The sequence below is a fragment of the Myotis lucifugus genome, unplaced genomic scaffold, assembly GCF_000147115.1.
Source record: "Myotis lucifugus unplaced genomic scaffold, Myoluc2.0 scaffold_63, whole genome shotgun sequence".
NCBI lineage: Eukaryota > Metazoa > Chordata > Mammalia > Chiroptera > Vespertilionidae > Myotis > Myotis lucifugus.
In genome coordinates, this window is record NW_005871111.1 from 3,956,654 (window position 1) to 4,028,742 (window position 72,089).

General features: G+C 42.4%; 1 protein-coding gene across 2 annotated transcripts; it reads left to right on the forward strand.

Moving 5' to 3' along the window:
- The first annotated feature begins 2,890 nt into the window (after positions 1-2,890).
- Positions 2,891-56,761, forward strand: AK4 (adenylate kinase 4). Of its 2 annotated transcripts, none has more exons than XM_006089780.3 (6): positions 2,891-3,033; positions 3,362-3,634; positions 32,396-32,515; positions 51,719-51,891; positions 54,121-54,239; positions 55,328-56,761. In XM_006089780.3, the coding sequence occupies exons 2-6, from the start codon at positions 3,490-3,492 to the stop codon at positions 55,440-55,442; spliced, it is 672 nt and encodes a 223-aa protein (XP_006089842.1). In that variant the 5' UTR covers positions 2,891-3,033; positions 3,362-3,489; the 3' UTR covers positions 55,443-56,761. The 2 variants fall into 2 exon arrangements, 1 of the variants encoding a protein (XP_006089842.1); XR_002829539.1 differs by lacking the exon at positions 2,891-3,033 and having other exon boundaries at positions 3,418-3,634; positions 55,328-55,896; positions 56,005-56,761.
- Positions 56,762-72,089: the final 15,328 nt, after the last annotated feature.

The following is a 72,089-nucleotide window of genomic DNA, read 5'->3' on the forward strand; positions in this document are numbered from 1 at the left end:
TTAGCAGAATACTTATTACAGGCAAAGTGCAGGAGAGAATGATGAATAAAACTTGGCCGCCACCTTCAGAGTTTAGTTTTTCTACAGGGGAGACAAACACATAGATGTACATTATTTTGCAGACTATGATAAATTATAAATGGGTATAAAACTATAGGCCAAGGAAATAGGAAGAAGTTGATTACGTGAGTATATGCGATAAGAATAGCTGCCATTTCCTAAGGCCAGGGAGCCTGCTAGGTTCTTTGTCACATTAGGTCATTTATTCCTAACAATTTGGGAACTGAGATCGGAGAGACTAAATAATTGTCCCATTTTTAATAATGGTGATAATATTTATGATGAAATACTTATCATATGCCCAGCACTGTGGTAAGTTCTTTATGTGCATTATCTCATTTCAGCCTCACCACCAGTCTATGAGATAAGTCTGTCTCCCTTTTACAGATAAACAAACTAAGGATCGCAGAGCTCAAGAGGCTTGCAGATTCAGGAGATGGAGCTGTTGCAGTCTAATCCCAGGAGTGTTTCACTCCAAAACCCATTTCGTCTGATTGTACTGCTTCCAATCAGCGGCTGAGCTTTGGGGCCCTGATGTGACTATACACAGGGAAGGTCCTTTGAGTGCTCTGTTGTTAACTGCTAGGTTCCATTCCGGGCTGAGTTTCTCTATTGAGTTTACCTATGTCACAACTCCTCTTTCTGTTTCACAATATAAGCTCCTAAAGCACAAAGTCCAAGGACCATATGAGTGGCCAACACTGCTCCACTATAAGGTGATGTTGGTAAGACATTTTAAAAGTAGGCAAAAGAACTGGGTGATGATGGGTCAGGGTTTTTGTGAAGGCTAGAAGCTGTATTTTCTGTAGGAACTTACAGAATTAATTTTTGATAGATACAAAGGGCCTAACATCCCACAGCAGGCAGAGGAATCAAGAGACCACACGTCTCCCATGTTTCTCAATGCTTATTTCACTAGAGCAGTGGTTTTTAAAGTGTGATCTCCAGATCACCAGCTGCAGCATTACCTGGGAACTTATTAGAAACTAGAGGCCTGATGCACACGAAATTTGTGCAAGAGTAGGCCTTCCTTCCCCCGGCTGCCAGCACCGGCTTCCCTCTAGCACCCAGGACCCGGGCTTCCCTTGCAGCCTCAGCTTAGTCCAGAAGGTCGTCTGGAAGGACATCTGGAAGGACATCCGGTCTAATTAGCATATTACGCTTTTAGTATTACCTTAGACCCACAGAATCAGACACTGGGATGGCACTCGACAATCTGTTTTAATAAGCCCACGGAGTGATTGAGACAGGGTCAGGTTTTCGAACCAGCACATAGAATCTACTATAGATTATAAGGCATGTGGCAGAAAGAGGAGGGGAGCTGTAACCCATCCTACTCCCTGCCACAGCTCTTCTTTGTTCCAGGTGAAGGGCTGGAGGGGCTCAGCTAATAACCTTCTGAGGTCTACAGCAGCTCTGATATATTAGAGAGAATTAATGCTGCCCTGGATTGGTGGTTCTTGTGTGCTCCCAGGTAGCCAGACACTAGGTGCTGCCTGGCTGTAGGTGTGTGTGGAGAACAAGGGCTGCCAGGGGCCTGGAAAGGATAGCTGCTAGGCTCCTCCCTCACCCCAGCCTCCCAACAGCCAGCCAGCCAGGAACCTAGAGAAGGTGCCTCTCCACACTGTCCCTCCCCATCTGTGCGCCATGGTTGGTGGCTCAGAACCTTGCAATGGATTCTCAAAGGCTGGAAGCCTGTGGAAGGAGGGAAGAGAAGGGGAGTTGGTGGAATGCAAATGTATATGGAAGGCACCTGTTTTTCTCTGCTGGATATTTTTACTTTATCCTGAAGGGACCATAATATGAAAGGTGGGGAAATAATAGAAATTCATTTGCACTTTAGCAATACCTCTGGTAGGTGTGAGGATGGATTGACAGAAGCCAGAGACGTATGGGCAGGCAGTTAGCACACTAGTCCCAGCGGGAAATGAAGGCTGTGTGGGGTGGGAGCTGATTTAAGATTATATGAATTTGGATATGCAGGGGAGGGGAGGAGAGGGAGAAGACAGCACCCATTTGGACTTGATTAGTTGTTAAGTATAGTGTCAACAGCTGGGCCCTGAAGTCCTGGAATCAGTTGGTAATAGGATCCTGAGGGCAGGTGAGTGATGAACGAACTCCTTCCTTCTGCCCCAAAGCCTAGGTTTTGGAATCAGGCAGATGAGGGTCCAAAACACCCGCTGGAATGTGGCTTCCAGGAGAGCAAAATTCCGTTTCTGGTTTTCAGCTATAGGCTAAGCGCCTGTGTCTGGCACACAGTAGGCACTCAATAAACGTTTGTTGAATGAATCACCGAATGAAATGAATGGCCACACTCCAAGGCTCCTTTCCTCACCTGTGCATACCCGACCAGGAGTGGTCCTTGCCTAAGGAAATCACCTGGCCCAACTTGACGCACAGTCGGCGCTCAACAAGTTGTGTTATTTCCCCTGAACAGTAGGTCGCGCGCCTAGGCGACCACAAGAAAGCGCCTTCTGTCTCTTGTGTCTTCCCACCTCCCTTCGCCCCTACAGCCCCTACTGGGTCTTGGGGAGCACGTGGGCCCGGAAGGCGGGGTGGCAGCGCGGTGGGCAGGGGAGCGGACGCGGGCCGGCGTCTCGCGCGGAGCCGAGCTCCTCGGCTTACGTAAGGCGCGAGCCCCGCGCGGACATCCGGGACCGGAGTGGAGGCGGGCGGAGGCGGCACCGCCCAGCGGGATCTGGGCTGCAAGCGGTGGGAGCGCCGCGTCCCGGCCGAGGTGTGTGCTTTTGCGGCTGCTTTGAGTGGAGGAGGCGCCGGACTCCGGCTCCTCGCGGAGGGGAGCGCATCCGTCAACCCGCGGCGGAGGTGGGCGCTGCGCTGTCAGTGCGGGCAGCGGGCGCAGCGGCCGCTGCGACTCCCGGGGATGTGACAGCCGCAGGGAAGGGCCGAGGCGCGGATTAAACGCTGCCCACGTGCGAGGACCCCGCAGGGGCTCAGCGCCCAGGCCTCCCGGTGCGAGGGGCGACGGGGGAGGGGTGCGCCTGGAGTCACCGCCGACCCGGGTTCCTGTGTGGGACTGGCTGGAGGATGCCCGGCTGGCCGACCCCTAACTCGGATGCGGTGTGGGGAGCGAGAGGGAGGGATCGAAGTGGGACTGCTCCGGCCCACCTCTGAGCCCCAAGGCTGGTCGTGCCTGGGGCGGGGACGGGGGACTTCTCCCAGCTCCCGGCTTGGGGCGCGGAGGGCCGGGAGGTGCAGCGTGGCGCCTCACTCCGCCTTCCAGCCGCCCCGCCGCGGGCTGAAGGGAGGGGCTGTCTTATAACTCTCTCCTTCCCTGCAGGGCGGCCGCCAAGTCCCCGCGCGAGCGGCGAGTGTCAGGAGCCGGCGCAGGAGAATCAAAGTTCCCGGTGCGTCTCCGAGGCCGCTGTCCGGCTAGCGCGCGTGGCCGCCCCACTCCACGCGAAGGCGATGGCTTCCAAACTCCTGCGCGCGGTCATCCTCGGGCCGCCCGGCTCGGGCAAGGGCACCGTGTGCCAGAGGATCGCCCAGAACTTCGGCCTCCAGCATCTCTCCAGCGGCCACTTCTTGCGCGAGAACATCAAAGCCAACACCGGTGAGGGAGGTTCGGGGGCGAGGGGCGGGGGTGAGCCGAAGCGGGTTAGGCTTAGGCCGGGGAGGCTAACGGCCCGAGAGGGGCTGGGTTTCCTCGGGCCCGGGGCGCCCTTCCCCCGCCCGCGTGTGGTCGTGCAGCCTCCTACGTGCCGGGCCGCATGCAGCCGGTGGCCCGCGGCTGTGCGCCGGGGGAGAAGGCCGACGCCCGCGGGGAGGAAGGTGGGCGGTGCGCGCGCTCCTCTCCGCCCGGGCTCCTCCTGCCTTGGGGAAAAGCCGGTAACCACCGAGCTGACAACGCCAAGCTCCTCTCCGGCCCTGTTTCCTTAAGGCAACGCCGACCCCACTCCCCAGCGCCTCGCGTCCATCCCGGAGCCCACTCCTCTGGCCCTGCCCCCCTGCCCCCCGCCGAGCGCCGCCCACCTGTGGGAGTCCGCCGGGTGCGCGCTGGGGAACCTGTGGCGCCGCGGTGCTCGGAGCCGCGCGCTGTTCCAGCCCCTCGGTGTCGCCTCAGGTCTCCGGGCAGAGCCCTGGGTGGCTCTGAAAGGCCTGCCTGTTCCGTGGCCATTTGCTAAGGTAAATTCTCACCACGAACTCCCCCGTCTCCAAGCCCGGGCCTGGCCGTGAGGAGACTAGATCTGATAAATTACATATTGAATCCAGATTGCACAGAGCTGGCTTTTTGAGAATGCCTTCCTTGGCTTGCGTGATGATTTTGGGGATAAAGATCGCCTGATCTCCCAGGCTTTCAGGACAGCCCTCTTCCCTCTCCTTCCACTCCACCTTCACACCAGCTTATTAACTGGCATTAAAAGGGGAGAGGTAGCTGTTGTGCTGCAAGCCAGGTACATAACCCTCCTGGGATGCAGATGCTTATAATTATCAACTTCTTTATGAAAAGTTATTGCAAACGGGGTTCTTGACTATCCCTTCTGTTCCCAGTGTCCAAGGTGGTTATTATCCAGGGATCTTTTTAAAAAAATTTTATTGATTTCAGAGAGGAAGGGAGTGAGAGATAGAAACATCAATGACAAGTGAGAATCACTGATCAGCTGCCTTCTGCACGCCCCCTACTGGGGATGAGCCCGAAACCCGGGCATGTGCCCTTGACCGGAATCCAACCAGGGACCCTTCAGTCCGCAGGCAGACGCTCTACCCATTGAGCAAAACCAGCCAGGGCATTATCCAGAGATCTTGATTACAGAAGCACATATTAGTTTGAAAAGTTAGGAATTAAGTATATCAAAGGCAGAGTTTATTATGTCAAGCTGGTAGTAAAAGCAAGTTTTTACTTTGATTTTCAAGAATACTCCCGCCCCTCCTACCCCCCACATCCATCTCTTAGAAGGAAGAGCACTAGTTACACCTGGAATTTTCTCTGGGAGGTTTAGTTACTTAAATTAGGTCTATTTTAATTTTAATACCACATTCTAATGCATTTTATTTCAGAGTTTGGGGTGGTTCTTTCTGTTCTAGGGGAGAGCAGTGTGAGAGGGAAGGCTGGCTCTCTCAACCTAAGGGTTTTGTGATGAGGTCCCTTGTGCATGGTGGGGAGATGGAGGCATAGTGAGGGGAGGAAATGCTAGAGTGGGATTGAGCCCATTTCTTAGCATTCTCTATACCTGACTTGTTTCCTTCTGGCATGAAGGGCTTCACACCTTTCCTCCTTGGGGCTGGCTTATTGGCCCTTTCCTTTCCTTATTTATTTATTTATTTATTTATTTATTTATTTATTTATTTGTTTATTTATTTATTTATAAAATGTTATCAGTGATTTTTAGGGAGGAAGGGAGAGGGTGAGAGAGACATCAGTTGGCTGCCTCCCTCTCCCCCCACACCAGGAATCAAACCAGTGACCTGTTGGTGCACGGGATAGTGCTCAACCAACTGAGACACACCGGCCAGGGCTCTTCCATTTTTAAAGACAACGTGACGGGAAGGGGTGTATTTCTGCTCTTAGAGGTTTTGAAAAATTTCCACTTGCTCTTTTCCCTTATTCTCATTTGTTTTTTTATTTAACTTTCCTTTGTTCTGCATTTTGCATTTCAGTTTTTATTCTCTTTCAAATACTTCCATCTCCTCTTCCTCCCTCCCAGATTTCTCCTTGGAGTAAGAAGAAGTGACTATGAAATGTTTAGATTACCTTTTTCTTTTTTTTTCTGTTGGGAATCAAGTAGTTTTTGCATGAACCCGTTTAGAGAAGAAAAATAAAGGATAGCAGTTTGTTTTTAAAGTGGCTTATTTCTAGTGGAGTTGGAGACTGTTTTTGGATTATATTTCTCAGAAAGTCTGAGAGTCTTACTGCCCAGTAAATAAAACATTCCACAGTATTTATTTTTTGTTACCTGCTGTTTTCTTTCGGCTAATTCCCTGGTAGAGAAGCACAACAACCCCTGAGTATGTGCCCCCTTTCTAGCTGAATGTTTGAAGGAGATGATGAAACAACAAAACCCCAGGAAATAAAACCTTGGGAGGAATTTGAATTGGAAAGTAGCTCGGCCATCTGCTGCAGCTTCCATTAGGGCATACCCCTGTCCACATGGCTTTCTGGCAGCCTCTGCCTGGTGAAAAGCTGCTCCTTCAGGGAAGAGCTGCTCTTTGCTTCTGGGAAATCTTCCTTCCTCCACCTACCTTGGCAGACTTGGTCTCTTTTCTGCACATGGCTTGGTTCGATTGCTGAGGCCACATACAGTTATAACAAAGTGCAACCTATGTCAGTGACTCATCCTATAGGTACTTACTGAGTACCTGCTATGTGTCAAGCAGTGTTCTAGTGTTACCGGGGAGAGGAGAAGATAAGGATGAAATGGGACAACCAATGGGTCCGGCTGCCTGTCACTACTTGAGCCAATTAAGCCGAGACAGAGTTGAATCACAAATGAGCATTTATTCCAGTAATGCTGGCAGTATGGGAGAGCAGCAGGTCATCTCCAAAAATCTGCTCTGCACCCCTCCATGGTGAAGTAGGCAAAAGAAATAAGAATGGTTATGCAAAATGGGTATTACAGGCAATGTGGGCTGGGGGGTGGGCCTTGATTGTTAATCTATGATAATAGGAGAATGGACTTCATTCCAAGGTTGACTCCCAGGTCCCAGGGCATACAGCCCCAGGTTAGAATGTGCTTTCCTTAATCAGAACAATCAAGGTTAACAGCATGATTAAGATTTCTTATGTCTGTAGCTAGTCCCCAATATTCTATTTCTGCCCCTAACAAGGAGACCTCCGTTCTTGTCTTCTTGAAGGAAAGATTTCAATCAAGAGACCAAGTGTAGAAAAGTAAGCAAGAATTTATTGACCACAGCAAAAACATACTTAGGAGAATGAAACAAGGAAGAGCACAGGAGAAGCAACAGGAGAGCCTAGGTTGGGCTGCCTTAGCTCCCTGGGAAGTCAGAGAATAGGGGGCCTTGGGGACACGGTTCAGGGGGTTAGCCCAGGATGAGCTGCCAATTAGGGGATATGTTTTCATTTTCAGGGGTTTTAAAGGCCGGGAATTTAGGGGAAGTCTTAGGGTGGGTTAATAGAATATTCATTTGCTGATGTACCAAAATGAAAATGAGATTGTCTTTTTAAAATATATATATTTTAAAGATTTCAGAGAGGAAGGGAGAGGGAGAGAGATAGGAACATTAGTAATGAGAAAGAATCACTAATTAGCTGCCTCCTGCACACCCCACACTGGGGATCGAGCCCCCAGTCCCCAGCACATGCCCTGACCAGGAATTGAACTGTGACCTCTTGTTTCATGGGTAGATGTTCAACCATTAAGCCACACTGGCTGGGCTAGTCTCTTAATTTGTCTGCCCTTAGGTGTGGTTAGCAAATGGCACTTAATTGGATTTCTGTTGTCTCCCTCTCTCTCTCTGAGTAGGGTGATTTAAGCTATTTACCCTCTGGTTGGGGAGAAGTGCAAACCATTTACTCTTTTTTTGTAAAAAATATTTTTATTGATTTCAGAGAGGAAGGGAGAGGGAGAGATAGAAACATCAATGATGAGAGAGAATCTTTGATCAGCTACCTCCTCCACACCCCCTACTGGGGATCGAGCCTGCAATCTGGACATGTGCCCCTGACCAGAATCGAACCCAGGACCTTTCAGTCCATTGGCTGAAGCTCTATCCATTGAGCCAAACCAGCTAGGGCCCTTAAGTGTCCTTGGTTTAGCGAAGATAGGAATTAATAGGTGGCTGCAAACTGCTCTTTATCTTTATTAGTTTTCCTATTCCACTTGTCCTGGAATTTTACTAGCTTCTTACTATTCTATAGCACCAGGTGCTGGGGGCTATAGCAATATTGAGATGATCTTGTGCCCCTGTCCCTTCTATTTCACCATGTCTCAGATCCCACTGGTAGAGGGATTTGGCAAACAAGCAAACATAAAAGGAGTTCAACAATGGGTCAGGAATTCTATGGACACCTTCCCCAGAAGGAGTCAAACAGCCTCCAGCTATCAAATCCATTCTGTTTAATTAGCTCTGATTTTTGGTAAAAGTTTGTACTATTTTGAGGGAGGAAAAATTTTCTTCTACCCTTTGTTAGAACATGGAATTGGCTGTATTAAGTGTTCATGAAGGGGCAACTTCCCATCTAGCAATGAGAAGGGCATTCAGAAGGGTTGGCTAAGGGAGTCATTAACAAAAGAAAACAGATTATCTTTTCTTTGGAAGGGGTTGGGGGTGGGGAGCATGAAAAGGTTTTTCATCATGCACTTTTTTTTAAATTCCTATACTAGAGGCCCAGTGCACGAAATTTGTGCATGGGTAGGGTCCCTATCAGCTGCCAGCTGCCAGCCAGGGCCTCCCTTCCCCAGCTGCTGGCCGGGGCCTTCCTTTGTTCTGCCCCCTGATGGTCAGCGTACATCATAGTGAGCAATCGAACTCCCAGTCTGTCCAACTCCCAGTCTGTTGAACTTCCAAGGGGACACTTTGCATATTAGGCATATATATATATATGTCTTTATTTAAATGAATAATTTAATTTATCTTCCAATTACAGTTGACATGCAAAATTATATTAGTTTCAGGTGTACAACATAGTGATTAGACATTCATATACCTTGTGAACTGATCACCCCCATAAGTCTAGTACCCATCTAACACCATACACAGTTATTACAAGGTTATTGACTATATTGCCTATGCTGTACTTTATATCTCCATGACTTTTTATAACTGAGATGCTTCTTTCTCTGGGGGATATAGAGTGCCCAAGTAACAGATTACCTCATTGGTGTTGACCAGAAAAGTCTAGATTGGTTGATTAAGATTGTTTCCGGTGAGGTTAAAAATGTAATTAGACCAGGTATTAAATCTAGGTTTGGTATCATGGGTTTTTAGCACCAGTGAGGCCATTCTGGGGGCTTGTGGTTTTTCTCTTTAACACCTTCATGGTTCTTCTGGCTGGTCTAATAATCAAATTGACATGAGGCAGATTAGCAGGAGAGAAACAAATGTTTAATAACATGTATCTTTACATCTGTATATATATAGGGAAGACCCAGGAAAACAGTAACTTGCCAAAATGGCAGAAGCTATCACCTTAAATACCATCTTCAGCTAAGGACAAAGGATGTTGGAGGTGGAGAGTCAGTTATGAGAGGTCACCAGGAAAAGCACAATAAACAAGTATAATATTGTTATGCGTTGACAGTGAAGGCAGGCCTGCCTGGTAAAGTGAGGGAAGTACCCTCACAAATGGAGATTTCCTTTACAAATGTAAGTGTTCTTTACAAAGGGTAACTTCTACTTAGTTTTCAGAGCTTCTCCCCTGTCTGCTGCTGTTTCTTAAAATTAACCCGTCTAAAATAATCACTATCCCAAAGAGGCAGATTTTGGAGTGGCAAGCGCTGTTCCCCTTCAATCCCATCTTTGAAACTTCAAATAAGAAGTTTCACATTCCAGGAGCAATGCTGGTAGATTGTTCCATATCTTATTAAAGGCGCCTTAATCGTGAGACTAGGTCAGGTCAGTTAAGCAGTTGTCTCTCATTTCAAAATGTGGTCTGGCAGGTGAGCTCCTGACATTAGGTCTATATTGAGCAAGCAATCAGGTAATTAATAAGAGGCAACTCTGTAAAACAAAAGAAAAACAACGGTTAATGATTGGAGCAAATTGTAAATCAGTTTCTGAGCCAAGGGGACAGCCATGGAAGATTTCAAGATGTCAGGCTTGAAGCTTCTGGGGCAGGTTGAAATGTCTCTGATGTCATCATGTGTTCTGGAAAACTTAAAAAAAATATTTTTTTATTGATTTCAGAGAGGAAGGGAGAGAGAGAGAGAGAGATAGAAACACCAATGATGAGAGAGAATAATTGATTGGCTGCCTCCTGCAGGCCCCAAACTGGGGATTGAACCCGCAACCCGGGCAAGTGCCCTGACCGGTAACCAAACTTTGACCTCCTGATTCATAGGTCGACACTCAACCACTGAGCACACATGCTGGCCGGGCTCATGTCTGCTGTCCTTAAAATTAACCAGCCTAAAATAATACCCCAAAGAGTCATATTTTGGTGTGACAGACTCTGCTTCCCTTCACTGTAGATTTGAGATTAGCCTTGTTAGCTGTCACACATTAGCTTTGCCTCGTCTGCCTGGAGCCATGCAGGCTGAGACTTATCAAGTACCTTATTTGAAGACTCACCCCAAATTTTTGGTTCACTGCGTAAGTAAATAGAAGAGAACTCTTAGATCGACAGGGGCTGGGCCCTTAGTCATAACTTTGTGTGTGTGTGTGTGTGTGTGTGTGTGTGTGTACTCAGTCCCATTCACACTTTTTATGTGTAGTGAGAGCTTTCTTTGTTGAGTGCTGGGTGACTGAAACCTTCCTCTGAAGATGTGAGAATCCTGTGTTAAGGTTTGGACAAATAGTGATGTTTTGAAAATCACATTATTCTGGACTGGCTCTATCTTAAGTGCAAGAAAGTTAGCAAATTTTTATTTGAAAGCATCCTGGACTTGACTGAGAGAAAAGATGCTCAAGGACAAGCCTGTTTCTGCTCTTAATTACTAACTGCAGCTCTTGCTGGGGTTTGCACATGAGACTAGCATTTCAAATTAGACTATGGTCTGAGTCACTCTTCTCCGAAAAGATGACCTGGTTCAGGGTTTGGGGGCATTTTTGAGGGGTACTCATTAAATATAAGTGTATCTTTCTGTGTAAGTGAAAACTTACATTGAAAAGAAATATTGGATGATAGAGAAGCTGTGTTAGAGAGACTTGAGAGACAGATTTTAACAATATACCTAAAATATTATATAGTTAGCCTTTGTGTAGATCCTACAGGGTTCTTGGCTTATTACAGGATTTATAGACTATGTTATATTCTAGTTTTTCTCTAGCTTGGTGAGAGCGGGGATGTAACCCAGGACAAGGAGTCTGACCAATTTTGAAGCATCTCCTCAGTCCGCAGGTCCACTCCACACCCCCTTACCTTCTGGTTCCTTTGAGGGTTTTTATATATTGTAGAGAACTATTTGTGACTGGAACCAAGTGTTCCATTGTGGCAGGCTGGCACGACCATGGCATACTCAGCCCCACATTGGGCGCCTTATGTGCCGCGCCAGCTCAGCCAGGTTCAGTGAGCCCGAGTGGGGGCAGTGAAAGATTGAGAAAAGACAGACAAGAGAAGAAAGCTGGGTCTCGGTGGGACACCACCCTCTCTGATGGAGAGAGATAGCACCATGGACCACAAGCAGTGTCTTTATTTTCTAGCCAGATTCCACGAGGCAAAGTAAGGGCGTGGTCAAGATGTTTACAACATTCTCTTGGGTTTTGATCCTACTCAATTACATGCACCTGAATTCTATCAAGCCCACATCACCCAGGCATGTGGGGCCATGTGTTCGGACCATAGGTTCAAGCTTACAGCTATAGCTGTTGGCTATAGTTGTGCTGGGAGGGCTCTGTCCTCCAAGCTGGGACTTGCACGTGGCCATGAGAGGACTGTGCCCTCTCATTAGTCCGAGGCTTGAACCGGTCCAAACACTGTAGCCGCTCTCCACATTCCATGACAGTAGGTCTCAGCCACAGGAGCTGCTGAATCTGAGCATTCTTTCAGTGCTGTCATTTTTTTAAAGTAGCTTTTTCTGATCATGCCTTTTAGAAGAATTAGTAAATGTGAAAATGGAAATAATTGAAGAGACAATAAAAATTACCCATAATACTACCCTGACACCTGAAATTTGTTATTTTATTTTTTTTCTTTCCTGTGTCTTTGTCCCACTACCCCCAACAAACTAACTTGGGGTTATATTAGTTGATAACTTTTGCCCACTTAGATAGATGTATGTATGGTGGTAATTTTTTTAAAAAAATTTTTTAATGGATTTTTTTAAGAGGAAGGGAGAGGGAGAGAGAAACATCAATGAGAAACATTGATCGGTTGCTTCCTGCACCCCACCCCCCTTCCCTGGGGATCAAGCCTGCAACCTAGGCATGTACCCTGACTGGGAATCGATCTGGTGACCTCTTGGTGCATGGAACGATGCTCAACCAACTGAGCCACACTGGCCAGGGCTTTTCTGTGTTTTTAAAGCTTCTTAAAGCATTTTTAAAAATCCTCACCCGAGGATATGTTTTTATTGACTTTAGAGGGAGAGAGGAAGGGAGGGAGGCAAGGAGAGAGAGAGAGAGAGAGAGAGAGAGAGAGAGAGGTGTGAGAGAGAAACATTGATCAGTTGTTGCCTCCCATACACATTCTGACTGAGGATCAAACCTGCACTAGGTATGTGCCCTGACCAGGAATCACCCTGCAACCTTTTGGTGTACAGGATGATATTCCAACCAATTGAGCCACCTGGCCAGGGCTCTTCAAAAGCATTTTTAATTTCTGTTATTCCATTTATTCAGCAGATATTTTTTGATCACATACTCATATCTATTTGTTTTTAGAAAATGCGAGTCCCCAGAGAGGTGAGAGAATGAGGAGGTTGAGAGGACAGATGAGTCCATATGGAGAAAACAGGATAGTATTAGATAGAAGAATATGTTATGAAGGAAATGAAATGGTGAGTAGTTAGTAACGAGGGCTAAGGTGGCTATATCCTAGGTGGTGTGATTAGGAAAGTTCTCTCTGAGAGATGAATAGCCATAGGATGAACATGCAATGATCTAGGATCACAAGTGTTTGCGGGAGAAGCAAGGGCCAAGGGCTTGAGGTGAAAACAAGCACAGCTTGTTTGAGGAACAGAAAGAAGGCAGTATTTTTGGATCCTTACAAGCAGCGGGAATGTGGAAAGAGGTCAGGTGAAAGCGATGAACAAATATGAGCCAAAAGGGTCCTGGAAAGGATTGGATTTTATTTCATGGCACTGGAAAGCTATTGAAGGGGTTTTAAATAGGACCGTGACTTTTGGCTTGACCTTCGAAAATTTTACCTTTGGGATGCTGTGTGAAGTGACTGCAGGTGAGCTAGAGTGGTGTCAAAGGAAAGGGTTATATCTGCTCCATATCACCTTTTCCAGCTTCCATTGTTTGTGCTTCATCTTTAAGGTACACACAAACACTGTGCCACCGTAGTTTATGAATCTTTCAAATTTCTGCTTCAAACTTCCTTGAACTCAAGTGATGGCAGTTGATCATGAAACTAGTAAATCGAGTACTAGGCTATTAGCTATAAATCCACCCATTATACATGACATATTGAATTGCCCGTTTCCTTTAAAATCTACCAAGTATATTGTTCAAGGGCATTATAGTATACCGTCTGCTCTTCAGCACTCTGTGTGGTCCATGTTGTGAGATTTAAGGACTTGGAAATTATGTTTGTCTTGTACAGTTTTAGACAGTATGCTTTCACAGGGTGTTAGATATGACAACCATGTATTATTGTCTTTCAGCAGACTAGATTGGTTTTCCAACGCGTGAGCAGGTAGTAGAGGCTTTGGATTACTCTGTGCCTTTCCCCTTCAACACTTGCAGTTTGGTTCCCAGGTTGGCCTTTATGGCACAGAAGGTCTCAATTGTATAGCTTCACAAAGTCCAAGTAGATGCTGATATTATATTTTAACAGCCTCACTTCTAAATTTCAAGAATTCTTATACTAGTTAAATGACAGGTCAAGCATCCCTTACTTAGCCAGTGAGAGTGACAGTATTGAAATAATGCAGAGTTACTCCTGCTCATCAAATTGCCAAGAATCTAGAAATCAACTGTTTTTCTGTTCTTCAGCACTTTCTTCTTGATCAGCAACTGGTGATGCTGGCACTTTTTGTAATTCTTGTGACTTGGTCATTATAACAAACATTTGCCGTGAGTCAAGCCTGTGCTAGGCCCGGTACTGGCTGTTGTGTGCATATTATCTTTTAGTCCACACACAAATCTACAGAGCTGTTGTTACTAGGTCACTTTGAAAATAAAGAAATGGCCTCAGAGGTTGAGTTACTTGCCGTAGGTCCAACAGCCAGTTGGTAGAGAAGCTTGCATTCAAACTTGGGATTCCGTAGCTAGGGATAAAACTTCCCATGCTGCCATTCAGGTACTCCAGTAACTAGTGAAATGTCCATTCATGTCTCATAAATGCCACACGGGGACCGTGGGCGGCAGGGAATCACTGCAGCTTAGTTATCCGCAGGTGCACAGAGATTCAGCTGGTTCTTTAAGGGTAGGCTAGAGGTCCGTGGTTTGTGGTTGTTCTGTCCCTAAAACATTAAACATCTAAAAAAAGGAAACATCGACTTCCTTCTCCCTCCTCCAAATAGGACTAAGAGGTCTAACACAGAAACCATATGTTATTGTGGGGAGGTAGAAGTTGCTTTTTATCATAATGGTAAGAGTTCTGGAATAATACCTGAATTTGATATTTCATTAGTCAAGTGATAGACCTTTCTGTGCCCACATTAGGTACAGGGAGCCACTGAAAAATAAAACATGGGCTCTACCCACAAGACACTTACAATCTAGGGTTCTAGGTTCTGTATTATGTTGTCATGAGTCATGGCGGAGTATATTTGTGGGGGCGAAATGTTAACATCATGGACCAGAAGGGGAGGGCATTGTTCAGATGTACCTTTCTCCAGTAATGCCTTTCACACTTACTCATCTCTCAAAGCCTATCTTCCGTTCATCGCCTCCGTGAAGCTTTTTCCACAGCTGTTGCAGCTACATGTCATTTTCTTCTCTGACATTTCTTTTATTGCTAATCTGCACTTATAATATGGTATTCATTATCACCTCCCTGTAAGATGATCTGTTTCATAACTTTAGTTATAGTCTGTTGCCATCTGAATAGTAAATTCATTAGTGTCAGTTCAGTTCAACAAATGTTTTTGGCAGGAGGGAAGATGTGCTATATACAAGGGAAAAAGAATCAAGATAACCTTGTATTCCTTATGTCTTATACCTTATATCTTGTGTAAGAACTACGAAGAAAACACAACAGTGCAATGCCGGATAGTGACTGGGGAAGACCGCTTTAGATGGTGGAGTTGGAGAAGGTCTCCCCGAGGTGATGTTGAAGCTGCGCACTGAATGAGGGTAGGAGCCAGATGTGTGAAGATTTGGGGACGGAGGGAACAGCATGTGGAAAGAGCCTGATGTAGGAGTGAGCTTTCCATCAGTGGAGAGAAGAGGAAGCAGGTGTCTGGAGCACCGAGGGAGGAGATGGTAGAAGATTTTTAACTCTCATTACTTCAGTGGCTTAGTAATTAAAAAAAAAAAAATCAAGAATCTCAGCTTGGAATAAAATAAAAGTGTAAGACCTCCTTTCCAGTAAGCTCATGGCTTTGTTTCAGTTTTCTAGGGTTTTTAGGAACTAAACACTATGCATAACAATGAATGTGTTAAGTTTAATTATTTGTTCCATTGCTTAATGTCTTCGAGTTGGAAGGGATTTTAAGTCCTTCTGTCCAAGTGGCCATTCTGTGCTGGATCCTTTGGACCCTTTCTATAGCAGCTGACAGCCAACTTGCCTCCTCTGGATCAGGCTCTTTCATTGCTGGACAGGTCTAATTGTTGGGAGATTTTCGCCTTATACTGAGATGAAAGCCAACTTCTTCAAACTGCTACCCATAAGCTGTCATCTCCTTGTCCAACTTAAGTCTCTTGGAGCCACATAAATTAAATCCATTAGTTCTTTAGATAATTGAAAATAGTTGCTAGGCACCACTTGCCTGACTTTTAAGTTGTTTCCCCCCCATCCTCCCTCCCACAAGCAAAATAGTCCTAGTTCCCTCAACCATTCTTCCCATGATATCATTTCCAGATTCTTTTTCAGCCTGTTTCACTGACCCTTTTTGACGGCCATGTCCACTAAACATCTGCCTAAATGTGGTGAGACCATTGTAGCTGAAGTGGATTTATCTCTAAATTCTACCCTCTTTGTAAATGAACACATTATTTGGGAGTATTTGTGAACATTGTCCTGCAATGTACACTGTAGTTCAGTTAGCCTCCTAACACTGACAGTATTTGAGGGTATGTACCAGGGTCATCTCAGAACCGAATTACTGGCACCAGCTACTTCAGGCCACTCAAATCTGTCCTTTCTCTTTTTTTAAACTATTACTTCATTTATTTTTAAAAAATATTTGTATTGATTTCAGAGAAGAAGGGAGAGGGAATGAGAGAGAGGGAAACATCAATGATGAGAGAGAATCATTGATGGGCTGCCTCTTGCACACCCCCTACTGGAGATCGAGCCCACAACCTGGGCATGTGCCCTGACCAGGAATCAAACCTATGAACCTCCTTGTGCATAGGTTGATGCTCAACCACTGAGCCACAACGGCTGGGCTGTGTAATCTTGGCCTTTTAAGTGAGGATCCAGACATCCCCTCTCTCCTTGGCTCATTCCAAGAGTTAAGGTGGCTAAAGATTTAAAGATTAAATTAGAAAAATCCCAGGAGTTTGGTGGAATTAACACAGTGTAAACATTGCAGAACATTGATTAGAGATGAATAAGTCAAGACTAAATTTGCCCAAATTGTCATTAGTTATAGTTTATTTGGATTGTTTTCCACATATTTCTTAAAATTAAGGCCTATATAGATTTATGTTGAATGCCTTAGTGATGCAAAGCTCTGAGAGGTAGTATGGTGTCTTTAGAGCATGGACTCCAGAGCCACATAGCTGAGTTTGGAATCTGACTTGGCTACCCTAGCTCTGTGATCTTAGGCAAAGTAGCTGTTTTTGTTTACTCACTTACAAATGAGAGTAACTGTAGAGCTACCTCATAGGGTTTCCTCTGAGTATTAAGTTAATATGTGGTGGCAGGGCTGAGGCAGGGTGTGGGCAGTCTTGAGTGAAAAATTTAAGGGGGCACCAAAAAAAACCCCCAAAATTCAATAATTAAGTAATAGTTTAATGCAATAAAATGAAAAAATACCAATATTTTACTTATTTTTATTTATTTTTAAATTTTAATTTTTATTGAATTTATTTGGGAGACATCGGTTAATAAAATTACATAGGTTTCAGGTGTACAGTTCTATAACACATGATCTGTATATTGTAGTGTGTGTTCCCCACCCCAAATCAAGTCTCCTTCCATAACCATTTATTCTCCTCTTACCCTCTTCTATCTCCAACAACCCCTTTTGTTTTGTTTTTGCTAAATCTCTTTATCTTTTTCATCCAGCCACCCTCCCCCTCCCCTCTGACAGCTTTCAGTGTGTTCTCTGTATCTGAATCTGTTTCTGTTTTATTTTGAGTATTAGATTCCACATATAAGAGAAGTCATATGGTACTTATCTTCCTCTGACTGGCTTATTTCACTTAGCATAATATTATCCAGGTCCATCCATGGTGTCACAGAGGGTGAGATTTCCTTCCCTTTTATGGCCAAGTAGTATTCTATTATGTACATGTACCACAGTTTTTAATATCAATATTTTAAGTAAATATTAGATTCAGTAGGACTGAGATTAGGATATAGTCAGTGAGTTGTACAAGTGCAGGGTTGGATCCTGTCTTTATTTAAAAATTTTCATAGCCTTTCATCGTGGTTATTTTGTATTTTGATATTTTAAAATATTGCAACAAAATGTTATTTGTCTTGATTACTGGATGTGTTCCCTCCCTTCAATTCCTCCCCCCGCCCCAAGTTGAGTGCCTCACTCATCTCACCCAACTAGCAGGCCAGTGTGTTGGTGTTTGTTGTTGGTAGTGGGTTTCCAGCTGCCCTTCTATGTTCTTCTGGCTAGACTAAATCAGACTAACATGAGACAGTTTAACATGAGAAAGGAACCAGATTTATTGCATATGTACATATGGGGGGTTCCCTAAGAATATGAGACCCAAGAACAGATGGGGCAGTTAAAGGCTTATATGCCATCTGAGCTAAGGAGAGTGGGGAGGAGTTGTGATTTGGGACTTCAAAGGGCCGGAAGGCAATTCACATGGAGATTGAAAAGCAAATATTTGGTAAATAAGTATCTGCTGGATCATCTTGACCATGGGAACTGGGAGGACTTGTTAGATTCCTCCCTATAACACTTTGTTCGTGTTAAACTATAGTTATCTCTGATAATAGTTCCTTCTTGGAGCAGGTTCTCTGTCTAAATTCCTTTTAGACGGGGAAGGTCAATGGTTTTTCCTGAGTTCGTTTCTTGAAAATAACCAGCTTACAATGATCAATATCTCAAAAGGCATATTTTGGGGTGGTAGATTTTGTTTTACGTTAATTGCTATGATATTCTGTAGAGGAAATGAATTCTAAGAGCCTAGTAGAAGGATTAATTTTCTCCCAACATAGATATTTCTATTAGTTGTCTCAGTGCCAGTCAAAATCTTATAATCAAGGTCAGTTTTAGGTTCTGAATGTCATGTTTCAAACTCTGCTGGAGCTCAAATCCCAGAGAATAAAAAATGGGAACACTTAGCTTATGTCTGGAGGAACCTAGCCAAGCCAAACAGCACTGAAATATTGCTTGTCCTTGATGGCCAGGGTTGTGAAAGACAGCCACAGATGGTGGCTGAGCCATAGCTGGAACTACTGTTAGTCTGTTCGAGATGCTCTAAGTGATAGGAGCCAGGAATCCACCCACTAGGGCTGGGGGAGGTGGGTGGGAAGTGGTGTTTCTAGAAGTTAAATTATGATGATAGAATCTTTCTGTAAATCTGCATCTATTCCAATTTGCTTTCAGTTATGTAGACCTGATTATAAACATGTCTTAGAAATCTGTTTTATAATTAGTGGCCCTTGAAAGGCAGGAAAAATGTTGCAGAAACAATTTTTAAAGCTTTATTCTTGGCAGTCCAAGTGTTACACAAGGCAAGGCAGCTGTTATCTGTTGGGGCATCATCCCCATTGCCGTGGTGTCTCTCCCTCCTTCCCTCCTTCCCTCCAATTCTCTCTTTTATCTTTTTTTTTCTTTTTGACACAGATTTATTCAATGATACTTTCTGCACAAAGTAGTAGAAATAGTTGCTCTTACAGGAACTGGATGTTGTTGATGCTTTGTATAAAGTAGGTGGAGGTGAATAAACTAATAATCATTATAGCTGCTATCATTGGCTTTGATTTAAATTTATCTGAATTTTCTCTATTATCTTTTCTTTAATTTTTTAAAAATATATTTTTATTAATTTCAGAGAGGAAGGGAGAGGAAGAGAGAGATAGAAACATCAATGATGAGAGAGAATCATTGATCGGTTGCCTCCTGCACACCCCCTACTAGGGATTGAGTCCGTAACCCGGGCACGTGCCCTTGACCAGAATCCAACCTGGGACCCTTCAGTCCGTAGGCTGATGCTCTATCCACTGAGCAAAACCAACCAGGGCTTTTTTTTTTTTTTTTTTTTTTTTAGATTGCAAAGAATGTACTTGAGAACTGGAATGAGTTTAAAACACAACTTTATTTTGTTGGCTACTGCCAGACATTATTGCCTTGCTATGGTGAGCTGACTCAATTGCATGAGTCTGATTATTTTCCCCCAAAATCTTTTTATTGATTTTTAGAGAGAGGGGAAGGGAGAGAGAGAGAGAGAGAGAGAGAGAGAGAGAGAGAGAGAGAGAAACATTGTTGTGAGAGCAGAACATCCATCTGCTGCTTCCTGCATGCCCCCTACCTGGGATCGAACCCAAAATCTTGGCATAGCCACACCGGTCAGAGTGAGTTTGATTATTTTTAGAGACTCCAGGTATCTTCTGGCTTAGCATTAAAAACAATAACAACAACAAAAAATAGGGATGGGAAATTCTTGTCTCAAAAAGAATGTATGTCACCTTCTTTGTACCAATTTTTAGAGCACAGCTGTGGCAGCTGAACTACATATGCCTGCTTTGTTTTCCTCCTGTCATTTGGCAGGTGGAGAAAGAGTGAAAGTTTTAAAGTGAGTCTAAAATTAGTATATCTGGTGCAGCATTCAATTTCCTGTAAGTGCTATTTGGAATAGCAATATGTAGCAGAAGAAGATATAGAGATGTGAGTACAGAAGAAGCTTAGAGGTTGAAATCCAGGGGCCAGTGCAGTTTGATTCGTGAAGGAAATATTCTCAGATATCTAGGAACTCATGGAATAGAAGTCACTGTGCAAACAGATTGTCTTACCCTGAAAGTGATCCTTGGTTTAATGGGCAGGGTTTAATGTTTCCTATTGGGTAATTTAGCAGCTCATCTTTTAGTTAGTGAAGTAGGACTTCCTGAGTTGCAAAATGAAATCCAATGCTTCCTCTTCCTTCTCACTACTTCTGTCCTGGGGCCAGCTTGGACTGAGTTAGAGATTTACAAACCAAAATCCTGGTTGTTAGTTTTGCATCATTATGAGGTGTAGCAAGGGATTGATTGCACTGGGTGGGAGCAGGTGTGCTCTTACAGTGGGAGTGACTGGTGACACTGGCTAACAGTTGTGTCATGTGGCTGGTCCTACAGCTTTATCTCTTGCATTAGAAAGACTTGGGTCCCCATCCCCTGCTTGGAAGGCACATAGTATTCTACTCCACTCCACTGACTATGCACCTCTTCCTAATCACCTCTTTCTCAGCTTTCATGCTTCTGGAATTCTTCACTTCTGCTTGCAAGTCTTTTCTTGTAAGGGCTGCCCTTTTCTGCACTCCTTCACCTGTGTTGGAGACTACCTTTATTTTCCTCTCCTAAAGGACCCCCAATATAAAGTGCTTGTATGGAGGGTGTGTGGGTGATAGGGATTAGAGTCTGGCATAGGCAACCTCTTGACATGGCATATTAAACACTTCTGCCCTATGACCTGTCAGTCATTCCCTATACAATCCTCTAACTCTGCCCTTCCCTCCCCTAACTTAGAGTTCAATTTGTTAACTTCTTGCTCTTTTCCTTTCTGGAGAATGTGTTCTTTTTCTGTCTCCCAGATTTCAATCCTCCAATACTTTCTTATCCAGAACAGTTTACCTCTTCACTACTAACCGCTCGGTTGCAGGCTCCATCCCCAGCTCTGGTTGGAGGGGGGAGGGTAGGGTATGGGAGGCAACCAATCGATGTGTCTCACATATCGATACTTCTCTCTCTCTCTCTCTCTCTCTCTCTCTCTCTCTCTCTCTCTCTCTTTCTCCTGTTTGCTCTCTAAAATTCAATGGAAAAATAACCTTGGATGAGGATTAACAACAAAAAAGACTGTTTCCCTTTGCCTAGGATAGAGCCTCATGTTTAATGTTTATTACTTTTTTCTTGCAACATTTTATTTTGCTTTTCTTTTAAAAAACACAAAGAGCCGAAACCGGTTTGGCTCAGTGGATAGAGCGTCGGTCTGTGGACTGAAGGGTCCCAGGTTCGATTCCGGTCAAGGGCATGTACCTGGGTTGCGGGCACATCCCCAGTAGGAGATGTGCAGGAGGCAGCTGATCGATGTTTCTCTCTCATCGATGTTTCTGGCTCTCTATCTCTCTCTCTTCCTCTCTGTAAAAAATCAATAAAATATATTAAAAAAAAAAAAATAAAAAAAATAAAAAACACAAAGAACAATCCATCTTTATTCACTTATTCAACTTAAAAACGATTGAAGGTATCCTTAGCTCCCTGAGGCTTAAAGTCACTCAGGTGAACAAGACATGCTCTAGTCTAAGGTGTCCAGAAGGGGAGAAGGCGGTTGGTTGAACAGAGGATTCCAGTGTGGGAGTAATTTGGAGGAAGAGACTAATTAATTGCTTGAGGAAATGGAGGAATGCTTTGGAGGCTGGGCCTGGGAAGACTGCCCACTGTAGGGCATGTGTTAAGAGTGCAGCCTGTGGGATCACATTGTCTGGGCAGCCGGCCAGCAAGTTGTGCAAGCACTACATATCTCCATTTCTTCCACTACAACCAGGACTAATAATGGCACTACCCTCTTAGTGTTCTAAGAATTAAATGAGATAATGCATACAAGGGATCAGAGTAAGGCTTGGCCCAGTGCTTTTGTTTTTGGTGTGTTTGTTTTAATTTTTTAAAAAATGACCTATAATAATGTTGAAATAAATTTTTCTCTCGGCCCAAGATGGAACCACATCACCACACTGAGACTTAGGTAACTTTCATGTCCTGTAAATACTCTGCTTGATACCTTGGCTATTGTCAATATCTTGGCTGCAAGGAACATGGGGGTGCACATATCTTTTTGACTTAATGTTTTCATTTTCTCTGGATAAATACCCAGAAGTACTTCTATTTTTTAATTTTGGGGGGAACCTCCATACTGATTTTCATAGTGGCTGCCCTTTGACATTGTTATTATTCTTGCTGGGTGTTAAAGGATGGTTACATGTCACCCTACCCAGTGGACCTTATGCCCCCACTGGGAGCCCCATCAGAAAAGAATGTTAGCATCAGCTTTATGTCTCCTTCTCTTTCCCTTTGTTTGCAGGAAGGTCTGCTGCCAGCTCTGGGAGGCTGGTGAGCATGGCACATCTTTGGTGTCCTTGTAGTTCTCCACCAGAGCATTTCCAGGGAGCTATGACTGAGGGAGGGAGGCAGGGATGGAGGACAGTCCCTCATGGCAGCAGTAGCAGCCCATCGTCTGAGCAGATGGCACTGGAGGAAACAGCAGCTTCCCTGGAGCTGATCTGCAGCCAAGAACCTGCACGGAGAGGCAGCTGAAAGGTGTCTGGCACAGCCAGACCCACACCCCAGGCCTTCTGCAATGGGAAGGAATTTCTTTTTATGTTGCTTTAAAAGTGAAATTCCTCCCTGCCCTCTGAATGGGGTGGTAATGGGTTTGTGATAAGGTTATAGGGGAGGCAGAGAAAATCTAGAGAGCTCAAGAGATTTGAAGTATGGCCCTGCTCCTCAGGACTGAAAGTGCCTGGTGGACATCAAAGCAGACTTGCAGAATGTGGGCTTGAGGAGATGCTTAAGCATTTTGGGTCTCAAACTCATCTATAATTTTGGCAGATCTTTCAGATGACTTGCCTTTTCCCACTTGTTCCCTTGCCCGGCGTCTGTTGCCTCCATCCCAATCTGCTTTTTCTCCTTTGCTGCTTATATAAGGCGGCACATGGTCCTACACCAGATGTTCGTGGTGTACTTATGAGTGCATGTGTTCCTATTCTGGGCCAAGAAAATACTCCTGATGTAGGACATCCAATATTTTTTAGCTTATGTAACCCCAACTCTTTCATGATTTATTTAACATCTTAAAACGGGATTACTGGACTGTTTTAGTCTTTGAATCAGTGTGGAGGGTCATATAGTAATGAACCTGCTGGTGGAATGAGAAAGCTTATGGGAGAAGAATCTGCTGGGTATCCTTTGTGCTTTGATATTGTGTCACCATCGTTCTCAGTAATGCTAGCCGCTCCCTTACCCAAAGTCATCGTGGCTTTTGGCCATGCATATTTTTATCTTGGCTATTATAGAAACACACCCACTGCCAACACGTTTCTGGACCTAAAGTTACAAAATTAGACGGAGTGTAAATATCCAGTCTGGCTAGAGAGAAAAGAGCAAAGAGGCGTCACAAAGCATTGGCCCTTATTCCAGAAAGTCTTCCAGGCAAGGAATGATAGAACGCTGACAGATGATTCGGGTTGGAGTTCTGGTCCGGACTCCACTCCTCACATCTAGAATGGGTTTAATGATCCATGCCTTGGCTGCCCGTGAAAGCAAGGAGACTTTTCTTAACCTCTGAGGTCCCTTACATCACTGCAGAGGTGGAATCTCATGATTAAGAGGACATGAGTGTGTACCCTGGCCGGTGTGCTCAGCGGTTAGAGTGTGATGGAAGGGTTGCATCAGCCCATTGATTCCAGGTCAAGGGCATGTACCTGGGTTGCAGGTTCAATTACTGGTCCTGCTCAGGGCATGTTGGGGAAGCAACCAATCGATGTGTCTCTCTCACATTGATGTTTCTCTCTCTCTCCCTCCTCCCCCCCCCACCTTCTACTGTCTCTAAAAATCAATGGAAAAGATATCCTCGGGTGAGGGATTAGCAACAAAAATAAATAAATAAAAGGACACTAGTGTAGTTTGAGGCATACTGGGAAAGCTAGTCCACTTACCTTCCCACCTGCCCACAAAGCCAGGTACTGGAAATTGGAATTCACCTCTGAGATGATAGAGGCAGAGGGGTCCAGCTCTCTCATGCAGAGGAGGAAGCTTGAGGGCACAATAAATGAAGCACATTGATGTGTGCAGTTATGCGGAAGTAGAACTGAGAGCCAAGATTCTCGATTCCCAGTCTGATGGTAATTCCTTATGTCATGCTGACTCTTTGCCTCATGATGAAGCCATTTCAGTGTTTTTAAAAGTGTATCTTCCCATGATCAAAAGGCAGATAACAAGAATAAATCAAGTAGAATGGTCTCTTATATGTGGTATTTAAAAAAACAAAACAAAAGCCTTAGCTGGTTTTCCCAGTGGATAGAGCATCGGCCTGCGGACTGAAGAGTCCCATATTCCATTCTGGTCAAGGGCACTTGCCTGGGTTTGGGCTCAATCCCCAGTAGGAGGAATGCAGGAGGCAGCCGATCACTGATTCTCTCTCATCATTGATGTTTCTATCTCTCTCTCCCTCTCCCTTCCTCTCTGAAATCAATAAAAATATATATTAAAAACAAAACAAAACAAAACAAAAAAACCAAGCTCATAAATACAGAGAACAGATTGATGGTTGCCAGAGGTGTGTAATGATGAGGGTGGGCAAAATGAGGGAAGGGGGTTAAAGGTACCAACTTCCAGTTATAAAGTAAATAAATCATGGGGGTGCAATATACAGCATGGTGACTATAGTTAATAATACTGTATTGCACATTTGAAAGTTGCTAAGAGTAGATCTTAAGAGTTCTCATCACAAGAAAAATAATTTATGATGACAGATGTTAACTATACCTATTGTGTTAATTATTCTGCATTTAATATACAAATATAAAATCATTATGTTGTATTCCTGAAACTAATTTAATATTATGTCAATTGTACCTTTATAGAAAAATCACATCATAATTGTGTTTTTAATCTCACAATTAGTGGTAAAGAGATACACATTTGTACTTTACATGAATTTGGGTTCAAATCTAGGTTAAATTTTTTTCTATTGACCTTCTTTTGACTTAGGAAATGATTAATTATATAGGTCATAGATTCAAATAACTTTAGCTACAATTTCCTTTGGTTAACATACCCTATGATGGGTTAAATATTGTACCCTAAGATTAATAGCAAAAGAAAGGTGTTGAAGACAGGTGTACTCTGTGTGGAGTCACTGTTCCTCAGGAGTGACATATGATCACTGACTTGGGGATCTTAGTCTGATGTGCAAAGGAACAAAGAATGAATAGGATTAAAGTCTTGCTTTATAGTTTACTTTATAGTATTATTTTGTATTAAATAAATTATAAACCTATCCTTACCTTCTTTAGAAATAATTTACAATCCCTAATGTTTTGTGATTTATCAGAAAACCTTTAGGGTAAAGATTGTCTGTATCACCCAGACACCCAGAAGGAGAGACGGCTCAAAAGATAGGCAGCATGTGTTTTTGGGTGGTCTAGTCTAGTCACTTGGGGTGATAAACTTTCTGCTTCCTTAGTTAGAGAATATTTTGGAGTTGTAAGCTCAGACATCTTTAAAAGTTGACTCATACACATTTTGTGGGCGTTTAAAAATGTCAGGTAGCTTCAGGAGGAGCAAGCATCTCTTGTACGAACAGATCTTTTTTGTTAGGAGGTCAGGTTTGGGATCCAAATGCAACCTGTGGTAATGATCTTTCTGCACCAGCTTGAATAGGCTGAAGCAATAGTTGTGAGAACTAAATGTTCATGTATGCGGACTGATCAGATAACAGAGTGTTGCTTAATTCAATAAATTTATTCTACTCAGTTGTTTTAAGGCCTGCCTGGCAAAAATTAAGACCATAAGATAACATTTAAAGGAAACATTGCTGTTCATAATCCTCACTGTGTGGTTGAGACGGTTTTTTGAGTTTTTATTGCCTTAAAAGTCACAACTATGATTATCATGACTGTTGAACAATACAGGAGACTGAAGATATGACAGGGGATGTAGTGAAAAGAGTTTAATAATTTGTAGGACCTTGGGTACAGGAAAACAGAGCCCGAAGATATGATAGTATCTTCAAGTAGTATCTCAAGTAGAGTGGCCCTTATTGATCCTTAAAATCGTCTCTGCCTTCAAGGGGATTATGATCTGGTATGGAGGATATGTAAACAATCTCCCTTAACAAGAAGAGTGAGATGTAGGTACAGGTACAACCACATATGGTTGTACAGGGATGTGGCAGGACACCTGGCTAAGGGGTATGTATGGGGCCTGTAGTCCAGTTTGGTTCTGTACACCAAGCTGTTTCCTGGCACACAGTTGAGTCAGCCTGGGGAAGTGGGCACCTTCCCAAGGGGGCACCTTTTTTCTAATCTGTACAGAATCACATATAGACTAGCTTCAGCCTAGGTTCTGGTGGACTATAGAAGAGGGGATTACTACTCTGAAGGAAGTAGAAAATACATGGCTCTGAGGTGGTTGGCTCATGTAGTACTTGAAGGGTACCTCTTTCAGCCAACTTTTGCTAGCCCTTCAAATTCCAGCTCTAGGATGGGAAGCTTTCCTTGGGTCTGAGCGTGGATCGAGGTGTCCACCTCTGTGTCCCTGTCCTGGGCACATCACATCAGAGCACTGCCTCCCTCCTGACCTGCCTTTCCTCCATGAGACTGTACACTGCTTGAGGGAAGGGAGAACAGTCTTTCTCAGCTTGTGCCTGGCACAGCGAAAGGGTCGGGGATAAAGGAACTCTGTGGTGGGAGGTGAGGTTTGAGGAGTAGTGCTTCCAGGCCAGATGGGAGTGATTCTGAATGCTAGCCTAAGGAGTTTCCATGCCATCCTGTAGGCCAGGGAATGCATTGTTGGTGTTGGAGGAGAAAGTGACCTGGGCTGACTTGTGGGTTGGGAAAATTCCTCTGGAAGTTGTGTGGGGGATGGATTAGATGAGGGAGAGGGCCCTGGGGAGAGGAGGAGGTTGACTAACTAGTAGGTACAGGATTGCAGGGTACGTAGAGTTTGGTAGGAAGTAGCTGCAAAGAAATACCTGCTGTAAATTTATTTGTTTATTTAGTTGAAGATATCCTCCTGAGAGCAAAGTGGTTGCACAGAGCAGGACCAGGTATTTCCCCATGGGGCAGACTATCACTGAGTAGGTAAGTTTTGCCAGAGTTCGCAAAGAAACTCACTTCTCACTATGCTCTTGTCCCTTTAGACAGGGACCTCACTATTCCAGGTTAAAAGGTTCTGCACCCAACCTCCAGCATTGGTGTGTGTGTGTGTGTGTGTGTGTATGTGTGTGTGTGTGTGTGGAGAGAGGGAGTTTGCACACCACCAAATAATTCTCCAGTACCACCTGGGTGTCTTACATTTCAACTCAATTCTGACATTGTCTGTCTGGAGCCAGGGTCAGATCCCATAGGTTAAAGGGTTCAGTCCTGTAAGTCCACCCTCTAGTTTAGATTGTCAGGCCAGTTGGTCACCTGTGCTTCTGACCTGACTAAATCAGAGGTTCCCACGACTTCTGCCTTGGGTTTTGCTGCTAGACCAGCTCACAGAATTAAGGAAACCCACTTACCTACTAGGTTATCAGTTTATTACAAAAGATATTAATGGATACAAATCAGCAGCCAGATGGAGAGATACAGAGAGTAAGGTGCTGAACAAAGGAGCTTTTGTCCTCATGGAGTTTGGGGTTTGGCACGTTGAAGTGTTATGGTTCCCCAGCCTGGAAGCACTCTGAACCCCCTCTTTTTGGGTTTTTATGAAGGCAGGTTATATAGGCATGACTCATTGACTCATTGGCCTCTGATGACTGAGTCAACTTCCAGCCCCTCTCCCCTTCCAGGAAGTTAGGGGGTGGGAGTGAAAGTATACCCCTCTCCTCATGGTTGTTCCTCTGGCAACCAGTGCCCACCCTTAGGTGCTTCCCAACAGTTATCCCATTATTATAAACCCAGTTGTGGGAAGAGGCTTATTATGAATAACAAGACACCATTTCACTTTTAGGGCTCTGGAACATTTTCAGGAACTAAGGACAAGAGGCCAAATATTATAATGAAAGATGCTCCCATTGCTCTTACCACTCAGGAAAGTCCAAGGCACTGGGGAGCTCTGAGCCTTACTTTGGACCATATATATTTCTTATAAATCACAAATTACACACATACTCTAACATTCAAAGTGCTTGTGTTCAAGGAAATGCTCACAAACATTCAGAGATAATGTAGTGTGACGAGTGGTAAAGGAAAGGAACTCTGGTACCAGCCGGCTTGAGTTTGAGTTCTGGCTCCACCATCTATTAGCTGAATTACTTTGGGCAAGTTACTTAACCTCTGTGCTTCAGTTGATTTATGAAATGGGGAAAATAATAACATCGACTTCCTAGATATTAGCATTAAATGGATTCATGTATATAAACTACTGAGAACAACACCTGCCATATATGAGCAAAATACTATCTCCATATCCTTGAGTGAAATTTGCAAAGGGGTATTATTCCAAGTCCTTTGCCACATACGAACCACATACAACTTTTAAAACAATTGTAGGTGGTGGGTGTTCCCTATTTATAGATGAAGAAAGTGAGGCCAAAACACATAATATTACCAAAGTCTTAAAAGCCTGTCCATGGCAGTGGCAGAATTTGAACCCAGGAAGTATGACTCAGAATGTTCTTCATACCTACCAATAGCAAGTGTCACAGAATGATTTAAGACCATGTCTTTTTGTTGTGTAGGAAAAGAAAGCCTGCTTTTAAGCTAGGCCAACTGGAGGGTGGATACTGGACATCTGAAATGAGTCATTGAGTTAAGTGCCCCCCAAAAACCCTAAAATTAGGAGTTTCTTCCATAATTCTCACCTCTAAAGGTCCTTGGTATCAATCTCTTAACCAAGATTTTTTTAAAAGCTTATTATTTTTTTAATCCAAAGAGATTCATCAAAGTGATTTCAAGGATAAATAGTTTATAGAATGAAGTTTTTCTTTGTTTTATTAATCTTTTTCAAGTAACTACTTCAGTGTCAAAATATTCTTAAGAGTGGGGGGATAAGGAACTTGTAGCTGGCAGAACCACAAAGCGATAGTTCATTTTGACCACTCCTCAGATGGTGCGTGTGTGTGCTTAGGCATTTTCAATGACCTTTTGAAGAAGGGCTGATCCTGGGAGTGGCAATGGTTTCTCCTGATTCTAGGCAGCCTTATGAGGGAATCAAGCTGTTTTTTACAGGGTTCTTTTATTCTCAGTGTTTTCTGCATAAACAATTAAAAGGACATTGAGCCCAGCCGGCATGGCTCAGTGGTTGAGCGTCGACAGGGCACATGCCGGGTTGTGGGTTTGATCCCCGGTGTGGGGCTTACAGGAGGAGCTGATCAATAAATAATTCAATGATTATCTTTCATCATTGATGTTTCTGTCTCTCGCTCCCTTCCTCTGAAATCAATAAAAATACTTAAAAAAATAAAAGGACATTGAGTTGTTCTCCGTTTCTGGTGGTTTGGCTAGTCATCTTGGGGAATTTGCTGCTTTGTGAACACTTGTCCAGCTCTGTCCAGTTTGCCCTTAATTTATAGGGAAACAGAACAAAAAGACACTGTGTGCTTGTCTGCAGCCTTTCTTTGGAATTCTACTTGAAAGATTGGAGCAGCCATGTGTTGTATCCAAATGTGCTAGCATTAGCACTTAATAATATTGCTTTTCTTCCAAGCAAACTGACCTGGGCAGGTGAAGGTCATGTTTCCCGGAATGGGCCTCTGTCTCCTGACCCACGTTGTATTACTGTTTGCTGTTGTAGCAAGGTCTTCATTCAGATGTAGATATATTATTAAATCCATTTTGCTCTGGCTTGACCTTTCCAGGTTTTCATGGTAGGGATTGAGAGATGTGGTGGAAGTTTGATGTTGGAATCAGATTGAGGACATACCTGTCCTGCCTGAGAAGAGCCAAGGCTGCCAAAAATAGTTGGAAAACCATGTTGCCCAATCCCGAGTCCAGTTGTCATAATCCCTCTACAGTAGCCATTCCTAGGCAGTGTTTGAGTCTCCATTCAGACATTTCCTTAGGCAATTTTTTGGAACCACTTGAAATTCCCACTACTAATCCTAGTTCTAAATCCTAGGCTTTGAATAAAATAAAGCCTTTCCCATGTATCGAGTATCAGGCCATGGGTAAATTGTTATCATGTCCTTCTCTGGGTCTTCTCTTTTCCAAAGAAGCTGCTACCTACTCTTTCCTCATGGGATGTCTGGCGCCATTTTACATCTTGGTCTCTCACCTTGGAAGTTGTGTACTTGTTTATATCTACCTTAAGGTTTGTTAAATGGGCCTAAGAATAGGGCTCTGGGGCTGGTTGGCCTGCCTATTGCAGAGTAGGACAGCACCAAACTTGTCAGTTTCTCCAAGCCTACTATGAAAGTGATTTTTCAGATACAGAACATACATACCCTACAGGTATTACTCAAGAGAACTGAAAGCATATGTTCAGACCAAGACTTGTGCATGAATGTTCATTGCCACATTATTCACCATAGCCCTGAAATGGAAACAAACAACCCAAATGTTCCTCAATGAACAAATAGCTAAACAAAATATGTTCTATCAGTACAACGGAATAATAGTATTTGGCCATAAAAATGAACAAAGTACTGATATATGCTACACCATGAGTGAACCTTGAAATCATTCTGCTAAGTGAAAGAAACCAGACACAAAGTACCACATGTTGTGTAATTCTGTTTATGAAATGTTGCAGAATAGGCCAATCTTTAAAGACAGAATGTAGGTTAGTAGTTGCCACATGCTAGTGGGAGGAGGAGATGGGGAGTGACTGCTAATGGGTGCAGGGGTTCTTTCTGGGGCTGATAAAATGTTCTGGAATTAGGTAGTGGTGATGATTGCACAACACTGAGAATGTATTAAAAACCACTGAGTTGTACGTTATAAAATGGTGAATTTTGTGGTGTGTGTTACGTCTCAAAAAGCTGTCATAAAAAAATGGCTGTTACCTCCCAGGTGAAGGTGAGGATATATGAGGATGAAATGAAATGACACATACAATACTTAAAGGAACATAGTATGTATTCAGTTAAAGGAGCATAGGATGTATTAAGTTAATGATCGCTAGTGTTGCTCTTAAGGAAATTAATACTGCTTAAATATCAGTACTTTTCTTTACTGCCACCTCTCTAGAATATTACCTGTTACGTAGTACGCAATCAATCAATATTTTCCCATTCATGTTCAGCCACATTCAGGAATGTGCTTGTCTTTAGTGTTCTGCTTCTTCAGGGAGTTATTGAATACGCATCTCCTGGGGCCTAACTGAGCTACTTTGGTCCAGTAGGAGTGATGGAGTGATATGGAGCTCTTCACAGCTCATGTTTCAGTGTGGAAGTTGGAGTTAGGAGTAGACTCAGCCTTGAGAAGGAAGGGCTCTACCTTAAATTCAAGGTGAAGGTGGGGGAAAATAATTCTTGAGCTCCCATCCCCCGCCCCCCCCCCCCCCCCCGTAATATAAAGCTGCTTTATGTTTCTATAAGAACTTCATTGGCTTGTGGAGGATGTGACTCCTCATGGTTCACTAACAGTTCCCTGGAGAGCAGATGACTTCATCTTGGTTAAATAAAAACCCAGTGCATAGACATTTAAACAATTTAAACTGATCGTTTGTTCTGCTGAATCCAACTCACAACTTCTACAAGTAAGGAATTGTTATTTTAAATTAAGATAGAAGCATTTTTTCCTGAAAAATAATTAAAAATTTTTCATTCTTTTATGAACTTGGCATTTCACTGATAACACTGAGTTAGTTTCTTTCACAGTTATGTCAGCAAGGTGCTATTTGCTTATACGGGGGCTCCGGAAAAGATATAGACCTGTTGTGTGTACTACCCAGCATTCTTTCTAGAAGAACAGTGGAAATGTTTTTCCTTTGGTCTCTAAGGAATGGTTGTGCTTCGCAGCTTCCTTCAATCTTCTGTACACTGTGTGCCGTGTGGTTGATCACTTTTCCTTGTTACCATAACTAGTTGGGAGGCTCAGGATCCAGTTCTGGCTCACCTTCAGGGAGTCGCCAGGACTCCTTTCTGGCCTTTTGTGTACCACCCTCTTTCCAGGCTCCAACTTTGTTTCCTACTCTTATTTTCACGTTATGTCTAATTTATATTCTTTTATTTTTATTTCAACAAGAGGTGCTTTTATAATTCTTTGGGAGACAAGAGGGAGACAGTGCCACCATGACTGAAGCAATATTTAAAACTTAACTCTAACCCCCCACCCTTCCTCATATGAACCAGGAGGAATGGGAGAGAAGGCAAAACTGTCCAAAAAGAGTTTGTAAGGTTTTTTATTTTTGAAGCTTTTTCTGAGAATCTCTTTTCTCCTCTCTTTTTAACAGAAGTTGGTGATGTGGCAAAGCAGTACATAGAGAAAGGCCGTTTAGTTCCAGACCACGTGATCACACGCATGATGCTGTCGGAGCTGGAGAACCGACAGGATCAGCACTGGCTGCTAGACGGTGAGTGGGACCCGTGGGTAGGCTGGGTTTCTGGGGGTAGCTTGTTCCTAATAGAATTCCGTTATTGTTCCAGTTTGATGACGCCTTTTCTTTCCATGATGAAGTTGTCATAAGTATATCTGAAACCAGAGGTTCTTCCATTCATAATAGGCCACAAAAATTTAAGCCGGGAGTTACCATTTTTCACCTGTCAGATTAACAAAGATAGAAAATTTGAAAATCTTTTATTGAGTATGTGGGAAATAAGTGTTGAGTATACAATGCGCAACCTTTGGAGGACAGTTTAACAGTCTTTATACTTTTTGTTTCAGCAGTTCTTTGCTGGATTTCTTGCCTAAAGATATAGCTTCAAGGATGTTTATTTTCAGCATTATTTATAAAGAGCAAGACATTGGTAACCATCTAAGTATCTATCATAGTGATGTCTTAAATTTGGTATGTACCTATGTTATAATATGAATAGATCTCAACGTAAACTGCCAAGTGAACAAAGCTGGTTGTAGTATAGCGTATATTGCGTATTATTTATGCAAAAATAGAGGGATGGCATAATATTACTGTATATACTTAGAAACACATGCATAAACTATCTTTGGAATATAAAAAACTGCTAACAGTGGTTGACCCTGGATAAGCATTAGGATTGGGAGACTTACTTTTCACCATGTATACATACGCCCTGGTACTGTTTGATTTTTTAACATGTATTTAAACAATACATGGACCTGATCTGAAAACTGAGTGGTTCCTAACCTTTTTAGGCATTATGGATCCCTTGATGACAACTATAATATTTCACCCAAGAAAATACATACAGATGCTCACACACAAAATGCTGCACAATTTTGTACTTTAACTAGCTGGAATTCAGAATCTTCTACTTTAAGTTTGCTGATGAACATACTGCTTTCTATGAACAAAAAATGGATTGGGAAATTTAGCTCTAACAAACCTCTTTCCACTGCAGAGCTGTTTTTGTCTAGTTCACACAGCGCACACATTTCTGTCTTAATTTGGTGAAACTGAAACCTCGGGAAGCTGACAGTTGAAACCTTGTTTGTCAGCTACAGAGAAACCAGAGGAATTGTCCCACATTCAAACTATTAGGTTGCCTGTATTTCAGCTAAAGTCTAGAGCCACAAACCTCCAAAATGACTGATATGGCGGAGTATTTATTCTATGACATTGTTTCTCAAAGTATATAGCATGCAATGCTTTTAATGGCTAGGCCAGAAAACAGACTTTGTGTTCAAATATATTTAGAAAATGTCATTTTAAATATTAATTGCTAACACTGTGTGTCAAGAATTATTCTGAACACTTAATAGGGTTCTATTACCTGCCCAGAGTTAGTGTCAAAGTTAACCAGTTTCCTTTACTTCAGGATTTTGCCAAACTTATTTTCTTTTTCATCTTCACCGGAGTATATTTTTCCATTGATTTTTAGAGAGAGTGGAAGAAAGGAAAAGACTGAGAGAAATATCGATGTGAGAGAAACACATCGATTGGTTGCCTCCTGCACATGCCACGTCCAGGGCTTGGGCGGGGGAGGAGCCTGCCCTTGATTGGAATCTAACCTGGGACCCTTCAGTCCGAAGGCCGACCCTCTATCCACTGAGCCAAACTAGCTAGGGCTTGCCAAACTTTTAATATGATCATGTGATTTAATGCTTCATAGAGGAGACATTGGTATTTTTTGAATTTATTTGACCCTAGAATCTCCTGCCTCATTCCCAACACCCATAGGATTTGTTCTGTTGAGCATTCTATATATATATATACATATTTCAGAAAGGAAGCAAGAGATAGAAACATCAATGATGAGAGAGAATCATTGATCAGCTGCCCCCCTGCACATATGACATTAGATTTGTGTCTCAGAAAGACTGTTTGCTTAGCAGCAGAGGAGGGATTAGGTGCTTGGGCAGGCAGGCGGTGGTGACTAGAAGCCAAAGAAGAGATTGGTAGAATAGTCGGACCAAGGGATGTTGAAGGTCTGAATTTAAGCAATAACAATGTGATGGAAAGGAGACATAATTTGGGAGAAGAGATTGAGCAGGAAGAATTGACAGCATTGTGACTGATGTTAGGTACCACAACCCTGGGTTTTCTTTTATTATCTTCCAAGTCTTTTGAGTTTCTTGGCTATCATCACGTCTTCAGCCAGGTTAATTTCTCCAGACGCTATACATTTAACTCACAAGAGTTAACCCTCTAATACTTCTTGGGTAGGTATTTGCCATGACTGATAAACTTTGGCTTCACCACCACCTAACAGTAATTTCCCGAGTTTAAATTCTTTAATGTAAGGCTTCTCAACTTATAAAGCGAACTTTTTTAGTAAACTTTAAAAAATCTGTTTTAAAAGGGTATCATCTGTGTTACAGATTTTTGGGAAGGTGGTCAGTGTAATAATAATTAACCCCAGGTTGTAGCAGACTGCTCCTTTCAAATCTCAGCTCTTTTCACTTATTGGCAGTGCATGTGACCTTGGGCAAGATACCTGACCTCCGCATCCTATTTTGCATGGAAAATGGGTTAGAAAAGGGTTTGTAAGGATGAAGTGAATGAATATATGCAACGTGCTTAGAAGAATGTTTGCATATAGTAAGTGCTATATAACTATGAGATTCTGCTGTTATTATTTATTCCCGATATGCAGATTTTTTTTTTTTTTTGTGAGGTGACTTCATGAAGTATTATGTTCAAATGTGGACTTAAAAGCATTTAGCTATGTGAAGTCAAAAAGTCAGTTCAGCTATGGAGTGTTTTAGTGTTTCAATGCTTTGCTTTTGCCATAACTTCCTCTCAGGGTGAAAAACTGAAGTTCTTTTACATCCTAGGTCTGTTTTTAATCAAGTACGTCAGTCTCCTAACTGACTTCGTTTGTATATTTCTCCTTGAACACCCCATCTGGTCACTTTTTCAGTTGTGATTTTTCTGTAAAGCTCTGGAATAAATCCATTTGGCAAAGTGAGGAGTGTGAGGAATGCCGAGGTCCTGTGTTCAGCCTTAAACTCCAGGGTGCAGGGCACGTGCTCTGAGGAGGATGTGCCTGTCGAGCGCGCGAAAGGTGATTGGGTGTGGAAAGGTCAAGCGAAAAATTCTGGATGATAGATGACTCATCATCTTGGTCCATATGGCTGTGGAGAGGCATCCTGCAAATGGTGGGTGGAAATGAGCCCAGTGGATGCAAGCCAGGGGAACAGCAAGGGGGTTGGTTGGATGATGGGGTTGGTGAATGCTCTGTGGTTTGGTCAGCTGTGTCCTTGCTAAAAAAAGCTCAGCACCACCTCGCCTTCACAGTGTACTTTCCAGTTGGGTAAGAAACATTCTTTTATGCATTAATAGGTGTATATATGTGTGGGTTTCCCCCCTGCTTTTTTCCTATAATTTCCCTGCAAGGTAAAAGTGTGAGAGCAGTATTTAAAAAATAGTTTTCTTTAATTTTTAAGAAAGGAATGTAATGCACAAGATTTCTAAATTTGTTATAAAACCAAGTGTTTTTTAGTTTCATAGAAAAGGTATTTCCTGCTTACTAAGGTGAAATAGTAACTAGGGAATAATAACCAGCTCCTTAAAACAAATACAAATTCTTTACTTTTTAAAAGAGGGCTGGCAGTAAGGTGGGCCAGTAGTGAGGTTTGTTGGTATTAGACACTTTTCATTTCTAAACTCGAATGCCATCCTATGCATTTAAACAATAGTCCTGCCCTAACCGGTTTGGCTCAGTGGATAGAGCATCAGCCTGCGGACTGAAGGGTCTCAGGTTCGATTCCGGTCAAGGGCATGTACCTTGGTTGTGGGCACATCCCCAGTAGGGAGTGTGCAGGAGGCAGCTGATCGATGTTTCTTTCTCATCGATGTTTCTGACTCTCTATCCCTCTCCCTTCCTCTCTGTAAAAAATCAATAAAATATATTAAAAAAAATAAACAGTAGCCCTAATTGATCTCTAGTTAGCAAGATGTACCAGAATTGTCTGCCAGATAATTTTAAGTGTAGTGACCAAATATTTTAAATTTGTTGTCAAAGTTTGGTGTCACAGAAAACAGACTTAAAGTTAGGAATTATAAGTGGAATATAACTTAAAGCCTTTTCAATGGAGAAAAAGATACCTTTAGAATGAGAGTCCTTATTTGGTCCATGGCTGCCTGCTCCATATGTTTTTTTGTGCTGAGCAGTGTTGCTAACTGGTGCTTTCTGTAGGGATTTTGGGATTCCCCCCCCCCCCCCCCCCCAAAGCAGACGTCTGAGCTGCTTGAATATGTGCAGTGTTTTGTGTGTATTTGTTTTCCCTGAGGTTAGATGACCTCAGACCTAAGCTATTCCAGGGTACATACTCACTCCAAGTCCCAGGTATCTAAATAAAGGCCGGCACTGGGAGACCAGACCACAGATGCTGGACCTGGAGTATTTTGTTCTGACTTTGCAAATGTGTTTTACTATGCTTTCCATAACTGCTCTGACCTTATCCCCTCCATATTTTTCTTTCTGAGTCAGATAACTCTGAAGAGTGTCAGATCCCACTGGGCAACATATGCCTACAGAAAAAAGCCAATAATCACATAACTCCTGAATCACATCTTTGAAGAAATGCCAAGGGCAATTGTTTTTCTGTTGCCTTTGTGAATGTGAATGTAGGGTATCTTTCAAGAAGAAACTATAATAGGTTTATTTGGAAGGACACTGATCAACAAAAACAACAGAAAGCATCAGGCTTTCTCTCTCTCACTCTGTGTGTGTTTGTGTGCATGCACGCATGTGTGTGAGGGTAAAATTATGTTACTCATTTTCCTTCAAATGTGTAGTCCTGAAAAATAATATCAGATAACCTTTGTATCTTTTTTTCCCATCACCATTTATCCTCCCTATACCCTCTTCTACTTCCACCACCCCCTGCCCCCCAACCTTTGTATCCAAGGTCATTGTTAAGGCAATGATGTATACTCTGAAACTCTGAATGGAAGATTGGGAGAAATTGGAATGGTTCCTGGAAAAAGGAGAGTGGTCATAGAATTGATGGGACTCTGCTAGGCTACTGTGGCAGTTATGTCTCTGCCAAGCAGAGAGTGAACAATCAAAATCGTTGGTTCCTCACCAGGCTTGTCCTTCTGACACACTCATGACTCGCCCCTCCTTGTAGTTCTGTTCGTTCATCAAACATTTTTTATACACACCTGAATGGGTGAAATACCTGTTACATCCTGGGTATTGCTAAAGTGAATCGAATATAGCCATGTCTGACTTTGCAGTGGGATAGTGTCAGTGAAGAAAAAAAGAGGGAAAATTATTGCAGAGACACTAGAGGTAGAGTAGGCCCATCAGGAGCTCCTGATGATGTATGCAGCCAATCATGCCACAGATGGCATCTGTTCTGAGAGATAAGTGGAAATATTTTTTCAAGAAAGACATAGTCTTCTTGGTGAAAATGACAAAGTGGATGTGTGTATAATTAGTCTAAGTGCCCAGACATCACAGGACAGCAAAAGGATGGGCAAGACCTGGCCCTCTGGGAATTAGAATCTAGTGGTGATTCAGCCTTTGAGCTACCCTAGGCAGTGAGGGTCATCTTTGATTTCTTTGATTTAAATCCAAACTATATGAACTTGGATTTTACCAATTTTGTCAATGTGAGATCAAGAGTATCTAAATGAAAAGCAAGGTCTTTTCTTCATTTGGTTGGATTTCCCGCTGAGACCCTAATCCCATGTCCATTTCTGATGTATTTCTTTTGATGGATCTGATTGCTGCCTTGGGATGAGGAACAATCTTAATATGTAGACAATCCTGACTTTGTTTATTTGGTCTGTTTTTTCAGAGAGAATGACTATCTAAGCATTAAGGGACATATGGAAAACATGTGTGTCCAGATATTTGAGCATACCCTAGAAAAACTTGGTTCTCAGATCAAAAGTGAATTGAGCGCACGTTTTGTGTGTCCTGATGTGCTTGGCACTGGTCCATCTGAGGAGAGAAAAGCACTTGTCCTGACCTCATAGTCCAGGAGGAGCAAATGCTGCATAAACAGCTGCAAGTCTGGAATGTAGTAGGTGGTCAAATGGTAGATATGTGTATGTGTTATAATTATTATCAATGTTAGGAGATAGACATATATTTTTAATTTTTACATTTCAAATTTAGACAGGAGATATTGTCTCTTTACAGTTAACAGTAACCTCATGTACTTAATATACTTCCTTCTACCTTCTCTTCCAACTTTTGTTGGCTTTGTTGTTAATATTTTTCGTCTGTATTTTTAATTTCCCATTATTTGGTCTTACATTTAAAAAATTTAAATGAATTTTCTGTCGTGTTCTCCGCTCCCCCTCAAGCCCCCCCCCCCCGCCCCCCGCATTTCTCTGTTCATTTTGTTTTGATTAATCTCTTGGTGATATACCTATGACTACTAGAAATCATTGCATTGTGCACTTTAAATGAATGAATTGTGTGGAATTCTGTGTGAATGAAGCTTCACTTCTTTTTGACAAAACTTTTCATTACTTAATTGACAGGATTTTTAAAGATAGTTTTTCCTTCCTTTTCTCTTTCCTTCCCTCCTTGCTTATGAGGGGCTATGGTCACGAGTTTGCATGTTTGAAAATGTCTTTTTGTTGTTCAGCAGTCCTTGTGTCCTTCAGAGCTTTATAGCCATTATTCCATCTGCTCCTGGCCCGAATTATTGCTCTGTAGAAGCCTTGGGCCAGTCTAACCCTTGCCTCCCCCCATTTTGAATAGCATATTTTTTTCTATACAGACTTCCTGAAGAATCGTTTCTTCTTTCAGCATGCCCCAGTGTTTCCCCTCCTCCTTTACACAGTGTGTCCTTTCGATCTGCAATTCAGCTCGTTCCCTTTAGGGAAGTTCTCCTGTGTTGTATCTTTTTTAAATCCATATTGGATATCTTTGCATATTCTTTGTTTTTATTATATTTTGTTTAAATTTTTGTTCTGTGTTTCCTTCTGCCTTCAACCATGTTCAGATCTTTTACTTGAGGCCAGGGTTGAGCAAAGCTTTGTTCATATTCTGTGGCTACTTCGTAATTTTTCTACCTGTCTGTGCCATGCATGCTCAAGCTGCAGAGCCTTTGCAGGTCCTCTGCCCTCTACCTGCAGTGCTCTGCGTGCAGATATCCACGGGGATTTCTGTGTTCAGATCTCTACTCAAGTATGGCCAGCTCTGAGAGTCCTTTCTGTACCATCCTATCTACCCATGCTGCCTCTATCCTTCCTTACAATCACATGACATTACACATTTATATGTGTATTTGGTGTTGGCCACCTTCCTTATACCCTCACCCCCAATGTAGGCCTCAGAAAGCAGATTATGTCTGTTTCGGCATGGCCATATTGCCAGTACCTACAACAGTGTTTGCTTTTTTTTTTTTTAATGCTTTTTAAAAATTTTTATTGATTTCAGAGAGGAAAGGGAGAGGGAGAGAGAGATAGAAACATCAATGATGAGAGAGAAGCTACCTCCTGCATGCCCCCTACTGGGATTGAGCCCGCAACCCTGCATGTGCCCTTGACTGGAATCAAACCTGGGACTCTTCAGTCTGCAGGCTGATGTTCTATCCACTGAGCCAAACCGGCTAAGGCTACAACTGTGTTTGATACATGGAAAGGCTGATAAATATGTGTCCGATGATAGAGAGGTTGCACCTGCAGCCTGTCACTGGACCCATGTAGGGTGTACTCAGCCTCTGTGTTTTCCTTGGAGCAAAAATGTGGGCCTATGGTGAAATTATTTAAAATTCCTATTGTGTTAACTTAGATACAATGGGACCAGTCTTTCCCTCATTTGTTTATAGAGACTTATGTTTGAAGAACAAGCAAGCAGAATTCTTCAACAGAAGAACCTTTAAGGAAGGAATTTGCAGACGACAGATCCTTCCTTAATGCAATGCGCCTCTCCCTTACTGGAAAAAGGGTTAGATGATTTTAGTATACTGCCTTTAAAAGCAAAGGTTATAAGCTAGTATTCACCTACGTCCTTAAACAGGAAAAACCATGCTGACGTCAGAGGATCTCAATGCCATTTAGAAATTTCCCCAGGAATGCCTAACTCATAGGAATTTATTATTTATTTTACCAAGCCACTTTGAAGAGGCAGACATTTGGTTTAAAAACAAATTTTCTGGAATATCTATCTTCTCTTTGTCAGTGGATCAGTAAGTAGTGATTATAGCTTATCTAGGTTTTAAAATTATTTACCACAACCTACAAGCTCCTTTAGAGCAGGACCCATTTATTACAGATCCCCTAAACTCTAGAGTATGTAGAGAGGAATGCCAAGTGTCTCAGGGAGGTTTCAGTGGGCCGGAAGTGGGTCCCAGGGCTCTCTGTACAGTGGAAACGTGGAACTCACAAAGTGCTATGGTATAGCCCGAGCTCTGTTCGCCAACATCTGGAGCACAGCTGCTTCTTATTTTTTTCCTCCATCTGTCAATAAAAACTGGATGAAGTAGAATATGGAGGTCTTAGATATTCTATAAACAGATAAAGTAATTATAAAATGAGAGAGACAAGGCCTTCTTAAAACAGGTTTTGATGGTGATTACTTTTAAGAAATATGTATGTTTTTATTGAGTTTAGACAGAGAGGAAGGGAGAAGGAGAGTGAGAAACATCAGTGAGAGAACAACATCAACATCCATTGGCTGCCCACTGCATGACCCGGGGATAGGCCCTGGTCAGGAATCGGCCACACTGGTCTGGCCAATGGTGGATTACTTTTAACTTGCTATCGAGGCTTCTGGTTGAAAGCAGTCTTCCCTAACCCAACGGAAGGCTGTGGGAGAATAACTGAACTGCCTGCTTTCAACTGCAGCTGATCACTCGGTTATTAATTGGGATGAACCATGGCTTGCATTTGCAATTTGGTTCTTGCTTTCCCAACAAACTGGGAAGAGATAGGTGGTCTCTTTTTTGTTGGCCCCAGATCTTTATTTTTTCAATTACAGTTTACAATTAGTATTATTTTTTATTAGTATCAGGTGTATAGCATAGTGGTTAGACAATCATATACTTTACAAAGTGTTCCCTCTGATATTTCCAGTACCCACTTGGGACCATACATAGTTATTACAATATTATTGACTATATTTCCTATGCTATACTTTACATCCCCACGACTATCTTGTAGCTACCGATCTGTACTTCTCAATCCCTTCTCCTTTTTCACCATGTTCCCCAAACCTCCTCTCCTCTAGCAACCATCAGTCTATTCTTTGTATCTCTGAATCTGTTTCTGTTTTATTTGTTCATTTCTTTTGTTCTTTAGATTCCTCATCTCTGGAAATCATAACGGTGTTTGCCTTTCTCCGGCTAACTTATTTCACGTAGCATAACCCCCTCTAGGTCCATCAATGCTGTAGCAAACGGTAAGATTTTTGTTCTTAATGGAGGTAGGAACGGGGCCTGATGTTGCGTGGCCTTTTCACAAGCTGCCAGACATAGGCGGATGTTGCCCTTCAGAATTGCCGTTTTGTTTTCATCAAGTGGAGGGAATGTGGCAGTGAACTCTGGCTCAGCGCCCTTCCTCTGGAGTGAATGCACTCCAAATTAGAAAAACAGAAGCGTCCTACTTCTCTGTTCCCGTCCGTCGCTACAGCTTGTTGCTGTGGCACCAGCTGCCCTCCTCAGGCTCTTGGTATGGCCGAGAGGAGCAGGTGCCAAGGCCCAGTGGCCAGCACTTCTGAGAACGCAATGCCAGTCAGGAACTTAGTGACATCTCCCTGCACCGAGTGAGTCTTTTTTGGGGGGTGGTGGTGATGGTGGTGGTGTCTAAAAATGCAACCTGTAGGAACCATAATTCCTGATAGAGCATGCCAGATTTGGGGAGAAATTTAGCCACATAAAATTTTAGCTTTCAGTGCAGATTGGCTGTTTGATCAATCAGGACAGAGCAGCTTTTCTAGTCTGGGTTGTTAGACCAGGGATAGCCTAGCCTAGTACAGAGCCATGAAGTCAGTTTTTCATACTCCTGGTGAGAAATCAAGTGATGGAACAGTGTCATGTGTAGTTAACGGGAAGGAAAACATGCTTTCTGTGTTTAAAATGTGATCACTATTTTACGGTGCCTATTGGGTTTTCTGGCTTCCTCAACAATTAATAGACTATGTGCACTTGGAATAGGTTATCGAAGGAAGCTGGAATATGCTAGTCATTTAGGAAGCATGTCTTTTGAGGATTACTTTTAGTAAAAATAAAACCATACCAGACTTGGTTGCAGTTCTTTCTAAAAGGAAACATTATTAATGCTGCCACCTGTTGACAGAATTTGAGTGTGCATCTAGTCCACTGGATCAGTAATCCTGCCCACCAGGAATACAACTTCAGGAATAAATGCAGCCCAGCCCTCAAGGAGCTTCTATTTTTTAATAGAGGCTACAGCAAGCACATTTAAAGAAGAATACACACCCTCCGCTAGAACAGCAAACTCTCCTTGGTCTTACCAATGTAATCAAAGCCTGCCTAGTCTAAATCACTTGAGAGATAATCTCTTAAATATTTTTACACATGCATTGAAATACTTTCATGTTCAGAATGGCCATTCTGTTACAAGATTTCCACAGATCATGCTTTATTATAACACTAGTGACCCAGTGCATGGATTCATGCACATTGAAAGGAAATTAATTAGAAGGTGGCTGGTGGGGCAGGACAGGGCCAGAAGGCTGGACATGCCCTGGAAGCAACCTTCTGTGGTTCCTCCCTGGCGTCTGTGCGGTCCCTTGGCTTGGTCTGGGGAAATCGGGCCAGCTCTCCGACATCCCAGAGTGTGAGAGGGCACTCTGCAAAATTGCCATCTAACTGGGTGTGCACTAAACTAGATTCTCGGGGCTAACAGTGCCCCAGCAACAACATAACCCATGGCCGAAGGTGGAATCGTGTGGCCCTATGAGGAATTGGGCTCCCTCCTCTCTGATTTCGGGGTGCATAACCTGAGAAGTGCCGCTGCCAAGTCACTGCAGCTTGGCAGCTCCTGTGTTGAGCGTCTGACCCCTGGTGGTCAGTGCATGTCATAGCGACCGGTCAGACAGTTGGACACTTAGCATATTAGCCTTTTATATATATAGATTTGTTACATCTACTGTTTCCTTACAAATCCTAATATCCTAGCAATTCAAAGTACTAAGGAATTCCATCTCATACCAGGAGTGGTTCTCTAGAAGAGAACCTGGATCAGTGGATAGCAATTGTTAACTAAATGTATTCAAGAGCAAAGTAATCGTACCTCTTTCAAGTGAATATGACCATCTCATGTCCTGATGCAGGAACATTCTTGCTTGACAGGTTCCCCCTCGTCTTGATATTGTACTCCTGTGACATTTTCACTTTTCAAAATGTGGACAGATAATGACAGTGCTAAAGATGGTTTAAAACGTGATGGTCAGATTGCCCCTTATCGGACCTTCATTCTTGGCAGCTGATCGAGGTGACAATTACACCTGTACCATCATAATTTGCTCAGCCCAACTTGAGACACTGGAGCTGCTGGGGTGCTGGAGCTGCCACGCCTGCAGTTTCATACAGGGTGCCCTGAAGCCTTTGAGTTAGGCTCTATAGCAGTGATGGCGAACCTATGACACGCGTGTCAGAGGTGACACGTGAACTCATTTTTTTGGTTGATTTTTCTTTGTTAAATGGCATTTAAATATATAAAATAAATATCAAAAATATGTCTTTGTTTTACTATGGTTGCAAATATCAAAAAATTTCTATATGTGACACGGCACCAGAGTTAAGTTAGGGTTTTTCAAAATGTTGACACGCCGAGCTCAAAAGGTTCGCCATCATTGCTCTACAGGCTGAAGAATCTCCATGTTTTAAGAGTCTTGCAGACAAACAAATACTGCTCTTCACTGCATGGAGCCTTTGCTAAACCCAGTGACAGAAAGCCTGTCTCTAGACCAGTGACACTTCACCCCAAACTTGAGTGGGAGCCCCAGCCCATCCTCAGAGCCTTGGTGACAACTCCAGAGATTAAGACACCACATCTGCCCTGAAAATTATGCTGTTTGAGGCTAGTCACTTTCAAATGTGCCTTTCATCCCTGTGATACTTGGTTATTAATATAAACCATCCCTCAATGTCTTTTTTGAATCCTCTCCCCATTACTGACTCTCCTTCTCCTCCTTCCTCCTGATTTTTGACTCTTTCACTGTCCCCTCTGGAATCCTCTTTCCTTATAGTTTTCTCCACATGCTCCTTAGCTGTCTGCAGAATGCTCTTTTTCTGCCTCAAAGGAAACCTGGTTTCCCCTTAGGATGCGACTTTCTGTCTCTTCTGTTAAGACTCATTCCCCCCCTGAAAGCATCATGTTGAGTGACGGTGGAGGGGATATTCTGTCTCCCTACTGCCTCTTTTGTCTCTGGCCACACTTTCTTTAGAGGTAAGACCCTGGACAGGAATGGGATAAACAAGTGACTGGTATTACCGAATCTGGAAAGATTGGCCTCCATTTGGGACCTCCCTTCTTTGTTCTCCTCTCATGAAATGGTTTGGATCTGCTTAGAAGTGGTGTGAAGCTTAACCCGAAAAATGGGGCCTATAAAAGAACTTACCACTGCACTTCCACTATTCTTGTCACTGAGAAGTTTGGTGGTTCTTTATCAATCAGGGGAAATAGTAGCTTGACCTGGATACTTTTAAAATACCCAAGTCTTGATCCTGTGCCTGATGCTGCATTCTAGGAAGCCTGGGATGGAATGTGAACACCCATATTTTATGTTCTCCTTTAAATCTTCCCTGACAATTTTTATGTGCTCCATCAGTTGGGAACCCTTGAAGTTGTGGAATGATTGATTTCTGTTGTTGGTACTTTATAACCAGTGATTTTTGACCCCTTTCATCTCATTGCACACATAAACTAACTACTAAAATTCTGTCGCACACCAAAAAATACATTTTTGCCAATATGACAGGAGAAATTGGTATAATTTTGACTCATTCACACTGGATGGCTATTGTTGCGTTGACCGTTGTTTTTTTACTTGACAAAGGGGAAAGAGGTCAGTGCTCCTGACTAAATAGTCAAGTATTCCATATTGTAAAAAGTCTTGGTGGCACACTGGTTGAAAATTGCTATTCTAAACTATTGAAACGGTTGAATTCCAATAATAATTTTAACTTTCCTTAGATTTTTGTATTTTCCATGGTTCTTTTAACTTGAACCTATTTTGAGGTTGGAAGGACATAACAGCCACTGCCCTATCAGAAGACCTCTAAGCCTCCAGAATTAACTCTTTTCTGTTGTCCTTAGCAGTTCTGAATGTGAGTGCCCAATAGATAGGGATTACCCCAAATAATTTTGAAATCTGTTCATTCTGAGTTCAGTTTATTTTGTATGTTTGCATTTTCCACCCATTCCTCCAGAGGGCCCCAGACTTCAGAAACAGCTGGGAAGCTGAGCAAATTGGCTTGCAATCTCGTTAGAGAAGAAACATTAGCCAGTAATAAGATTTGAGCTTTCATTTATTGGAAGAACTCCTATTCTTTCCTACTCCTTTTTTCAGCTGTCAGCCTCTATCCAAAGGATAGCAAACAATGTTTTCTTGTCAGGGTAGTGGCTTGTGATGCTACACAAGACGAGTGCCTGTGGCTGAGAAATCAGGCCTTTAGTAGAATGATCTCTAAAATTCTTTGCTCAGACTTATCAGTAAAAATGTTAAGTGTATACAACTTCAATATATAGAGATTTATGTATAAATTATGTGTTCATACAATTTGATTATATACCTTATAAATTGTATCCTCCAAAATAGAAGCTTAAAAAGAATGAGGAAAAACACACCCCACAATAGAAGCTCTATTATCTTCCTTCTGTGCTCTAGTCAGGGCCACTGGGAGCTACTGCTTTACAAAATGGCCTTTTAAAAAAAGGATTTGAGGAAGGAACATAGATTGATTTTGGCTGCAGAAACATTTTAAAAATATATATTTTTATTGATTTCAGACAGAAAGGGAGGAGAGAGATAGAAATATCAATAATGAGAGAGAATCATTGATTGGCTGCCTCCTGCACAACCCCCATTGGGGATTGAGCCCTCAACCCGAGCATGTGCCCTTGACCGGAATTGAACCTGGGACCCTTCAGTCTGTAGGTCAATGTTCTACCCACTGAGCCAAACCAGCTAGGGCTGCAGAAACCTATTTAATTCCAGCTGTCATCTTGAAGATTTAGTGAAGAGTGGGTGATACAGGGAAAGGCAGGGGCTAGCAATCAGTGAGAGTGTGCTTTTATGAGAAAACTCATCTCTAGGCCAGCGTAGGATGCAGTGTAGGGGGAGTGAGTCTAGACCAGTGGTTTTCAACCTTTGCCGCACATTAGAATCACCTGGGAATCTTTTTAAAATCCTGATTTCTGGGCCTCATCCTCCGGAAATTCTGTTTCTTTGTTATGGGGTGGGGCCACAGCATTAGTAACAAAGAAACAGTTTCTGGAGGATGAGGCTCAGAAATCAGGATTTTAAAAAGATTCCCAGGTGACTCTAATGTGCAGCCAAGGTTGAGAACCACTGGTCTAGACCAGTGTAGGCAAACTGCGGCTTGGCAAAGCATGGCTTACAAGCCACATGCGGCTCTTTGGCCCCTTGAGTGTGGCTCTTCCACAAAATACCGGCTCTTTCACAAAATACCTACTTCTGCGCATGGGCCACGAGGTTTCAATCGCACTGTAGTGTGCTCCCCCACGTAGTATTTTGTGGAAGAGCCACCCTCAAGGGGCCAAAGAGCAGCATGTGGCTCGCGAGCTGCTGTTTGCCGACCCCGGGTTTAGACTAATAGACTAGTAGACTATTAGTCTACTAGACAAAATACCACATGCTGGCGCACATGTACAGTGCGACTGAAACTTCGTGGCCCATGCGCAGAAGTCGGTATTTTGTGGAAGAGCCACACTGAAGGGGCCAAAGAGCTACATGTGGCTCGCGAGCTGCGGTTTGCCGAGCAGCAGTTTGCCAACCACTGGACTAGACTAATAGCATAGTGCCCACACCTGCTCCCAATGTTCTCTCTCTGGCATCCCCAATCCCGGATCTAGCGAGCTGTTGGGGGAAGGAGTAGTTGAAATGATCTGGTTGAGGGTGTGTGTGTAATATTGTAAAGGTATTTTCTGGGAAAGATAAAGGAGGCATGGCTTTTTCTGGACTCTTATGAGACTCTTTCCCCACTCTCCAGTCTATGTAACCATAGATTGAATTGAGCCCTGAGAGTCCACGTGGGTCCAAATCATCTCTTGATAACTCAGACAGAATTACATTGCTGTCTTCCTGGTAGTTATTATATGTCTGGGGCTCAAGAACACACCCAGGTGCTATAAAGCCCCAATTATAAAATTCAGTTTGTTTTTAAACTTAATAATCAGAGAAGTTGTTTAATAAATTGACATTTAAATCAATTAACCATTCCATATTAGAAATAATGTTATATATTGAGTTTATAGAGCTCCAAAGAGTCATATAATTTCATGGGATTAAATTAGGGTTTTAAAATGAGTTGGACTGGTCAAATAAGTATGGTCACTGAATGGAAAACTGGAAGACAACTAACCTAGTGTTACATTCAAATGTTGGCCCACTGTGTGCCAGGCATTGCTACCTTAAAGCAGAAGAAACTGCTTTAAGGCCAATGGTGTACTTGATTTGGGCAAATATGATTTGACCTTTCACTTCCCTCAATGCCAGGTAGTTATAACTGGATCTAATAGAAATTATGTTGAGATTTCTAAAAGTTAGCTATTCTTATTTTAAGAAAAAATTTTAAAAAAACATTTTCATTAATTTCAGAGAGGAAGGGAGAGATAGAAACATAAATGATGAGAGAGAATCATTGATCGGCTGCCTCCTACACGCCCCACTCTAAAGAGCCCCACACCGGGGTCAAGCCTGCAACCCAGGCATGTGCCCTGACTGGAAATTGAACCGTGACTTCCTGGTTCATAAGTCAACACTCAACCACTGAGCCATGCCAGCCAGGCATAGTCAACAATTCTTTATTTAAAGACACCATTTTTTCCCCCATTCTGAAAACACTATATTCACAATTAGAAAAAAAAAGTGTAGAAGAGTAGAAAGGAATCACCCATCTTTTCATTGCAAAGGAAAGCCACCATGAACATACTTTCCAGCACAATTTCCCAATGTGCGGGTGCCTTCATATGAGGGGGATACTTAGCCAGAGGCAGTGTGACTGGGTGCTACAAGATGAGACACACAAGGTCTCTGTTGAATTTCTGTGTAGAAACTAGCCTAAATGCAAGCTGGGTCAGAAGAGGATAGCTATGAGGACATGAAAGCAGTTTCTTCTGATGCTATCTGCAAGGCTGGAACAGCCGTTTTGCGTAGAGGGAACACGTGTATACCTTGGGTCAGGCACATGAAAACCAGCGAACTGAGATGTTACCTGCAAGATAAACCTTTCCCCACCTCTGTGTGAACTTGTTCTATCTTCCCTTGTCATAAGAATAGTGTTGGAACATACTGCACGCTTGGTTCACTCTGTTGTGTCTTTTTTGGGGGAAGAGATGCAACTTAATTTATATCCCTACTGTAATAAACACCATCAAAAGTTATATGCTAGTGCCATTGGATAGTTTCCCTCGGAGAAATTAGAAAGGAAGTTCCAAGGGAAATCTGGAACAAGCTATCTGTAGTGAAAGTTCAGTTTTATTTCCCCCCAATCCATTGCAAAACAACCCTATGGTCAAATATAATAAAAACAAATTGCTAGAAAAAAGGAGAAGAAGAAAAAATTCAAGTCCTAATAACTTGAACTAACCTTAGAATTGCTATGAAATTCCTGACTGTTTTTTTTTCTTGTTTCTGTACTTATTGTGACTCAGATTTGCCAATATTTGAATGTCACACTAGGGTAGCTGTCTTCCAATTTTCCATTCAGTGACCATACGCATTTGACCAGTCCAACTCATTGTAAAATCCTAATTTAATTCCATGAAATTATATGACTCTTTTGAGCTCTGTAAACCCAATATGTAACTGCAACCCTATAATAAATATAAGCAAGTTTAACAGGGCATAAACTTTGGAAGTATGGCCATATACTAATTTGCCCATCTGTGTTGATTATTTTAAGGAGGGCATAGCAATGATCAAAAGTCCCTTTTCTCAGGAAGTGATGTAGGGATAGAAAATAATACTAAAAAATTATTTATAGTAATAAATAATAGAAAATAAAAAGAGCAATGAGATAGAAAATGGGAGGAGAATGGGGCTATGTTTTAAAATGTGTTTTTATTGATGTCAGAGAGGAAGGGAGAAGGAGAAGGAGATAGAAACATCAGTGATGAGAGAGAATCATTGATTGGCTGCCTCCCGCACACCTCCCACTGGGGATTGAGCCCACAACCTAGGCATGTGCCCTTGACTGGAATTGAACCCGGGACCCTTTAGTCCTTAGGCCGAAGCTCTATCCACTAAGCCAAACCAGCCAGAGGGAGAATGGGGCCACTTTAAATTTACTAGTTCAAGAAGTCTCCCTGAGAGATATGCACATATGTCCCAAATGATAAGGAGTCAGATCTGCAGGAAGAACATTTGGGGCATAGAACAGCAAGTGCAAAGGCCTAGGTATCCTTGATATGGCAGAGGTATCCTTGGCACCTTCAACGATAGAAAAAGAGCTAATGAGGCCTGCAGAGAGCGATACCGAAAGCAAGTTGATGTGGCCCAAGGCATCTTTGGGCTTCATGTCATTTGATAATGGACAAATGAAGAATAAATGAGGGAAGTGTAGATAAGGCAACTGGTATCATGGGCAGCCTGAAAGTGAAATTGTGGGGACAGGTGAGCTAGATTGCAACTGGGAAACATGTAGGACTGAGGAAAAGCAGGAATTTCACCCATGACTTAGCCCGTAGTCCTGCTATGTGGAGAGGAGGCAAGAAGGGCCTGTTTCTTTATGGGAAAGATGATTGATGAGCAGCCTGAGAGGGATTTGGAGAGAGGGGCCTGGCCTCATGGACAGTCGATAAGAAAGGCTTTGAGGGGAGTACTGGAGTTTGCAGCAGTGGTTGGTACCTGAAGCTGGGTGGATTTGATCACATTTAACTCATAAAGCACTCTGAAAATCTTGACATTCATACCACTTTAGAATTTCAACACAGATCGTAAGACATTCATGATTGAACAACTGACTTCCTGCAGTAGGAAAAGTTCTTTGAACAGTGGGTGTTTCAGGGCCATAAACCTTTCTTTACATTGTCATCTTGTTATTTCCACTGATGGAAAGGTGGAGATAGGCTGGTGTCCTTACCTGAAGTGATTTAAAAAGTTTATCTTCTGGATATTGCACTTCCTATTATAATTCCCATTCAGCTTTCCATCCTCCTGCCTTTCCTAAAATTTAAAGGAACAACAACAACGACAACAACAACTGATATCAGATACAGAAAGGTTTTTAACGGAGCAAACAGCCTGAAATGATTCTTTTTAGGAAAAAATATACCACTGTGTAGTCCCACCCCAGCCAAACGTGGAGTAATATTTAATGCAGGTTAATTCCTGGGGGCAGGGGTAGGGGAGGGGGAGAGAACATAATTTGCAGTTACCTAACTCCGAGGTTGCCTTTAAGAAAAAAGAGAAGAGATGTGTTTGAGCCCAAATTCAGTTTTGCTGTTTGTTTTCCCACCTGTGGAAAACCAGGCTGGGTTCATACATTTTGCCGTATCCAGATAGTTTTAAGACCACCATTTCTTTTTGAGAATGGACTTTTGGCCACCTAGTTAATGTACAGACAGGCTCCAATGAAGCCTGGATGAAAGAGCCTACTTTAATCACACACACACACACACACACACACACACACACACACACACACACACACACTTTTATGGTAACTTAGGAATAATATACTCAAACTTTTAGAGCTAAGAAGGCACAAATACTGCTTTGACCCCTCACTTCTTTAACAGAAGAGGAAATGGGGGTGATGTAACTTGTCCAAGGTCACACAGGTAGTTAGGACCAGAGCCGGGACTGGAGCTGGGACTTGTCTAGTGACTTTCAGTTTAGTGAACTTTCTACTTTTATCATGTGACTCCTTAGTCCTCAAGCACTCCAAGAGCTGGAACCACATTGGAAAGTAGCCTGTTTTCTTCTCATTAATTTTGGGAGTAGGTTATATTTCAGCGACTAATTGGAATTGAGAAATGTCTTGCATTTGTTGTGTTTTGTTTGGCGTTTAGGTTTTCCCATGACACTAGTTCAGGCTGAAGCCCTAGACAGAATCTGTGACCTGGACCTCGTGATCACTCTGAACATTCCATTTGAAACACTCAGAGATCGTCTCAGCCGACGCTGGATTCACCCTCCTAGCGGGAGGGTGTATAACCTGGACTTCAATCCACCTCTTGTACATGTAAGAATATACAAAGTGCGCTCACAAACTAACAAGAAAGAACCAAGACATTTTACTTGAGAAGTGGGTAAAAGATAGGACGGGACTGTTGAAAAATGAGCAAATATATATAGCCAACCAATATTTAAAAGGCTCATTTACTAGTAGTTAAGGAATGTAAATTAAAGTTTATAACATCGGTTGCTGGATGGGATTTTGGAAAATTAGAACCGTAAGGATGCCTTCCTAGCTAGAGGTTCAGTGAAGTTCCAATGAGTCTGGCTCATTTGGGCTGACCACTAGGTTCCATATTTTTTTTAACACTATTCTTTAAAAAAATTTTTTTTTTAAATTGATTTCAGAAAGGAAGGGAGAGAGATAGAAACATCAATGATGAGAGAGAATCATTGATTGGCTGCCTCCTGCACGTCCCCTACTAGGGGGGATCGAGCCCACAACCTGGGCATGTGCCCTTGGCCGGAATTGAACCTGGAACTCTTTAGTCTGCAGACCGATGCTCTATCCACTGAGCCAAACTGGCTAGGGCCTCGTCTCCTTTTTAAGTCTTCTTTTTAAATGTAAGTAGTTCTGGAATTTCTTTATTAGATCTCTTTCTCTTTTCCATCCCAAGAAGCTACTAGCAGGGGAAAAAATGGGTGGGGAGAACGTTCTGAATATGCACTGAAGTCTAGCACAGATGCTTCACATTTTGGCTCTGCCTAGACCTGCTTTTGCAAAGATTCTCATAAAATTTGAGATGATTTAACTTTCCAAAGACTGGGTTTCCCAACAAGAATACCGGCAGTTACAATGCTGCTTCCAAACACAGCAATAAAAGTGCTTGTCTGGGCCAGCTTGACCAGCCCTGGGGTCCGAGAGCTCCCCCAGAAGGCCAGTGCTGTTGCCCTAGCATCCTCCTGCTCTTCCCAGAAGCAGCTGTATTTGCTGGTGCTCTCAAGTCCTGGAAATGACTTCTGAGCTTTGCAGCCAAACGTATGAAAAAAGAGGGGGATATAGGTGATGTATAGCCTCTCCCATCCCTATCGCTCGCTCCTATTATGTCAGGGTAGCAGCGATGGAATACACATGTGACTCACCAGTAAGTCATCAGTGTAAATTATGTACCCAGGACCCTGAGCTGTAAAGGAATTTAATGGAATTGTAGCGAGTTTTAAATTTATAGCCAGTTTCTGATTATCCAGTTGAGTTGCCTGAGCACTTTGGTTCTGCTCTAGCCTGCCTTTTGACAGATTTATTTCTTTTGACTATCTCCCCGGGTGCAGAATGGTCATGGACTTGGGAGGCAAAATTCTGATCTGTCCAATTTGCTATTTCTATGTAGTGTTCCTGAGGAGGTTAAAATACATTTAAAAATCAGGTATTTTTTTTTTAATTGCCATTTTTCAGTTCTCAGAATGTTTGTTCCTGATTATCATGAGTGTATGATTCATGCCTATTTTAATTTACCTTTATTAAGAAAATTCTTTTTTTAATCCTCTCCCAAGGATATTTTTTGTATTGATTTCTAGACAGAATGGAAGGGGAGATAAACATCGATGATGAGAGAGGCACATCGATCTGCCATTCCCCACATACACCCCAACCGGGGCTGGGATTGAGCCTGCAATTTAGGCAGGTACCCTTGACTGGGAATCCAACCCATGGCCCTCTGGTCCACGGGCCGATGGCTTAACCACTGAGCCAAATCGGCCACGGCTAACTTACCTTTAGATAAATCATTATTTGATTTAGTAAAATAACACGAGTAAGATTACTCTAAAAGCTACATGATAGAATTTGAAAGTTAGCGGAGGCAGGACTGAAATGATCTTCTCAGTTAGTGCTTTCCCTAAGTAAACCAGTTGGCTCCTTGAAACATTTCATTTTCTATATTAAGAACTCAGGCTTTAGAGAGCATCTCCATTTTGTTGAAAGGTTGCTTGTTGGCAGAGGGAGGCTGCGTGGAAATTTAAACTGAATTGAAGGTCTCATTTATCAACAGCACAGGAACCTGCTTGGAAAGATCTGAGAAGTTAATAAAGATTTAATGTCAGCTCTCATGAAGTAGGGCTTACATGCTGTTAAGAGTGCCATTTCTTTTCAAGTGCCTTCCCTGTTACCACTGGTGCCCAGGCCTAACCCATTATGTGGTGGGAATCAAAGGTGAAGACATGGTTGTCACAGGAAAGTGTTTTACTATGGAATGGCCCGACCGATGCCCATATTAACTGGTTTCTCTGGCATTTGTAGGGGGTTGATGACGTCACCGGTGAACGGCTGGTCCAGCAGGAGGATGATAAGCCGGAAGCCGTCAACGTCAGGCTAAGACAGTACAAGGAGGTGGCCAAGCCGGTGGTTAAACTCTACAAGTGAGTGCGCTTCCGTGTTTTCGTGGCAGTCGGCCAATTAGAGAGGTGTGGAGCCTCATGGGGAGGGCCTTGGGTAGAGGTGGGGGGATGTTTCTTTCAGCTAGATAAGCCCTAAAAGCCTAGCACATTCCCAGGATGAAATGCTGGAGTTGTTGGTGGGAGACAACGCCCAGTACAGGCTCTGACACCTGATCATCCCTGTCCAGTTAGAAATTGCATCTATACTTAGTGTCAAAATGTAAAGCATTATTTCAGCCACTTAAAAAAGAAAAATGAAAATGCCACACATATATATCTTATTCGGATACCAGAATAGAAGGAACTTTTGGCCTAGATGTGTCTGGAAAGAGTGTTACAAAGAAAAGCTAAAACTATAAGTTGTGGATCTCAAATTCAAATGGCTACAGGGGCCAGGCAGGTCCTGGAAATGAATGTCAACAGAGGGGGTGGCAGGGGGTGGGGGAGGTGGGAGTGGGGGGTGCTGGGGCAGTTGAGTGGCAGTTGAACTCTATGGCTTCTATGCAGCTCCAGTCAGTTATCACCACAGGGGTCCCCCAGGCTCCGTGTGACCAATGATTCCTGTTTTTCAAGAGAAGCAGACATCTGGCTCTTGGGTGGAAAAATTCCCAATTTTTATATTAGCAACAATGAAACCCGTGTGCGGACCTGCCTGCTATGGTCCTTTTCTGACGTTGTAGCCTCCAAACAATTTAGCCATCGTTTAGGTCAGAGGTTCCTGATCAGATTACTGTGACTCATTCCATATTTCACGATCATGGTCATAATTTGGGTTTTAGAGTACAAAATCTTGTCCGTGGTTCCCTTTTCAGAAATGTGTCATGAGTCAGACTTGGGATTGTCCCCAAAGAGTCATGCTCTTCGATATGTTTTAAAGGGGAGAAGAAAAGGTGGCATGGTGGCAAGCATGCCAGAATTGTGAAAGCTATGGCCTTATTTAGAAACCACAGTGGGGGGTGCTGATAACATTGCAGGGGCCATTTGGACGCTTTGCAGCGTGTGATGGAGACTCTGAGATTGTGCTTGCATTTTACCTGCAATGCCTGTGTGTGCTGGGCTTTGTGTTTCAGGTCCCGAGGAGTGCTCCACCAGTTTTCTGGAACGGACACTGACAAAATCTGGCCCTGTGTTTACACGGTTTTCTCGAACAAGATCACACCGATTCAGTCCAGAGAAGCATGCTGAGCCCGGCCAGGGGAAGAACCAGGAAGATGTGCTTCTCCCTCCAGATGTTTCAGTTGTATGTGTAGTATGGTCCCCAGTAGAAGCCAGCTGAGATAGCTTGCAGTATCTTTTCTAGTTTCAATGATGAACTGATAGGAAAACTAATGAGTGAAAGGAGGCAATGAAGAGGCTGTTCTCTGCCCTTCGGAAAGAAGGGTCACCTGCACATGTTGAAGATGCCTCTGCACACGCCCGTCAAACCCTTCGCCAGAAAACGAGGACAGGCTGGATTTCAAACGCCGTATAACCCAAGCTCTAGCTGATTTTTGACCTTCGTGTTGCCATAGTGGCAGCCTTTTTGCATATGGTGGTGGTGGTCTCTTGGTTCTCCCCACTCCCTAAAGGCTGTTGAACCACAGCACCAGTGGCCTGAGGATGCCCAGGGCTGTAGCCCGGGCTTTGTCCATGTTCTCTGGTATGTCCTCCCCTGGAGACAAGGAGGTTGAAGCCAGTTGCTCGCAGTGGTCGCTTCTCTGACTTTGAGTGACTGTACCCACAACTTATTGTGTTTTTTTTTTGTTAGGAGAGGCATCTCCCTTGCATCCATGCTCCATAGAAGCTCTGCCCTTCAGACATCCTGGAATGAAAGGATTTGGCTTCTGCTATTTTTATTAGATGGTGTCCTTGTTGTTGTTTTTTAAACATCTGTTGCCTCCCCTCCCTTTCTCCCTACAGATACTTACTGCTTTGAGCCCGCTGAGATTCCTCTGTAAGAGCTGAGAGCTAGGGGATGATGTCAGATCACTCCCACCAGGACTGAGCTCTTTGAGGGTCTACTTTACACTGCTGATCTGATTCTCATGGGTGGATACTGTTCCTTTTTTTTTTTGGTGGAAAAAAAAATCGTCGTTGTAAATCCCCAAAGTAAGAAATATTCACCTACATAAATGTTAAAAGATCATATCTTATGTACTAGATGTAATTAAGACCATAGGGAGTTACTGGACTAAAAGAATTGTTTACTTTTTATTCAAGATAAAAAAAAAATGTATTTTGAAAATGCTGCTAAATGTTGATGCCGACAGTGTTTTTCTCCTGTGAGTAGTGTTGGCGAAGGGAATGGAGCCTGTGGGGTTGCGGAAACATGTTGCACTAGCTGTGCCTAGACTCAGGATGACAGCTTTACAATGACGAGAAAACAAAAATCTTAATTTTTTTTTTCTATTCCAAAGATTCTATAGGGTGGCCATAAAGTCTAAAAAGACGGATAACACTATTTTGTCATTCACTGTAATGTAATATCAATAAATCACTTGTTAACGCTTTGCTTGGTTTCCAGACTTGGTGGCCACCTTGTATAATTCTTGCTCTCCTCTGGGAAGAATGATGAAGTTTATTCCTGTTGCCTTAAAAAATATCCCTCTTCATGCATTGTGATTACTCCCAGCGAGGGTCCTTTACTATCCTGGGAGGGACTTCAGTGGACTTATTGCCTTTGGCCTCTTTGGGGAAGGGATAGGAAGTGACCTGCTCACTGATTCCATATTCCTCCATCCTTCACTCTCATCTCCCTTCCAGCAAAATAACAACTACAGCCTGTGACACTGTGTCTCACAGTGTTGGCTGTTTCTGAGACTGCCCACCAACCGGGGTGGCCCTTTGCTAGGTGAGACCAAAAAAAGTCACACACCTTTTCCATGGTCTTTGGAAGACGATGCTTGTTTCATGCTCAGTGGCCTAAATATATATATATTTCTGGCTTTCTTCAACACACTCCTTCAATGATTTTGTAAAAAAATTGTTTGGAAAATATTTTGTGAAAAGTAAAATCCAAGGGACAGCTTTTCTTGGTTTTCATTCTACTGCCACACACACAGCTCCTTCGCTGTTACGCAGAAATCGTTTGGATAGTCTGAGATTCCCCCATCCTCACATGCAGTGGTTCTAACCAGCTCTGAATTCACTTTCTCTCCATTATCCTGACAGGTGGCCTGCTTGTTCAGAACTTAAACATTGCTGTATTTAATACCCGTTAACTTTAATGCAAGCATAAAAGAGGTACCATTTATCAAAGGCCTACCGACTGGCATGTGCAGTCTCAGGGCCTTTATAAATACAAGGTGGGGCAAAAATAGGTTTACAGCTGTTCATGGAAAATAATACAATAATAAATAATACAGGAACAAACTTTTATGCCCTCACAACTGTGACCCACCCTGTACTTCGTCTTTCAAGCATCCTGTGAGATAGGCACGCTCCCACATTGATAAGAGAAGGCGAGGTCAGAGATGTGAGGCGTGTTGCCCAGGCCCCTGCTGCCAATAACTGTAGCCGGGACTCACGCTCAGGCTTTCCTGACTCTGCAGCGGAGTTTGCTCCTGGATGTCAACCACCTGTTTCCTGAGTGAGCTTGCTTGTTTTTGTCTTGTATTTAAGAGCGGCCTCACCTAAAAAATGGTCCCCTACGTGACATTCCACTTTACATGGTACTGTTCTTAGTTTTCCCTTTGCTTATGCAAAGGAAGCTGCTAAGGAAAGTCTGAGCCTTGATACTCCTCCGAAACTATTCATTTATAGACAAAATAAAAGGCTGCTCATGTACTATAGGCTGGCTTGAGTCCTGGCTAATCTATGGAGAAGGGAAGCTCATGTCCCTCACCAACCCTTTTGTGCCCATGGTTTTAAGCCCTTAAAGGGACCATTACCCTTTAGCCACTGTCACCCATGGTGCTCACAGGTAGGTCAGGGCTCCTGGGAGCCTCACTTCTTTCCTGAGATTAGAACAAAGCGCTCGCTGCGACCCCAGACAAGGCCCTGATAAACTGGTCCTTCCTAAAGTGCTGGCAGGTGAACCAATGATGATTGTGCACCTACACAGGGTAACCCTGACTTTACACCACCTCTCTGTATTATATCACCAGGATTCTGAATGCCAAATCCACACCTTAGCCTGCCATCTGATGTGGTGGCGCTGCTTATCATACACAGTTCTGGCCAACTCCGGAGACTGGCTTCCTGTCTTCCCCACCTTCCCCAGGTCATTCCCTGTCCCCCTCCAGAAGCCACACTCAGATGTGTCCCCCTCCTCCCCCCTTCCCTACCTGGCCCCCAACCCCCATTGGGAAGAGAAAGGAAAGGAGTAATGGGTGAGAGGTACTGCTGTGGCTTTTTCTGCCACTCAAAATGTTGAGACAATAATGTTAGAAAGATACCTGTGCAAATCCATACATAGGGCTTTTACAAAATTTAATTTACTGGAACCTACGTTCAGTATTTGACTTGAGCAGTTTGTCTAAACAATTTACTGGCATGCTGGGGGTATTTGCTCAAATCATAAACATCATAAATTTCCAAGTGTTATGGTATAGGCATTCTGAGCAGTTGCTGGTTATTGCTATTTCATGCTAAGCGCTTTACATGCATTGTCTAATTAAATCCTCAACAATTACCCTAAATGATAGATATTTCAATTACCTTGCCTCCTTGTATTTAGGAACTGAAATAATCCGGTTTACGTGAACTGTTTTCATGGACCTATAGGGATTAATCAGGAAATGAAAAATGGCCTTTTTGGTACCTTTCTTTAGTTTGAGCTCTCCATTCTCATTAGTAGGTAAAGCAACGTATTTGCTCCCACCTGGCACCTTTGCTTTTGGCGCTCTGGTTCTGAGACAGGAAATGGGCCTTCCCTGGGTCCCAGTGGTAGTTGCACACTGTATACACAGAGGGCATATGTCTCATCTGTGCTCTGCCTGCATTACAGAATCCTGGGAGGCATCCGTATCTACCTGATGAATTTTGCTTATCACCTTTCCGTGAACAGACAGCAGTTACATTTTCTTGCTGCAGTTAATTTTGCCGGAGAGGCCATTCATAAGGCAGATCATGTTCACGGTAGGAATTGCTTCTCTCTTCCCCTCCATTTTGAGTAACTCCCTTGTGTCTGATTGGTGTCTCAAGAGAAGAATGTGGTCTGGTCCTAAGTTATCACCCCTTTCCGTACATAACGGGCCCAGTCTGGTCCTAAGTTATCACCCCTTTGCGTACATAACGGGGACCCATGAGGCCATATTTCAGCCATGAAGAAATATCTGCTTCCTGCACCTGTTGAGATGTGTTATAATTACAATTGTTTATAAGTGCCATATCTTATCTTTCTTTCAGCAAATTGCACAGTTCTTGCCAAAATAAATGCCATTATCTAATTACTGTGTGTGTGAGACAGAATGACAAAGAGAGAGAGATGGTAAAACATTTCCAAAAAGGAGAAAGCTCTTGTATGGCATGGATATTCCTTCCTTCCTCAGTGATAATTAGGCTATCCCAAGAAGTTCCGTATCTTTGAAAGAAAAGATTTCCTGCTTAAAACTTTTCGAACAGCGGTGCACCCAGATGATTCTCCCTGGGGTTAGTGTGTGTCTAACTCCATTTCATCAAAACTTTTTCTTTATTTTAAAGCTTTGGCTATATAGTCAGAAATGTACTCAATAAAAACAAACTGAATTGTATTTAATTTATAGAAAAGGGAAGAAAAACAAAAACTCAGTCTTTATGTCAGCGCCAAGGCGTCAGGGGTCAGAGGGCCTTCCTGGTTTTAGGAGAATTTGTTCTACTGATTTTTATATACTCTTGTTTTTGAGATGAACAGATCTCTGGGGGAAATTGAGTTCCAATGGCATTTCACTGTGATCCCTCTCACGCTCAAATCAGTTCTCCCACCCAAGGACAACTTGTCTCTGGTTTACTGCCCTGTGAACCCTCAGCTCGCTTTCCCAGAAGTCACGTGTTTACGATGAGTCAGTGCTTTCCCTCAGGGAGAGCCCTCGGCCGTCTTGATTTGGGTATATGTGCTTAATGCAGACTATAGAAACCTAATCTGTAAGTGTTCTAACTGTTCATTGTATTATTATTTTTACTATCTTGCTTGAAGCTTATTCAAACTTTTTGATGTGATAGAAATAAAGTTTTTTTTTCTGCTTATAACTAGTGAATTCATTTAACATTTGGATAGCTTTTTACACTTGACCATCTGCATCTTCACAGATATTCTCATTCGTGCCGCTGCAAGCACTCCACTATCCACAGTGTTTTATCTCCAGCTTACAGATTGGGAAAACAGAGAACACGGTGTTGCCTGGATAAGTTGGTGGCAGGGCAAGATCCTGAACCCGAGAGTTAGGATCCCCAGTCTCGTTTTCTTTCCTGCTGCGCCATGTTGCCTCATTTTGTATACCCTCCAGTACCTTGTTTGTCCAGCACTTTATTTTTCACATGTTCATGGACATGAAAATTTTATTTGTGAAACAACTGGATGATGTGAGCAGGTCACATCATCACATCCTACACAGATCCCATCCTATAGATTAGGAGACGGATCAAAGTATGTGACTTTCAGGTCACAGCGTTTGGGGCTACTCAGCAGAAGATGAAACCTCAGCAGGCCCATCTGGCGGGGTTGGTGCCAGGGAGGAAATCTAGCCTCCACCGGAGGAGCCCCCTGCGATAGGGAGGGAGCAAAGGCTCTGGCTTCTCCCAACCTCACACTCCCCTTTCTCCCATGGGTGGGTGCGGTGTGGGCTTCCCCTTAGCAGAAGCCAGCTGACAGAAGCCTGAGAAACGTGTTCTACAGGTTTCCACACCCCTGGAAAGGTGAACTGGATATGATGGCAAGTGGTGAACTGAATTAAAGTTCAAGCCATTCATCTCTTTGTTGTTGTTAATCCTCTCCCGAGGATAGTTTTTCTTTGATTTTTAGAGGGAGTGAAAGGGAGGGAGAGAGACCAAGAGAGAGAGAAAGAAACATCCATGTGAGAGAGACACATGGATTGGTTGCCTTCCCCATGCTCCCCAACCAGGGCCAGGGATTGAGCCTGCAACCGAAGTACGTGTCCTTGATTGGAATCAAACCCAGGACCCTTCAGTTGGAGGGCTGATGCTCTATCCACTTAGCCAAACCCCTAGGGCAAGCCATTTGTATTTTAAGAGGATTTTGCATCTCTGCCCCATTGGCTTCTTGCTGGTGCATATGATTTGCTTTAGCCAATGGAATGTGAGAAGAAGTGAAGTGTGTCACTTCGGAGCAGAAGCCTAGAAGTTTCAGGAGCCAGAATGTGGACGCCAATCTCATTCTGCAATGATCCTGGCAGTCTCATGGGACTTTTCTTTCAACCTGGATCCTAAAGTGAAGACATGGAGTCTGGGATGCAGCCAGTCCACAATGCAAAAATCAACCTTTGCTTTTATAAGCCACTGAGATTTGGTAGCACAGCATATTATAGCCCAAGCGGACTGATCGAAATGGGCCTAGTGTATGTCATCCAGTTACAGCTTTGATTCTTCATCAAGCACTATTAGGCTCTAGGGATGCAAAGATGAGTAAGACCCAGTTTTTACCCCTTACTTCCTCAGTCTCCTGGAGGAGATGGACATATGATTACATAACTCTACACATAACCGTTGGAGTTACTCACTGACTTATGCCTGAGAAGACACAGAGGGAGTTGCTCTTGGCTAACCAGGTAGAGACCAAAGAAGAGCTAATCGAGCTTAGTGATGCAGGAAAGGGAACCCACGAGGAGGAAAAGGTATGTGTGTTGGGTGAGGCAGGCCTGGGAGTTGCAGATAAGATTGAGTTGTATTGGGAAGTTGTGTGGACCTGGTCTTAACTGCTCCCAGTCCAGCCCAGTCTCTATGCCAGAAAGTGATTCATCAGGTTCACACGATAACATTGTAATTGTACTAGAGTCTGGACTAGGATGTGGAAGTTCAACAAAAGGGAATGGTTGGAACAGGAGTGAAAAAGAGTCAAATGCCTCCAGGGGAGAAGTCAGGAACCTAAAGGACTGAAATGGAGGCGAGTGTGAGGCAGTAGGGAGGGGCAAGGGCTATGAAGAACTATTTCTAACCTGGGAGTCACTGCTCAGCTCTGGATGCTTGTTAGCACCTCAGGAATGCTGCCCAATCATTCAATTTGTGAACAGAAACCAGATATGTTTTCTTGGTGAAATCTTCTGTTCAAATGTTTGCAATTTAAATTTCAATAAAACGGCACAGGCCAAACAGCATATCCATTTTGGGGCTTCTGTGTTAGAGACATAGGAGGTAGGGATGCGGGTTTTTGTGGCTAGATAGGTAGCTATGAAGTAAGGAGGTAGGCGTTGTAAGGGCAAAGAGTCTGAAGGGGATGATTTTTTTTAGCTTTGACAACAACAATGACAAAATGCATAGTTATATTCTCTGCTTTATCAGAGAATACCACCTATTCAAAGAAATCACCTGAGTTTTTTACTCCAGAGTTCAATTGAGTGGGGGTTTTCCCATATTTATTTCAGCCAGTTAGTACATAAACATCCAATACTAAATAAAAACCATACCTGTACTTGGAGAAACTTATGTAAACTATATGTGTATGTGTGAGTGTTTTATATACATATGTGTGTATACAGGGATGGGCAAACATAGGTTTACAGTTATTTGTATAGAAAATACAATAACTAATAAATAATATAAGAATAAACTTTTGTGTACATATAACTAAAAATCTACTTTTGCCACCCCCTGTATATATATGTATATGAATGTGCAAATAGAATTATGTGTGCATATATACACATGTGCATGTGTAATGGAAGATAACAGTTAAAATTTATTGAGGGTTTACCTTAGTGCCAGGCAATAGGCCAGCATTGCACAACAGCTACAGATGATGAACCTCAGGCTCAGTGAAATTAAGTTATTATTTTACCCAGTAAGTGGTAGAATGAAGACTTAACTCCAATGCTTACTTATGATTAGTCAGCTGTTCTGCCTCATTCTGACTCTCGCTACCCACAGATTTAGAGCAGTGATGGCGAACCTTTTGAGCTCGGCGTGTCAGCATTTTGAAAAACCCTAACTTAACTCTGGTGCCGTGCCTCATATAGAAATTTTTTGATATTTGCAACCATAGTAAAACAAAGACTTATATTTTTGATATTTATTTTATATATTTAAATGCCATATAACAAAAAAAAATCAACCAAAAAAATGAGTTCGCGTGTCACCTCTGACACAGGTGTCATAGGTTCGCCATCACTGACTTAGAGGGACCACAATTAAGGGCCCTGAAATCAAGGCACCTTTGACCTTGGGCAGAACTTACAGGAATGGGGGTGGAGAGTCCTGCCACTTGGAGGTGACTAGGACATGAGCAGTACTGAGACTCCCCTGTGGCCAGCTTTCCTCCTAGCCAGGATCCTAGGTCAGTTTCTTTAACAAGCCTAGAAGGCCTTCATGAAAGACTAGATCTCATATTCCATCAGGAGTTGACAACTTGCACTTCCCCAGCCTAGGGCCATGCATCTGGGAAAAGGTAATATTTCCTGTCAAGGAAGAATCAGGGAAAGAAAAATGAATTGCCCATATTTGGATACGTCAGGGAGGAAACCAGCCACTCACTCTCCTCATAATCATGGTCTTCCACATACAAGGGAACACTCTAGATCCACTGACTATGTCACATGCATCAATTATCCTGGGTACACTGACCATCTCAGACTACTCTGGACATATTGACCATCAGGATATTCTACCCTGGACACATTGATCATATGCACCTACCACAATGAGGAATTCTATCAGTGCAATAAGGTCAGGGAGAATGGGCTGCAGGCTAAAATTGCTTGGAGACCTGAATGAATCATCTTCTATATTTTATCCGTATAAAAATCTTTGCTGTGTTTTTTTCATATGCAGCCAATAAAACAGCCCAATTATCTAGTGCTCATATGAAAATCTTATCTAACAATTTATGTATCAGCATTTATCAATTGAGGCTATAGAGTGAGAGCTCTTTGAAGATGACAGATGCCTACCATAAACTGAATTTTTCTACATATCTTCCAATAACCATACACGTCAAGGGCAACAAATAAAATCACAATGAACTCACCACACAACACAATTATATCTACCATATAACCAGGAAAGAGAATACTGCACACTCCCATTTCATTTGAGTGGGGTAGTAAACACCTGAAATCAGTAGCACCAGCTATCACACCATGTGGAAGCGGAGAGTTAAGAAGGAACGTTTTGGCAAAAGGTAAGTGCAATGGTGTCCCAGAGAGTCCACACTAAATAGAGAAATACTGAGAACAGTCATGCTGGATTAGAGCACTGGTTAATGGGGAATTGGAAAAGGGGGGCTTGAAAATACATGAGTTTAAACGTGTAAGTATTGAGAGCACATAGCTTTTGTAAGTGAGCAAGGGAACTAGGTAGGAGGGACATCTTTTGGAGACTTGGTGATGAAGAGGAAAAAATAAAGAAGTTGGTGGAAATTAAGGTTCCTGCAGAAATTACTTTCATGAAATCTAGACATACTAAACTCTCCCTAGCCCTTCCCACCCATTAAAGATGCTATTCATCAAAAAAATTGCATTTCACTGTACCATCTGAAGAGAGCAGTCTTGAACTAAGAAAATAGTTAGACACCCAAATTCTTGAACCACATCGATAGAAACACCTGGTCCAGGAAAATCCAAGTCTTGGAAATAAACAGAAAAAGGAAGTAAACCACACAGAGTTACTCTAAAAAGGAAATAAATTGAGAATCAAAATTCTTCAGCTAATGAAAACACTCAAGACCCAGTCTTAAAGCGGAAGATACTGTAGCACAACACTCCAGCACAAACAAATGTTGTTAGACAAGCAATAACAGATATGAAAAAGCACCACAAATCATAAATTCACAAATTCAGAAGAGAAGTGGGCACAAAACAAAAATACATGAAATAAGAATTGATTGAATATAGAAAAGAAAGTGAAGGAAAAGACAATGATCTCAAATTTAAGACTAAATTAAAAGATGCACAAAAAAGTAAAAGTTTTTAAAAATATACAAAATAAACATGGAAAAGTGAAATGAAAATTTCCAAGAGACTAAAACAAAATAGGAAAAAGCAAAAAGCTCAGAAAGAAAATAATAGCTATAGAAGACAAAGAAGATCTAACAAACTTATAACTGAATTCTCTAAAGAAGAAAAACAAAATAATACATCAAAACCAAGATTAAAAGCTATAATCCACTAAAAACGTACAAAAAATAAATACTGAATCTACATATTGAAAGAATACACAGTGGAATTATGAAATTGACTCAGTAAAGTCAACTTTAGGACATTCTACTATGTCCAAGAAAACTCCTGTAAACCTGCTGGCAAAAAGACCAAGGAATTTGATATACGAATCAAAAAATGAAGCAACGTTTTCATCATGGAAGGAAATTCTGAATCAAGAATTTTATATCCAAATAAATAAATAAATAAAATAAAGTGTAATACTAAAAAAAAAAGAATCTTTAATTCTGGGATATTTATATAGATACAGTTCATTAATAAATTCCCTTGTTAAGGAATACTGTAATAAAAGATCAATGTGCATGATAAGCACATTATAAATACATTATGAGTACATCCTATGTGTAGTTCATAAGCAAGTGGTATGTTAAAACCCAGAATATAATATTTATTACCTGTGAAGATTCATTTCCTTCGAATCTTTTAGATAATTCTGCAGTATCAAACTGCCATATTTCACATATTTCCCCAAAATGGCTGTCAATAAAATGTCATGCTTCAGGTCAAAAAAAAAATTTATATCCAGCCAAGCTGACCTTCAATTATCAAACAAACGTGGCAAAAAAGCAACAACGTTTATAGTTGCTGACTCTGGGAGAAGGGCACCAGAGGCAGTATTCCTTTAGCTTTTCTGTAGATGGGAAAATTTCTAAATACTACATTGGGGAAATTTTTTAAAATTTAAACATGTATTGGCTATTTATAGATATCTTATTTTCTTCTTCTCCCCAGCCCCTGACAACAGCTAATTTACTTTATGTCTACAGGTTTTTCTATTCTGGACTTTTTCAGTATGGAAATTTCTTTTATAAATCAAATCATACAAGTGGCCTTATGTGACTGGCTTTTTCACTTAGCACAATATTTTTAGGTGTATCCATTTTTAGCATGGATCAGTACTTTCTTCCTTTTTATGGCCAAATAATATTCTGTTGTATGGATGTACCACATTTTGTCCATTCATCAATGGACATGGGTTATTTCCAGTTTTTGGCTATCATGAATAATGCTGCTATGAATATTTGTGTACACACTTTTATATGGATATATGTTTTTAATTCTTTGGGATATCTATATAAAAGTCAAATGACTAGATCATATGGCAACTGTTTAACTTTTTTAGGAACATCCAAGCTGTTTCCAAAAGTGACTGCACCATTTTCCATACCTACAAGCAATGAATATGGGTTTCAATTTCTTCACATCCTTGACAATACTTGCTTTTGTGTCCTTTTGATTCTAGCCATCTTTCTGTGTGTGAAGTGGCATCTCATTTTGATTTACATTTCCCTAATGATATTGAACATATTTTCATATTTCATTATTGGCTATTTGTATATCTTCTTTAGGGAAATGCCTATTTAAATCCTTTACCCATTTTATAACTGAGTTATTTGTTTTCATCATTGACTTGTAAGAATTCTTAATTTTTTTGAGATTTGCTGTTTGTTTTTATTTGTTACTCTTAGAAAAGCTCAGTTTTGACTGGACTCATACTTAGAGGTAGAAGCTCTCAAAGAAGGCAGCCTATGTCTCTTGGCAATTTGTTCCTGGCATTTTTCTTTGGCCTCTTATATTCTCTTAGCTAAAAGTTTAGCATATTTTGTGGTATTTTCCTTGTTTTTCTTAGTACCTTGTTTCTTCAGCATAATATGCTGGGTCTTGTGTTGCACAACACATGGAGTAACAAGACGCTGAATCTGTTGTGGTCCAACCCCAGCAGGTCCAGGGGTTCCCAAAGGTGTGGACGGAGGAATGACACAGAGACAGCGTTCAGTTGATCAGCAGCCCAGCCAGGTTCTAGCCAGGTTCTCTAGCCAGGTTCTCTAGCCATGTTCTCTAGCCAGGTTCTCTAGCCAGGTTCAGTCTTTATTGTCCTATTACATCTGTATTTATACCAGTTGATTTTAATCCTATCCATTCTATTCCAAAGGTTAGGATGTTTGTTAATCTAGTTCTGTTGAGTTTAATCCTGTCTAGGCTAATCTCTGTGTTCCATTATAAGGGCTATTCCAAGGTCACTGCTCTACTGATAAGCTACAAGGAAGTGACTGAAGGAGATTATCCTACCCAGTAAAGGTTATGTCCTCCCAGCCTCTCTGCTTGCCTTCCCTGGGACCGCCCTGTGTTGGTGAGTCTCCAGGGGTATAGGCTTTGGTGCTTTCCCTGGTGGGCAGACCCCTGGGGATGTGGGCCCAACAAGTTCCAAATTTATTGCCAACAGTCTTAGTCCAAGTTCTTCATAAGTAGTACATGGTATTTCTGTAACACTAGGGGGTTTCACTGATTTATTCTCTTCCTTAGTCCTGTTAATCCCTAACTCCAGGGAAAAAATCCTCACCTGGGGAAACAAACTTTCTTGGGGAGGTGGTCTTGTTTAAAACACATAGCGCTAAGAGGGGGAAGCAAACATATTAAGAACAGTATGCCATATATGCCAGGTCCCTTGAAACATATGCTGTGCAGATGTTTCCTCCCTGCAGCGACTGTGTCAAGCAGCAAGGATGGACCGGCTTCTGGCAGAATCTTGTGTGCTTTCATCCTAGGCTTCTTACCTTCTTTGTTTAGGGGCTTTCTCAAAACATATTGGCAGACATCATCTTCTTTAGAGAGATTGAAAAGTTTGCAAATTCTGCTAGCTCTTTGGGCCCCAGGCAAAAAGGCATAGTAGTATCAGTGAGACCAGGAATATCCCCCCTCCTTTTTTTTTTTTTTTCTATGACCAAGCTGAGAATACAGATTGGCATCCACAATGCAAACATCAAAGAGATTTGTGCTTTCTTTCTCCAGCCCTCCTTGGTCTATAATAGGATTGCCCCTTACTCAGTAGCAGATGGACATGGCCATGGGTCAAGACACTCTGCTTCATGAGGGAACCTCATTTGTCATTCCCACCACTAATTCGAACCACACAAGCCTCCATTCTTCTCCCAGAGCATCAGCAGCAACTTCTATGGCCCCATGCTTCTCATAAAAGATACTAAGTTTGTGCCCTGACTGGTTTGGCTCAGTGGATAGAGCGTTGGCCTGCAGACTCAAGGGTCCCAGGTTCGATTCCGGTCAAGGGCATGTACCTTGGTTGCAGGCACATTCCCAGTAGGGGGTGTGCAGGAGGCAGCTGATCAATGTTTCCCTCATCAATGTTTCTAACTCTCTATTCCTCTCTCTTCCTCTCTATAAAAAATCAATAAAAATAATTAAAAATATTAAAAAATGGTTTTAAAAAAAGATACTAAGTTTGTATTCATTGACCTCTTTAAGGAGTTTCTGGCAGCCAGTGGCTAGGAAAGAGATGTTCAGCTTCATCCTGAAGCAGCCAACTGCCTCTGAGATGCCACAAAAAAGAGAAGAGTTCTTTATATATACTCTTATCAGATATAAGATTTTCAATATTTTCTCCCATTATGTGGGTTGTTTTTCACTTTTTTTGATAGTGTTCTTGGAAGCACAAAAGTTTTAATTGTGATGAAATCCAATTTACCTATTTTTTTATTTATTGTTTGTGTTTTTTGTGTCATATTTAAGAAACAATTACATAAGTCATAGTCGCACAGATTTGTCCATATATTTTCTTCTAAGAAGGTTATAGTTCTCACATTTAAGGCTTTGGTCTATTTTGAGTTAATTTTTATATATGATGTGAGATAGCTGGGCAGGGGGTCCAACAATTCTTTTGCATGTGGCGATATAGTCTTCTCAGCACCATGTGTTGGAATTGTCTTGGTACCTTTGTTGAAAATCAACTAACCATAGATATATGGTTTTATTTCTGGAGTCTCAAGTCTACCTCATTGATCTATATGTCCAGCCTTATGCCAGTAGCTTTGCTATACATTTTGAAGTAGAAAATGTGAGTTCTTCAACCTTATTCTTCTCTTTCAATAATGTTTTGGCTTTCTCTGGCCTGTTGCTCAATGGACGGAAGGGTCAGGGTTTTGATTCCCGGTCAAGGACCTATACCTTGGTTGTAGGCTTGATCCCTGGCCCATGGGGCATGTGCAGGAGGCAACCAATCGATGTGTTTCTCTCACATCAAAATTTCTCTCTCTCCTCTCCTCCTGCCTCTCCTCCACTCTCTCTAAAAACAAACAAACAAACAAAAAACAATGGAAAAAAATATCCTTGCATGACGATGAAAAATAAGAAGGTTTTGGCTCTTCTGGGTCCCTTGCATTCCTAGAAGAATTTTAGGATCAGTGTCTCCTTGTCAATTTCTACAAAAAAGATAGGTGGGATTTTGATAGGGATTGTGTTTAATCTGTGGATCCATTTGTGAAGTATTATTATTTTCATATTATCATGTCTGATTCTGGGTCTTCCCTTCCTGTTAACCCAGAGGTTTTCCCTGCTTCTTCTTCAGTCCCAGGACTCATTTTGCTGCTCCTGCTTCCCACCAACACACTGGAATGTCTGAGAGACTGTCTACGGGCAACTTCCCAGGATGCTAGTTCAGAGGCAGGCCTCTGAGCCCCTCACTCCAGGACCGTCCCAAATCTGTATCCTCACCACTTTATCTCAGTCTCTCTGCTCCCCATCGCCCATGATAGTGTCCAAGGGTAGGGAAAATGACAAGTGGGCAATCCCTCTGTCTTCAAATCCTCTGCTTTTCTTATTTATTATGTTTCTTCAAAGGCTTTGTATATACCAGGATTCATTCTCATTCCAAAGGTTTTAGACTTTTGAAAACCAAAGCCAGGAGAAGACTCTCACAACCCTCTATATTTGTTTTTTCTCTTCCTTTTCTCACTATGGCAATGAGCACAAAAGAGACAAGCTGGATGAACTAGAGAATTGTAGCAAGGGAGGAATTTGCCTAATATTTCAAAATATTTTCTTGTGATATTTTTTACCCATATTTGTATTGATGTAGAAGAAAGATCTGGAAAGGTATATATCAAACAGTTAATAGTGACTGCTTCTGGGGAAGGCCATGGAAAGTGGGGAGCTGCAACTTGCCATATGCCTGGAGGGAGACAGAACTTGACATCTGTGAACCCCATTGATGACTTCACATACTCCAAACCAGAGGCTCTGAAAAAGCAACATGCACAAGAGGTATTCCTCTTTCCACTCTGTGCTTATTGATACGTTTTTAAAATATATACACATGTTTTTATTGATTTTTAGAGAGAGAGGAAGAGAGAGGGATAGAAACATCAGTGATGAGAGAGAGTCATCCATTGGCTGCCTCCTGCATGCCCCCCACTGGGGATCCAGCCCACAACCTTGACCGGAAATCAAACCTGGACCTCCTGGTTCATAGGTTGATGCTCAACCACCGAGTCACACCGGCCAGACTGCTTGTTGATTATTTACAAGGAGAGTGGGTATCCCCTGTCTTTCACCTTCTCCTGACTGGGGGTATGATTAATAAGTAATGAATTCATCAAATGAGTTTCTGATCTATATTTAATTTCTAATTGGAATCTTCAGTGCATGCCCTCCCTCTCCCTCGCCAAAGAAAAAAAACATATTTTATCTCCATTGTTTCAAACACCTCCTGTGTTGGATTTTGTTTTTGTCACCAAAGCTATGAGGAGTAGTAAAGTAAACTGATATATTCTCTCCTTCACCATTCTTGACCATCTCTTGATTTTGGTCTAAACAGGGAGGGGAAGGAGGGGGGAAAGCAAAGGGTCAGGACCCAGTAGAACATGTAGTCCCAGAACAACATTCCTGCCAAGACAGTGCAAGGGAAGCAGATCTATGTATCTGGAGCAAGGTCACATTTGTTTCATGATATACAGGCCTCTGTTCTTGGCCTTGGATGCTTCAGTGACATGGAAATAAAATCATAGTGACTATGTTCATGGCTGGGAGGGATCGCTGTCTTGATAAAAGACTCAAAATTTCAAAAGACCTTGAGTCTAGGTCAAAACAACAAAATGAAACTTAATGGAAATGAATGTCAAGTCTTACATTTAGGTTTAAAAAATTCAGTTCCAGAAGTATAGCATAGGAGGAACATGGCTTATAACAAGTATTATGAAAAACACTCTGAGATTTTAGATGACACTATACTAATCCAACCTAATGTTAAAAAATCCTCCATCACCCCCCTCCAAAACAACAACAACAAAAAACGGCAACTAATATAATCTTAGCTCCTATAATAGAAATGTAGTATTGTGTTTAGATTAATGGAGGCATCATATCATGTCACTGTACTCAGCTTTGGAAATATTTCCAGATTTGTTAATGAAAAATATGCACAATATGCAGCCTATGATACCATTTATGGGAAAAAAAATGTGTGTGTGTAATTTTATAAATGTAATCTCACTTTTCATCTTTAAACTCTCCCTCTGAGACAGATATTAATTTCCCAATTTTACAGGGGAGAAAACGAAGTCACAGAAGGCCAGTAACTTGCCCAGAAGTGATCAAGTCTGAGCCTTTAATCAGTCTTCTCCGCTGCTCTTAAGCTCCAGATATTACAGGGAAGACAGGAGAGGCAGATTCTGAAAAGGTTCCTTCGAGGGGGATGCCTGGACCATGTTAGGCTGCACATGAAGTTCCAGGTCAGAAAACATTCTGAGGCAGAGACCGT

Excerpts from the sequence above, each read along its gene's own strand:
- AK4 (XM_006089780.3), top strand. The coding sequence starts at position 3,490 with ATGGCTTCCAAACTCCTGCGCGCGGTCATCCTCGGGCCGCCCGGCTCG. Across the intron at positions 3,635-32,395 it reads GAACATCAAAGCCAACACCG|AAGTTGGTGATGTGGCAAAG; the intron begins GTGAGGGAGGTT and ends TCTTTTTAACAG. Across the intron at positions 51,892-54,120 it reads TCAATCCACCTCTTGTACAT|GGGGTTGATGACGTCACCGG; the intron begins GTAAGAATATAC and ends TGGCATTTGTAG.